The 72,089-nt window shown below is 31.1% G+C and overlaps 8 protein-coding genes across 13 annotated transcripts; 4 read left to right on the top strand and 4 right to left on the bottom strand.

Annotated features, from left to right (window-relative positions):
- LOC109361797 lies at positions 6-449 on the bottom strand. Its single transcript, XM_019607333.1, has one exon. It carries the CDS (start codon positions 447-449, stop codon positions 6-8), a length of 444 nt encoding a protein of 147 aa, XP_019462878.1.
- LOC109362813 lies at positions 12,765-15,446 on the top strand. Its single transcript, XM_019608841.1, has 4 exons — positions 12,765-12,872; positions 13,058-13,231; positions 14,580-14,747; positions 15,077-15,446. Exons 1-4 carry the CDS (start codon positions 12,795-12,797, stop codon positions 15,128-15,130), a joined length of 474 nt encoding a protein of 157 aa, XP_019464386.1. The 5' UTR covers positions 12,765-12,794; the 3' UTR covers positions 15,131-15,446.
- On the top strand, positions 17,785-24,799 carry LOC109362812. The gene is made up of 9 exons (XM_019608840.1): positions 17,785-18,176; positions 19,794-19,949; positions 20,303-20,371; positions 20,457-20,627; positions 22,851-22,994; positions 23,180-23,338; positions 23,440-23,505; positions 23,858-23,917; positions 24,572-24,799. Exons 1-9 carry the CDS (start codon positions 17,850-17,852, stop codon positions 24,617-24,619), a joined length of 1,200 nt encoding a protein of 399 aa, XP_019464385.1. The 5' UTR covers positions 17,785-17,849; the 3' UTR covers positions 24,620-24,799.
- On the bottom strand, positions 35,711-48,037 carry LOC109362429 (auxin-induced in root cultures protein 12-like). The gene is made up of 2 exons (XM_019608217.1): positions 47,953-48,037; positions 35,711-36,477 (listed from the first exon to the last, which is right to left on the bottom strand). Exon 2 carries the CDS (start codon positions 36,449-36,451, stop codon positions 35,780-35,782), a length of 672 nt encoding a protein of 223 aa, XP_019463762.1. The 5' UTR covers positions 36,452-36,477; positions 47,953-48,037; the 3' UTR covers positions 35,711-35,779.
- Positions 36,392-52,351, top strand: LOC109362428 (E3 ubiquitin-protein ligase CHIP-like). 4 transcript variants are annotated; one of them, XM_019608213.1, is made up of 9 exons: positions 36,392-36,479; positions 47,957-48,090; positions 48,546-48,613; positions 48,750-48,813; positions 50,106-50,177; positions 51,131-51,264; positions 51,419-51,575; positions 51,687-51,797; positions 51,890-52,351. In XM_019608213.1, exons 2-9 carry the CDS (start codon positions 47,971-47,973, stop codon positions 52,013-52,015), a joined length of 852 nt encoding a protein of 283 aa, XP_019463758.1. In that variant the 5' UTR covers positions 36,392-36,479; positions 47,957-47,970; the 3' UTR covers positions 52,016-52,351. The 4 variants fall into 4 exon arrangements, with proteins under 4 accessions (XP_019463758.1, XP_019463759.1, XP_019463761.1 ...); XM_019608214.1 differs by having other exon boundaries at positions 36,397-36,479; positions 47,961-48,090; XM_019608216.1 differs by lacking the exon at positions 36,392-36,479 and adding an exon at positions 46,604-46,611.
- On the bottom strand, positions 42,565-46,641 carry LOC109362430 (DNA-directed RNA polymerase II subunit 4). 3 transcript variants are annotated; one of them, XM_019608218.1, is made up of 7 exons: positions 46,535-46,641; positions 44,918-44,988; positions 44,208-44,316; positions 43,782-43,859; positions 43,628-43,661; positions 43,426-43,494; positions 42,565-42,825 (listed from the first exon to the last, which is right to left on the bottom strand). In XM_019608218.1, exons 2-7 carry the CDS (start codon positions 44,964-44,966, stop codon positions 42,748-42,750), a joined length of 417 nt encoding a protein of 138 aa, XP_019463763.1. In that variant the 5' UTR covers positions 44,967-44,988; positions 46,535-46,641; the 3' UTR covers positions 42,565-42,747. The 3 variants fall into 3 exon arrangements, with proteins under 3 accessions (XP_019463763.1, XP_019463765.1, XP_019463764.1); XM_019608220.1 differs by having other exon boundaries at positions 44,918-44,991; positions 46,535-46,631; XM_019608219.1 differs by having other exon boundaries at positions 46,519-46,539.
- On the bottom strand, positions 56,315-57,913 carry LOC109362427. Its single transcript, XM_019608211.1, has one exon. It carries the CDS (start codon positions 57,899-57,901, stop codon positions 56,783-56,785), a length of 1,119 nt encoding a protein of 372 aa, XP_019463756.1. The 5' UTR covers positions 57,902-57,913; the 3' UTR covers positions 56,315-56,782.
- On the top strand, positions 66,854-69,714 carry LOC109362001 (transcription factor bHLH62-like). Its single transcript, XM_019607573.1, has 8 exons — positions 66,854-67,614; positions 67,744-67,944; positions 68,075-68,140; positions 68,234-68,302; positions 68,394-68,465; positions 68,556-68,753; positions 68,878-68,980; positions 69,375-69,714. The coding sequence occupies exons 1-8, from the start codon at positions 66,997-66,999 to the stop codon at positions 69,410-69,412; spliced, it is 1,365 nt and encodes a 454-aa protein (XP_019463118.1). The 5' UTR covers positions 66,854-66,996; the 3' UTR covers positions 69,413-69,714.

Here is a 72,089-nt window from a genome sequence, read left to right as displayed (position 1 = left end):
GGTAACTATAGTTGTAACTTCTCAATATCATCTTCATGATGGTGGTGTTGTTGTTGATCATCACCACCACCAAACTCATCTCCCATCTCAACAACTACTCCGAAATGAACTCGACTCTCTCCTCCACCTATAGGGGAATGAAGAGGAGATTTTGCATCCCAAGAGTTAGAAATAGAAGTTGTTGGTGGAGATTTTGTTGCCCTAGAACCTTCATCAACAAATTGGACATCATAGGTTTCAAAGCAAAAGCATGTATACAAATAGAGGAGAAACCAAAAGAACCATGGGATTGAAACTAAGGTCATGCCTATAATTACATACCATGTTGTATATTGTGAATCATGTGGTTGAACTATGTATAAGGAGAGGAAAACTCCACCACCAATGATGGATGCAAAGAAGAACACATATATGAGATATATTCTTACATCTCCTTTTCTATCTCCCATTGAATAGGAAGAGTAGGATGGAGGAAAATCAATATCAACCCTTCTATTTTTTTTTATCTTTCTTCTTTGATCTTTGTATTATTTTGTATTGTTGGAGGATTTTTGAAGAAAGTGAAGAATGATTTGTTATGAATCAAATGCAAGAGGACATGTTTCCATATTCCAAAGTAAATATGCAAGAGGACAGTTTCAAAGAAGGAACATATTGAAGCGTTGAAATAGGGAGATAGTTTATTTGATGGTAAGGAAAATAATAAGTTTGTTATTGTTGTTTTTATGTTTTATTTTATATAGAGAAAAAAAATGAATAACTCAAATTCAACAAAGATTAAAAAGTCTATTTTTGTTCTTTATACCATTGGTTTTTGATGTATTCATTGAGCATATCCAAGATTCAGTGTTACAATACATATTTTTTGTATATTATATTGTCTTAGTGGGAGACTCGAGAGATGAATTAAATGAGAAGTTAGAAACGTGCAGACAAGTTTTAGAAGAACATGGATTTCATATAAGTCGAAGTAAGACAAAGTACACATGGTATAAGTTTAGCAAGAGACATATAAACCTATTGAAGATGTAAAGACTGAGATTGTATCATACAACAAGTTACGAGAGTAAGTTTTATTGCACAACTATAAGACCTACAATGTTATATGTGACTGAATGTTGGACGATAAAATACCAATGAGAGAATAGATACCATGTAGCAGAGATGAGAATATTATGTTGGATGGAAGGATTCACTAAACAAGATAGAATGAGAAATGAATGCATTAGAAGAACGTTGGAGTAGCTCTTATTATAGAAAATATGGTAGAATTACAGCTTGGTGGTTTGGATATGTATAAAGACAACCAGTAGAAACTCTAATAAGGAGAGTATATCAAATAAGGCTAGTCCAATTCCTAATGGGATAAAAGCTTATGACATCGATAGATATGATTTATCGATAGACATAATTTATAATACATCATTATAACATTGTTCGGTTTTTGTAGTCAACCACATTTAGTGAGAAAAAAGCTTACCTATGGTTGTTATTTATACCATAACTTAAATGTATGTCAAGGGATTAGTGTTTAACAATCTGGTAAAGATAACCTTTATAAAATTATATTCATTGTCTTTTTTTCTACGAATTTTTGGAATATTTTTCTTTTCTAAATGTATATATTCGTGAGGCCTTAACAATATATGATTATTAATTTCTTTTACATATGTTTGCCCTGCATTTAAAATATTGCATGTGATTGTTGACATATGTATTTGTTGGAATATTAGAACAAAAGATAATTGAATTGTTGAAAATCTTTTGAAAGAATTTAGTCCTTTACTGGGTCACTCTTTTGTATCATTCATGCATTTATTACCCATGTGTTTTTTGTTATGGTTATTGTCGTACCATGTTTTCCCCCATTGTTTCCGGCAGATTATGAACGATATATGTTGTCCATTTATTGTCCTTGGCATAAGGTTTTGTAAGTAGTGAGGAAGAACATAAATGTATAACAAGCAATCCAATTTCCTAATACTCAGATATAATTGTTGGAAACAAACGAACAATCAAATAGTAAAAGAGAATAAAGAAAATAGAATAACACAGAGGATTTGGTAACGAGGTTCGACCAATTATGTCTACGTCACCGGGAGCGTTGAGATACTACCACTATGTATTATTAGAGAATAAGAATTTATGTTTGACTATTCTTCTCCTTGTTATATTAGGTTTACATAACATAAATATATAGTCATCTACCCTAACCCCTTTACATCTGCTCAAACTCATAACTTATTTTGATGTTATCTAGATATATGAGCCATTGCACAACAATCTCCACCTTGACAAATATCATCAATCTCCATTTCCCGCCATTGGGTTGGGGGCGCTCCATAGTCTAGCATCACTGAATGTTCAACAAGCTCAGATAATGCCTGAACTTGTGCACGGTAACTAGCTTGGTTAACATATCAGCTACATTTTCTGAAGTGTGAATCTTCTGCAATAGTATCGGCACATAAGCTACCAACTCTCTGATCTTGTGAAGTCTCACATCAATATGTTTGGTCCTAGCATGATACACCTGGTTCTTTGCCAAGAAGATAGCACTCCTATCACAATGCAGCGGAACTCCACCTGGTTCTTTGTCAAGAAGATAACACTCCTATCACAATGCAGCGGAACTCCACCTTGCTCAATGCCACAATCCGAAATTATTAGTTCTATCGAACTTTTCCACCTCAAATTTGGCACTTGGGTTAAGAGCCCTTTGATACCAATTGTTGGAAACAAGCGAGTAATCAAATAGTAAAATAGTATAGAGAAAAGAGAATAATATAAGGGATTTGGTAATGAGGTTTGGCCAATTGTGTCTACATCCCCGGGAGCGTTGAGTGACTACCACTATGTATTATTAGAGAATAAAGATTTGTGTTTGACTATTTTTCTCCTTGTTATATTAGGTTTACATAACATAAATATATAGCCCTCTAGCCTAACCCCTTTACATCAGCTCATAATTTGTATTAATATTATCTAGAAATATGAGGCATTACACAACAAGAATAATACTATTATTTTGAGTATAGTTAGGACGAATTCCATCATACAATGGAACTTCATACCAATAAAGAATTAGGTTCTTATCCCGAGGACGAAACACATGCTAGTATTTTAGAACAATTAATGGTAGTGTCATGAAGATCTTAAAGAGAGCAACTTAGTCCACGACTCATCTATCAATGACATAGTCAATCATCCAAAAAACAACAATATTAAGATTTTTTTTGTCATCATGTCCACTAACACTATGTCTATTGCTACCGGTCTTGACATGAACAAGACATTCAACTTCGAGGAATCTCAGAAGATGAAAAATGAAATTGATGTTCTTCCTCCCCATGAAGTTATGAATTTAGATGAATAGTTTCAATTATTTGTAATAATAGACAATATACCCCTTATTTGTAAGAATTTCAAAAACCTTGTAAACATAAAACAAAAGAGTTCTCTATAAAAAGTTTGATCACTCCCATAAGAATTGAGAAAGAAGTAATAAATCAGGATAAAAAAGAGGAAGTGTTTATTATTTCAAAGAACCACACTAAGTGAAAGTTCGAAAGTGTGGTTCTGAAGCCTAATGAAATTGAAAGGAAAAATTGAACATGTTTTGAATCTATAGTTGTTATCTTGTTAAATTATCGTGTGGTGACGTTTTATTAACTTTATGATATAAACTTAAAAGAGTGTCAAAGTCTAAAACTAGAATATTTTGACATGTGATTTTAAAATATATGCCACTAATTGAGGATGCACGAGTAAACTAGTGTGAAAATCCCATAAATGTGTATTCATGGGACAAGTTGATATCACAATGATTTTATTTCATTAAGGAATCTTAGGACGTTAATATGCCAAATTTCAATAAACAATGTGTTGGTCTAGTGGTGTAAGACCTCATTAAATCGTTAAGGTTGAGAGATCGATTCTTGTGAGCGACACTTGCTGGGAGAGATTCACGTGCCATGTTTTTTGTTTCTCATCATTTATGAACATTATCTACTTCCTATTTATTGTCATTAGTAGAAAGGCTTATAAGAAGTGGTGATGAAGAACATAAAAGAATAGCAATTTCCTAACACTCAAAGAGCATTAATAATATACTAAGCCTGTGGTTAGAATGAATTCATTTTGCAATGAAACTTCTAATGAGTAAATAATTGAATTGTTGTATCTTTCAGACGACGTGATTATTAGTCTGCTTGTACAACTAATGACAACGCTATAAATATAGTAAATAGAGCGATATAGTTTGCGACTCGAGCCAAAAATAACATAATTTATCCTCCAGAGAAAACAATATTACATCAATTATATTATCAGTATATTATCCATCATTCTTTTATATTACTTTTATTTAAGAGTCAATAATAATTGGAAATGAATAATGAATGATACATTGACAGTATAAAAAACTTTTATATTGTCGATTTACATATCTTTTTCTCTTATGGTCTCACTTATCATAGTAACACAATTCATATTCAATTCCATACTTTGATTTTTTTGTGTGCAACCTAGTCAAATTTCATACGTTGTAGTTGGTATCCTACTTCATAGACCTTTAATATAATATTCTATTTTGGAAAATGATAGAGAATTGAAAAATGGTATCTACTCTAAGATAGTTAGGATAGTTCAACTAATTAGATAGATACCACAAAATATAAGTGATTCCTATATGCAAAAATCAAACACTTATCACTATAATTCTCATCTAAATCACACTTCTTACAACATTGTAAAAACATAGTCACACATATGACTATGAAAATAGAAAAGGGACCATCACCATTGTTTCCTTCACTATTGGTTCTGGGCTTGGGTTTCCTAATATGTTGGTCTAGTCTATTGTCCATTTTAGAAATATTATTATCTATTTTTCAACTTATTTCTGATAAATTTTTTATAATTTTTATACTCTTGATTCTTGTTCTTATAGTATTTGTGATTATTTACTTGCATTCTTCATGTCCCTTCTTTGGAAAGTTATCTAAAGGCTTAAACCATCAAGTTATCAGCAACTCAAGTCATGATTATGATGGGTTTGAATTTGGCATTGGAACATTGCTCCTTGTTTTGCTCTTCATTGTTTTGTATAATTTAGTTTGAGATTATGGTCCGTTTGCGAGCTGAATTTTGGAGGGGAAAAATGTAAAATGAATACTTCATAGTCGTCTCATAGTGTATTTCATGATTTTTAAGTCTTCAATTTTACTTCATAATCGTCTCATAGTGTATTTCATGATAAAACGTTTATAAAAATCCAATGGCTCTTGTGGCTTATATTCAGGAACAATATGCCCAACTCTCTGTACCAATACAATCAAATAGTATAAGGACCAAAATAATCTAATCTGATTTTCTACCGGTTCTGTTTGTGAGTTAGGTTTCAGAGCAAAAACAAAGAAAACTGAAGGTTATAACATCGTCTCGCAAGTGTTATTTTATGACTATGAAGTAGTGTTGTAAAAACCAGTACAGTACAACAATTATACCGGTCATGCAAATACCTGTCAAAACCGGCCAAAAACGGTCATATTGACCGATTTTCAATTGAATGATTTTCATTTAAAATTATTTTTTTAATGAAAATAAAGTAATTTTTTCTTATTTATTGTTTTTTCAACCTTAATATTAATATAATATATATTTATTTCTAACTTCACTTTTATGCAGTTTAATTAGTGAACCACCAGTTGAATCGTTATACCACCATACTAGTATCCTGATTGGTTTGATAACCTATTAATAACACTGCTATGAAGTCTTTTATTTCTCATCTATCTCCTCCAAAACTCTACTCAATGATAGATGATATGTTGACAGTGTAAAAAACTTTAATGTCAGTGCATAGATTTTAAACTCAATAGAGAAACCATATCATTTTCTAACAAGATTGGTCTTTTTATAAGTTGTGAAAAACATTTACTATGGGTATTTTGATCACATGCTGCAGTCTTAAGGCCTATGAATTTATCAACAAAATCAAAATTCCAAACAAGATCCAACCATTTAACTTAGTGCACAAGTCTCACAGCTAGTGAGATCTGGGGAGAATAGATGTATGCAGCTCTACTCTCACAAACGAAGAGGCTGTTTCCAGAATTTGAATACATCACCTCCAGGTCATAAAACAAACACCTTACAATTGCGCTGAGGCTCACCCTGGTGTAGGAAAATGTTATAGAGCAAATAAAGAAATAAAATGGTGGATAACTCCCTTCATCTGCTAAAAGTTATGTCTGTGCATAAGTTCCAACTACTTACAATACTTTCCTGTTTCATCAGAATGATCACAATTTTGTTGTGTTATATATAAACTATAGGTTAGTCGATCGACACCACTTAATGAGACTAAGATTTGATTGTTATTGTATATACATTATAGGTATCGGGATTCGGGAGTTGTGATGAAACCTCACCTCTATGGTGTGAATTGCTTTCTTGACTGCTGCATTGTTCAACCATGAGTTTAAACATATAAGGTTTAGTACAAGATATAAGACATTTTCAACATTGTATTTCATTTGCATTCAGATTTACTCTTACTAACTTGAGCAGAATCTCTATTTGTATTTCATCGTAATGGGAAGAAATCATCATTCCCTTTATCAAGAAAATAATATCTCTTTATAAAATCAACAACAACCAACAATCAACCATTTATCTCATTAGGTGGGCTCGGATGAGATGGGTTCGGATAAATCGATGGAATGATGTCATAATATTCTATCATAAATCATGTCCATTTATCTTGGTCTCTCTTCCTTTAGGAGTTGGATTAGTCTCTATTTGATATACTCTTTTTACAGGGTTTCTATCGATCTCCTCCATACATGTCCAAACCATCTGTGATTCCACCATCTTTTCTTTCTACAATAGAAGGTACTCTAACTTTCTTGGCTAAATTTTTTATTTCTAATCATATTTTTTTCAACAGTCTAATCACTATTATATGGAGCACATTGACAATAAAACTGAAGCTCAATTTATAGGATAATAATATTAACAATATATGAAGCACATTGAATTTTTTTTCCTCTCACCACTTTTTGGCAAGTTGCAAATTATGACTTGGATTACCTTAAAAGACAAGGGATGTTAGAAAAAAAACGCAATCAATGTTAGTATCTGTGTTAAATATTAATGCTTTAACTGAACTCCAAAGATACAGGAAATGTGCCGTTTTTGGAGTGATCTAGGATCCAAGTCCTAAAGTATGGTATAGTAGTACCTTCTCTTTAAGGTTGTAGTAGATATATTAAAAAAAAAAATTATGTATTGTTAATGTAAAAATTTATACATATTCAATATAACATTCATTTGTATTCATTTCTTGAGATACCTCATGAAAGAGTCATGAGGTACTTTAAGAAAACAATGAGTCTTGCATTACACTATTAGAAACTAACTATCCTAGAAGGATTCAGTGTGATGTTGATTGGAATACCCTGTCAGATGATAGCAACCATTGGCTATATATTAAGCATAGTTGGTGGATTGTTTCTTAGAAGTCAAAGAAACAGATTATTTTGGCTCAATTAACTATGGAAACTGAGATGATATCACTAGTAACAACTAATGATATTATATATGATAGAATATTTTACACCAATTTTGTGATATTTTAACAACTTAAATGTACTTATATATGATAAAAACTTGTTTGATTGGCTAAATATCACTTATGAACTGTTTTTTAGGTTTAATCCGGAGGAAGGATAAAAAAGTTTCCAAGTTTCTGGACAAAGCTTGATCAAGCTTAGCGCCAAGATTATGTTGAGCGGAAAAGACAACATCTGATAGTTGTGCTCAGCGAAAGCCACGCCCAGCGGAGGAAGAGCCACGCTTAGCGCAAATCATGTGTTGAGTGTATAAATTAAAAGAACTTGAAGCTAACTCTCTGCCTCGATTACGCTCAGCATGCTCAATCATGCTAAGCACAATGAGTGGTGCACTTAGTGCCGAAAGCCACGCCCAACGCACATTGGTGCGTCCAAGTGTCGCGCCTAGCTAGCTAGAAGCCACCTCAGTGCATAGGCGGTGTGCTGAGCGCAGAAACCAACACCAGAAAAGTATTTAAAGACTTCATATGATAGTTGTGCTCAACGTCAAAGACAACATCTGATAGTTGTGCTAAGCACCAAAGTCACGCCCAGCGGAGCAAGAGCCATGCTTAGCACAAATCATGTGTTGAGTGTATAAATTAAAAGAATTTGAAGCTAACCCTCTACCTGGATTATGCTCAATGCTCTCAATCATGCTAGCACGACGGGTGGTGCGCCCCATACCGATAGCCACGCCCAGCGCACGTTGGTACGTCCAAGTGTCGCACATAGCTAGCTAGAAGCCACACTCAATGCACAAGCGGTAGGACAAATTTCTAAACAAGTTAGTGAATAAAATAAGGATGGATTTTCTGCATATACTGAGCCTAATCTCAAGGAATATTGTCAAGCTATAAACACTTGAGGGGGGAGTTGTAGGCTTTGATGTAGGTGGTGAGGAAAATATTAGGAGAGTTGAAATAGATAATACCAATGAGCCTAGTACTTCCATAGGAAACCCCAAACCAAGTGGTGCAAATAATAAGGGGAAAAAAGGGTAGATGAAGGAACAAGTGAGTTGGAAGATCAAACTATTAAGCATGTCCCTTATTCTGATGTCCCAACTAAGCAATGTCGAGAGAGACAATTCAAGCGATTTGTGGATTTTTTCGCAGATTGTAAATCATTATACATTTTCTAAGGCATTAGAGAAAATGCCTACTTATGCAAAATTTATAAAGGAACTTCTCACCAAGAAGCATCGGCTTCCTAAAGACCACTATAGTTTTACCATGCTTGTCACAATTGAAAACCTACCTATAGGAAAGACCCTCCTAAATTTAGGAGCGAGTATTAATCTTATGCCTTTATCCATGCTCCATAGGATAGGTAATCATGAGATAAGGCCCACTTGCATGTCTCTACAACTCGCAGATCGTTATGTGAAGTATCCTCATGGAGTTGTAGATGACATTTTGGTGAGAGTCGAAAAATTTGTCTTCCCGACTGATTTTGTTATCCTTGATATTGATGAGGATGTTGATATGCCTCTCATTTTGGATAGGCCATACATGAAGACTGTTAAGGTCATCAAAGATGTAGATAATGGATAGTTTTTGTCACTCAAACAAGCAACCAATACAATGTAGTAAAATAGTAATTAAAATGTTGAAAGGTTATAATCTCACAAGTCCTTGTGGATATGGTAAACCCCTTATTTATATACTTATTTGCAACACTGTAGGAATTTTTTATACTCCTAGTTATCGGTTAGCAATGATAAAAACTGATATCAGCCGTGTTGATCTGTTGGGATAGTATTGTGACTATTGCAAAGATAGAGAACCATTTTAAAATGGTAAGAAATGACAAATATGTCGTAAGCACAACATTGTTAGAGAGTTAATCTCAATAGGAGCTGTTAGAGTGGATCATGTATGATTTGAGAATAACTTAGCAGATCATTTGACGATAGGATTAGTTAGAGAGAAAGTCCACAATGCTTCTAAGAGTATGTGATTATTGCTCTTATTACGAGGATCACTTAAGATGGTAACTCAACCTAACTAACTGCAGATCCCAATAAGTAGCTTCATTGAGTAATAACAAGTTGTTAAGTAATATGAGAATGAACATGCTATAAAATTATGTGAAACATGATTCCTATAGTATATGTAAGAATGAGTTAAACTCTTAATGAAATTTATAATACAATTGGAGTGAAGTGCCTAGATTATATGAGTACTCTTAGTAGACTCACCTATATGAATGTGAAAGTAGATGCCACTTTCTATAAAATTAGGGGCATAAATTTCTATTTCACTATACTAAAATAGACGTGCATGACCTTTAATGCATGATTTTACGGACTACACATTTGAAAAGGTTGTGTGAGATTTGATGTCGGAGATAGAGTTCAAGACTATGAGTCACTGTAGTAAAATCTATATCTTACTCACTATGCAAAAGTAAAAGTCGCAGGACACATTTGTTTTCAACACAATCTTATTGAGACCATAGAAATTCTTGAAATCGGTTTTTAATTTCAAGTGGAGAATTATTGAAACTTGTATTTTTTTAGGCATATTACTAAGGCAGTTAATGGAGACTTTTGGGTGTAAAATTAAAAAAACTTACAAGTCCCACAAAGGACGAATTTAAAAAAAAAGTCAAAGTCTCACATAGGATTGAGGAAGAACTTTGAAAAAAATTTGGCTTTAAATAGAGGTATCGCCTTCATTTTTTCTAGTCCCAAGTTGAGTGCATTCCTCAAGTTTTTCTTTCTCCCTCCTTTTTATCTGTCGAAGCATTATCGGCCAACTTCTCCCTTTTTCTTTCCGTGGTACTAGAATTGGCATATACAATCAAATTGTCAGAATTTTGAGAACTGAAACTAGTAGTCAGATTCTGGGAAAGTAGAATTGGTACTGGCATTGTATTTCGAGAATTATCACTAGTAGTTATAATGTGAGTGTATTCAAGATTGGTTCTTACCGCATAGTAAGAATTAGAAAATAGAGCGTTGAGTTGTTTTATCATAGGGATGACGTAGTTGATAGTTTGCTTGCACATTTTGGGCAATGCCGCAAAAATGTATTAAATGAAGCAATATGGTCGTGATTTAGCCAATAATTATTCTTTCGTATCATTTAGTATTGTTGTAAGCTATAAAAAACAACATATATTTTATTGACCCTAAAACTCTGTTTGCAAATTAAATTTTAGAAGAGAATAAATAAAAATAAATACCTAAAAACAATAAAATATATTTATAAGATGAATCTGAAGTTTTCTTTTCCACTTAATTCTCAATTCAAAACTCAACTAATAACCTAAAAGAAGAAGAAAAGAGTGATAAAGTTGTTGAATTGTATAGCCATGTAACGTGTGTTGTTGACCTCATTGAGTACTCTACTGTTTGAAATTGAATGCTAGACAAGAGTTGTTTATGTCACACCATGGCATTGCACAAAGCACTATGTTCCCTATGTGTCTATGCGTGTGGATGAAGAAAAAGCTAAACCCATCACGAGCAATTGCATTGAGATTGGAGTATTCACAACCAAATATTTATTAATAACTACCTTTCGTCATTTTCACTTGCATTGGAATACTCATTTTTTCAGACACAAACTAGGCCAAACCAGCTATAACTATAGACCCACTCTTGCTAAAACTTTAACAAAATATAACGTTGGGTTTATTCAAGTGTGAAGTCTCACATTTGATATGCGTGGAGGAGTTAAATAGTTTATAAGAAGGAAATGTTCATGGAACTAATGCCTTAAGGTTTTGGTTCAAGACGTGGTATCTCACTTGTGACTCTTCACCCTTCCATACCATGTTTATTTTGGCAAATAAGTAACTTCCTCTCATATTTTAATTGTTATGGAATTAATTATTGATTATTCATATGTTAATTGTTATGGAATTTTAAAATTAAATATTCTACCTATATTATGAATAATGTATTGATTGTGTAAAAAAATTATCAAACTCATATTATTTTATAGTTTTTTTTTCACAAAAATTAAAATATAATTCTTTTTACTATATTCATGAATTATCAATTATTTTAATTGGGTTGCACCATCCTTCATCTTTATATATAAATGTGGAACAGAATGTTAGTGATTGGGCCAACTCAGTAAACAAGAATGTCATGAAAATGTTATTTAAGCAATATTCTAATATTTAAGAATGCTTGATGAAGAAAAAATATATATTACTATACAAATTATGGTTTTTACTTATAAGATTTATGTGAATGTATATTTATATAAAGATCATAAATACACTTATATCTAAATTATTAAATATTTCTTAGCATAAGTTTTTCTAAATTAATCTTAAATCTTTAACCTTCTTTTCTTTCCTTTTTCACCTTATTTGGTCACTGTCTGTCATACCTGATCTCTTTGTCCCCCTTTCTACAACTGTGAAACTTTGTTATCTCTGTTCTTTTCTTTTTACCAATTCCATCTTATTTTGCTTTACATCTTCATACTTTGGGAAATTATATTCTTTTCATTGAAGGACATAATCAATGAACACATTAATGATGTAATATAAGTATATTTTATAATAAAATGCTAATTTTTAAGTTACTTTTCAAAAAATCCTGATAAATATTGGTCCTCGAAATCAAAACTAATCCATCCCTAAAATTTATATTACAATTTATCAATTTAATATAAAAATGATTGTCTATTTTTTCAATGAAATGATTTTATATAAGTTGAAATAAAATATGACATATATGAGCATTAAGTTTAACTAGAAATGAATAAATTATATTATAAAAGTAAAGATTGAAGATCATATTACCGTAAGTCATTAAAAGTAAATATTTTGATCAATCATATAATATGATAATAACCATATGACTCAATACTTTATCGACAAACATAATTAGAATAAAACATTATGATTTCATTTGATACATATAGTCGATTTCCGAAGATTAAAACTTAAGACTGTTTTTTATATAATAGAGACTTTTTGGCTTTTCTAGGGCCAAATAAAAGTTTTACTATATATTTTTCATGGATCAATTATGATATTTATTTTATTTTTAACATTCACATTTTTTGATGGATTAGTTATATGTACCTTTATTAATATCTGAAAAGAAAGTAATAGGTGGTCCCAAATGAAAGTAAATTTTGTAGCTCCCACATGATTAAGTAGAAGTTCAATGTCACATTATTTTCTCTTTAAATACATCACAACCCAATGCTCAAAGTCATAACAAAGAAACAAAGAAAGAGAAACCATTTTCTATCACTTAACACTTCTTTAGCTTCAATGGAAGTAAGTCTCTTTTTGCATGCAACTTCTTCTCTTACTCTTATATCTTATTTAACTTTCATATTCTTTGTGTCTTATTATGAGGGGAAAAATATATGTATCGACAATGTAAAAGTTTTATATATTGTCAATCGTATCATCAACCATTTATATTTAATCATTTATTTTTGGTGTGATGAATTTAATAGGAGTATTACTATAAGAGGAAGCAAGTTCCAGCATTTGGGAGCTGGGATTGGAATGATAATCTACCATTCACACAATGCTTTGAATCTGAAGAACAAGGTGATCTTTATGTTACTGGTGACTTGTATGAGAATCATGTTGTTACACCAACCATGATCCTTGTTCCTAGTACAAAGGTATGTTTATATGTCACAAAAACTCTTCTTGTTTCTTTGTTTTGGAAGACTTTTATGTCATACAATCTTCTCTTTTTTTCACCCTTCTTCCCTAAGAACCAGGATCCTCTGTCCCCAAAACTTTCTGTTCTCGTGTTTCAAGCTAATTTTATCCTATTAAATAGTATAAAAATATTATTTTATGTTTTTTTGTTTTTCTTTTCGCAACTTTTCATTAGACTGAAACACAATGAGACACAAAATGTGGAATATGTTATCTCTATAATATTAATTGAGAGTGATCTTGTAGCCACAATCTTTGGTAATAAAAAATAGTATTTTTATTATATAAATGAAGTTTTATTATATAAAGAGAAAATATGAATGGGAGGTTTTTTGTCTTTAAATTTGTTCACTATTGATTTTTTTAGTATAATGTTGTTTTGTTTGTGCTTGGAGTTCAATCATGATAAAGGGTCTTTTGTTTTCTAATTCAATTTCAATTTTGTAAAGTCAAGTATAGTGCCTAAAAAAAGTAACATGCTTCATCATAGTCATTCTCATAGGGTAGACCGTAGGGTTGAAAAAGATGGCAACTTTGCCTTTTGTTGCTGCTTTTTCTATGGTTGGTCACACTTTATAGGACACGCCTCAATTATTTTACCTTAATTTGTTTGGGTATCCCTATAAAAGTTAGCCTAATTTCAATATAACGAGAAAAAAGTATTAAATCATAACAATGTTAAATGCATGAAAATTATTGATCATTAGTAAGTAATGGGGAGGATTTATGAGTGGATTAGATTTATGAAAATATAATCATTATTTGTTAAAATGTGGTCTCTCCTATATATGGATAATCCTTCATAATATCATAGTCCGATAACAATAAGACTTTTCGATAGTAGATCCTAACAAGTGGTATTAGTATTAGTACCAATAATTCGGTTGAGACATGATAAATGTAAAGAGGAGTAAGTATGAGATACATACACTAGAAAAAGAGATTATTATAAATATTTAAGTGTGAATTTGGTTTAAAATGTGATTTCTTACTTAGAAGGTTCATTATATTTTCCAACATTTTTTTTTCATAATGAAGTGAGATAATAATCATGGACTTTAATTGTGCAAAGGGTGTAACTTTCGGCCTTAAGGGTATATGATCCATGTGAATTGGTCACTAAAAATAGAGACAATGGTATCTAAAGGTATCATTAAAAGAAAGTAATGGAAATAAAACATGCCATAATAATGACTAGATAAGCATGCATGCATGCCTAGTCATTATGCACATGTAACATCAAAAGATAACTTTTTTTTAAAAGCACTTATAGAATTCTTAATTTGTTGTTTGACATTGATGAAGGAAAAGGTTCATGACCAATATGAAAAAGAAGCTAAAAAGCAAAATTGGGTCAATAATGTGAAGAAACAACTTAGCCCAACTCATCACATTCCAAGACCAACACCAAAACCTGTGGATGAAGACTTATACAAGATCTCACCAGAACTTCTTTATGCAAAAACTAGAAAGGTAAAGTCCCTGACTCCTTTAATTTTTTGCGTATTTAAAATGGGATCGGATCCACGTACATTTTAGCTATTCCTTCTATGAAAATATAATGGTTCAGATTAACTGATTAATTCAAATTACGTGAACCATTAGATTTTTTCATAGAATTGATTACTAGGACGTGGAGTATGTTCTTTTAACTTACTCCTATTTTCGCATATTAAATTGAGCTTTTCTTTATTTTCATTATTTTCTACTTTGTGTATATTCCTTCATACATTTTCTTTGCTAAAGTTTTGATTTGGTTCCTTTTCTAATTATTTTTTACCCATATTTTTTAATGAATGCAGAAGAGAGGGTTGTGTTTCTTTTCAAGTTGCTTGCTACCAACTTGTGTTGCATGAGACATGGGAAATTAATTGAGAAGCCAATGTATATATAAGAGTGAAATAGAGGAATAGATACTTAATTAGATAATATTTTATGTAAAACAATGTATTTCAGGACCAAAAATATCACCATTATAGTCATATGATTATTATGGAATGGTGTTGGTGGTTTATTCTTTCACTTTTCCGGTTAGTTAAATTTGGGGTGCTTCAAAATTTAGTCTTTTCATGTACTTTTGGGTTGAATCATAGTTAGCAATGGAACTTTGGTTAGAAAAGCACTTTAAATAGAAACTAGAAAAGCACAATGCTATGCAAAGGTTGAGCATTACACCAATGGAACTTTAATCAAGAATCCGGGTTCGAGTCTTGTGGATGGAAAAAATGTCTGATGAGAGAGTTAACCCCACATATCTGTGAATGTTCCCGGCTTGGACAAGATTGCCTTCAGTGCGATGATATTTATGGGAAACCAAAAAAAAGTTGAGCATTATAGCTTTTGTTGAATATTTTATCAATTAAATCAATCTTTGTTTTAATCAATAAAGTTTTTCAAATATGATGATGAGATATCAAATACATTGGGATGTCATGTTTAGTTTTTCCATTGAGTTTACTCATTTAAATATCTTTAACACATGTCTTATAGCATACATAATTAATTAAGCTAACATGTTGTTAAACACTACAATTTAATGTTTCTTCATTTTTGAAAAATTCTTGATATTTATTTGTTTATGTTGTTTCAATTTGCAAGCATTCAAAATGCAATTTGTCTTAATATTATATAAGTGAATATAATTAGGATAAGATAAAGCAAATAGTGGCATGGTTTCTTTTAATCATGCATTATTTTCTCCATTTGTAAAGTATATCAATTAGGTTTTTAACTTATAACATTATATATCTTATTTCCATGGTTCAATTCAATGAGATGGAGCATGCATCTTCAATCTTTTAGCCCACCTTTCTTAAGGATGGGGATATCGGTTGTAATTACATGAGTAAAACTCCAATGAAGTTGAACTGAACCAAACTAGAAAATGTGGTTCGGTTCTATATTTAGATCGGATGATTTTTTAAGAAATCGTTTATAATCGGTTTTCGTTAACGGTTTCATAGGATAAGAACCGAACCACAAAATCGATGAACAATTAACAATTAGGTGAAACTTGATACAAAGTAGTATAATTCCATCTCTCTTTTAGACTTCTACGAGTAAAAAGTAATTAAAGAACTTTTATAATTGTTGAGTAAAGATAAGTATAGATGAAAGATAACACACTGAAAAACGTATAGATACATGACAAAATTTAATCTGTTCCGTTAAAAAAGTGAATCGATGAGCGGAATCAAACCATTTTGGTTCCAACAACGAAAATCAACATAAACCGATCTGAAACAAACCAACCATATCAAACATAATGAAGTTTTAAACTTTGTTATGTGATGGATTGTGAAAACTAGATTGAAGTATGAAAAGTTACCTAGTTTGCTAGCATCCTAAATAAATGAAGAATGGGTATACCCGCTTCATGAAGCAAAAGTCCGTGAATGACCCATTAGCCTGTTTTAAAACAAATAAAACATATGAATTTCTCTAATTGAGGTAAATGAATATGTTTGTACTCGTTTTTGATTTGCGGACGTGAGCTAAACAACATGGCGACCCATTTTGCTATTACAATTAATAATCTATTGTATTTTATTTCAACATGAAGTTATAAACAAATGGGACTTGATATTATATTGTTTTACCTTTTTATCATTATCCTCGAACATGGGAAATAAATGACACCAAGACCATTATATTTTTTCGTACATTTTTTATAAGACTATATCTCATTTTATGGTTAAGGAAGTAATTCTATTCAGAATGAGTGATTCATCTTAACAAATATTGCTTTTAAAAATTAAACAATTTTTTGTCGCATTGTAGGTTCTAAGACCATTATATCTGACAAAGTTCTCCATACCACAACCAAGTTGAAACGCTCTCCTTCTCTTAAACCTTTTTTCCCCTAATAGATTCTACTATAAAAATTGTAATGTCTAAATATCATTTTTATTAGAGTAAATTACACTGACACCCCTGAGTTTTAGTGAAATTATATAAATCACTCATCACTTTTTTACATCTACACAAACCTCCCATAATTTTTATACTTTCATTACATTGACTACCCTGCATAAGAAATAATTGTAATTTTTTAAACAAAAAACGTGATAAATGCAATTAAGTTAAACAAAACATACATATTGTATAGACAAGTCCAAATAATATACAAATTAATGTATCTTTATTATTTTTTGTTACAAAATGTATCAAAAATTCTAGAGAAAAATATTGTTTAAATCGCTCTTATAATATAATGTAACGAACCAAAAATAATAAAGAGATATTGACTCATATATTAGTTGGACTTGTCTTTACAATATATCATGTTTTGTTTAACTTAATTACATTTATCACACTTTTTGTTTAATAGATTACATTTATTTCTTATGTATGCAGGGGTGATCAATGTAAAAAAATGGAGAATAGTTTGATGTCATTTCATTAAAACTCAGGGGTGTCAATATAATTTATTCTTTTTATTACATTTTTTAATAAGACCATTACATCCTAAAAACATAGCAAAAAATATAAAAAGGTTATGTTTGAGAAACAAATGTTAACAGTGTTTTCCCTCTCCTTATCCATTGCCATAGCTTCCTTCTTCTTCTATAGGAAATGCTTCGTTCCTCACTCTTCTTCTCTGTTCCTCCATATACTTATCCCAATCTCACTATTATTCCCACACCCTTTTCTTCATCTTTTCATTTGAACTTGAATCAGTGTAATAGAAAGAGTTTTGTGTTGGTTTCATGTAGTAATAATAATAGTACCAGTTATGAAGTTGGTGGTGGATACTCAGAACAAGAATTGAAAGAAAGAAGGAACAAACAAAACCCAAATAATTCTCATTCTGATAATCATAATGATACTTCTACTGAACGTGAAGCACTCCTTAAAGGAGGGGATCAAGTTATTTCTGTTCTTCAGGAAATGATTACCCTTGTAAGTGTTTTTGTAATTATTTGTTTCGTTTTCATTATATTAGATGCATAATGAAGATACCCTTTTAGTTCAATTTCAATATTTTTTTGGTAGTATGTCCTCGGCTTATGGTTAGAGAACTAATCCATTTCGGGATGTGTGACTGACCCTCCAAGAAGCGTAGCTTTCGGGAATGAAGTATAGTATACTATCGTTCAAAAGGTTTTAAATCTGGTTCCGCAATAGGTTAGGGAAAGGGTTGCATAGTGCACAAGGGTTTTATATAGCATAGTTTGGGGAGAGTAGATGTATGCAGTTTTACCCTCACAAGTGAGAGTAACTTTTCTAGAATTTGAACCCATGACCTTCACATCATAGGACAAGCAACCTTGCCGTTGCGCAGATATGTTAAGGTTTTGGGAGTCATTGAAACTGTATGGCTACTGAAACGTTAGGGTTTTTGGATTTCCGATGCCGTGATCGCAATCTTGCTATCTATCTAGTGGGTTAGTAAGTTCCTTATAAAATAGTAATCAAGATATGTTAAATAGAGTATTGATGATAATGTTTTGACCTGCAACTAGCTGAAAAAAACTGGTTGATCTTGAAAATCTAGGAGCTAAAAGGTTATGGTTAACAGGCTAAGTTATAACTTATAAGGCATAAAATGTCTTAAATAGTGGTCGCGTTCATGGTTTCGAAGACTTCCAAAATCTTAACATTGCGGTGTCTATAACAGTCGTGTACCCAAATTTAAAACCTAAGACATACACTACTACTAACCAAACAGGATTAGTACTTTAGTTTTGGTTAAATAAGTTCATCAATTACCTTATGAGTTTCTCGAGGGTGTTGCCAAACACACACTTTGTGTTAGACTCAGCCCGGAAATGTTGTGGTGAGAATGGTATTCTTATAGTTATCCAGTTTTTGTTTCTCCTTTAAAAGATTCTTCTCTAGGCTTGAGTTATGATATATTTAATTTTCCTACTTTTTCCTTAACCCTATTGTCGATTTAGTTGTTCTTCAGCAATACTCTCAAATTGCAATATTGTGGTTGCGTGATCTTTTAAACTGTGTTAAGCATAGAGGAGTAATTATCTTCCTACTAAGTTTCAATGTCGGTATAATGCATGTCTAAGTGTGCATCTGTTGTTTGTTTCTCATTAACCAAGTACTGATACACTTAAGGGTATTATTAACAGTTTTTTTACCATGAGATAAGAATATGATGTTCATTTTATTCATTTGTGCTTTTTGTCATGTCTTTTGAGCGGCTTATAAGTGATTTCACAGTTAATAGGCTTCTAGTGTTAATTATTTTGTAACTTTTTGTTATAGTTTATAGCATTTGTTTATTTTATGTTTACCCGGTGGAGTGAGAACATAAAAACTCGAACACTATGGATGCTAGCCAGATGCACTTTATTGGTGTATATAACTGATGATGTCTGTTTCAGTTCTTAACACAGTAATGTATAGCATGCAATTTTTCTTCGTTAAGTAAATATCTCTTGTTCATGGTAATGTCTGTAATTCTTTCAGCCTTCGCATGATATTTCGTGAATCCTAATGTGTAATTTTATCAATGAATCCGTAATTAGTCTAACAGTAATACTTGTATAAATTTGGCGCCAGTTGGAAGACATGGATATGGACGAAGACTCTGAAAAAGTGGCAGTGGAGTTGGCTGCACAAGGAGTTATCGGAAAGAGGGTTGATGAGATGGAATCTGATTTCATGTTGGCCCTTGATTACATGATCCAGCTCGCTGAGAAGGATCAGGATGATAAGGTATGATTTCCATACAAAAGTTTAAATCTTTTCCAATTATATTTAGAATCATACATATTTGATTCCGTTTGAAAAGTTCTTCACATTATTTTTTATGACAAATCTACATTTGGATCTCTGCTGGAAACGGATTCATGTTTTTTATTTTACTTTTATATATTTTATACGTGAGTTGTTGGCTAAAATCACAACGAGTTTCATAGAAGAAATAAAGAGACAAGCTTTTGTACCTTCATTTGTCCATCAACCCCTTCTCTTCACCCTTAAACTTTAACTCGGTTGTTGATTAGTAAGTTGTCTCCTTTACTTGATGTCACTATCCCATGATTAACTTTTATGCATTTTCTATTCAGCGCAAGACTCTGTTAGAAGTTATCAAGGAGACGGTATTATCACATCTAACGAAAAAATGTCCGCCACATGTAAGGAAGTTTCTTTGTTCTGATTGAAGGATAGTTGCAACTTTAATGTTGTATATCAATGTGTACTTTTCCCATCATTTTCTAGGTTCAAGTGGTTGGTCTTCTATGTAGAACTCCCCAAAAAGAAAGTAGACATGAATTATTACGCCGAGTTGCAGCTGGTGGTGGTCAATTTAAAGGAGAGAATGACTTGAAGATTCATATTCCTGGGGCAAATCTAAATGACATAGCTAACCAAGCTGATGATATATTAGAGGTATTTATAGAAATTTCAAGCATTCTATGAATTACCAGGTCCTTGTTTTAGTTTCTTATGCTTTTAAAACTTTTACTACTCATAATGGGTGACTATCGCCTATCAAAATAAATAAATAATGGGTGACTATTTTATTGTCATCAGTAAACTGTCTTTTTCCTGGAAATAGTCTCTTTATTTGTGAGGGTAAGACTGTGTTCATCTGCCCTCTCCAGACCCCACTAGGCAGGAGCCTCGTGCACCGGGCCGCCACTACTAAACTGTCTTTTTATTAGTAACAGAAAAGTGTAATTAAATCCTTCGGAAGTTTGCCTAAATCACATCTGCATTTTCTTGTGACCTTACGATACTTGGTTTTCTCTAATAGTAATTATGGATTTCCTGTAAATAGTTTAAGTCAAAGTTATCCATGAATGTTCCATTGGTAAATGACTATCATTCTTAGGTGTGATTTTCTTTTCATTACAAGCAGAAGGGATTACGTGCTGTCAGAGATATAAAAAATATTACTGTGCCTTCAGAAATCCTTGGCATTATCTTGGAGCCGCTATGATTGCAAAGTCAGAAGTTTGACCGACAATAATGCTACACTTTGTAATGAAATTAAATTTGCTTGTTCAGGCAAAGTGGGTTTATGCAATGTCCATATCATGCGTATAGGAGCTGCATGATGATTTATGATAAAGATATAAAACCATTGTGTCCCTTCATCTAAATATTTAAGATATTTGAGCATTAGTGGTTGACAAGTATTAGTATTGATGTACTTGTGATACACATAAGTGCTTAACAAGGCTGGTAACGAAGCATTGCGCCTTTGGCATTGTTGAAATATGAACATTCTTTTCATGTTAGAACTTAGGACTTAACCTAGATTAATAATATGAATCGGTCTTCGTAGTTTTTGATACAATACACTTCTATCATACATTCAGAAAATTCTTGTTAGTCTTCTGGGGTTGAAATGAGTGGTTCCAATGCATAGGCTTGCCTCGATATGTTTTGAAATCAATGGTTGAAAAATTCTTGTTTCAGAGTGACAGACTGACAGCACATACAATTGTCAAACAACTTATCTTTGTCCTGGATCACTATGATTGATTGTGGAGCCACTGCTGTGAAATTCATGGATTTTCCCTTGGGACCTGTTTGATAGCTGAATGCCGGAACCCTCATCAGTGTGTACTGTTTCCCACAGATAAGCCTAGTTGTACAACTTGCCCGGCCTCTAAAGTTACACGATGGTGTCTTGCGAACTCACAAACATAACAATGAAATTACTACCAGACTCTTCTGAGAACAAACACGTAATCATAGATTGGAGAATTCCAGAAGGAGGATGGGTTATATGTTTGTGTTCTAGCAAAATTGTAGAAGCTAGAGACTTAGTACTTGACTTATGACATGCAATTATTAGGACTCTTAGGTAGTGTTTAGCACAATAACATGACAAAACAGATCATACTTGTCCAGTTACTACATAATATAGTACTGAACAAAACCATCGTGTTCTGTTCCAGTTCGTTACACCCTTTTGGGTGGTAACATTGTCCCATTCATCAACCCATGTGTTTTGTTCCATTTCATCGATAAAATGCACCAAACATTGGACAGAACCCATATTTCTGTCCTGTCCTGTTCCTAGAGGTATACCAAACACTACATTAGTGCATGAAGATGTAGGTAACTTAGTGAAGCTGTAAAGGGTTGATTGACTTTTGAATTTGGGTGATATAGTCTCATATCCTCAGTAACACATTTTGATGTAAAGGCTGAAAATAACTTCTCTATCTGTCTATATATATGCGAATTTGCATATGTATCTGCATATACAACAACCAAGCCTTTATCCCACTTGGTAGGGTCGGCATGTATCTGTGTAATTGATGCTATACATACCCGGTCCTAAGTCCGAATACAATGTGAATATTGTGTTAGGCAGTCGACAACCAACGTAAACCATTATTGAATCTCTATAATATGCATCTGTGCTTATATGAATATATATTTTATTTTTTCTTCTTTTGCATATCTCTGAAGCAGAATTTTTCATTTTTTAAGTTCATTTTACCAGAAGCCCTCATATTAATATTTAAATGGATCTCTTTTGTTATTCTTTCAATTGAGAGTCATTTTTTATTTATTTTTAGTCTTGACCAAAGAACCACAAGGATCTAGGATAGTGTTTGGTTAATTGTTTTGTCCTTATCAACACCCTTGCAGACAATGGAAACCCGTCCTGTTGTGCCTGATCGAAAACTTCTTGCAAGGCTTGTTTTGATTAGAGAAGAAGCTCGTAATATGATGGGAGGGGGAATTTTGGATGAAAGAAATAACCGAGGATTATATACTCTTCCTCCCGCTGAGGTATGTAGAAAATTTCCATATTTTGATCTTAATCTGGTTCTCAATTCTGGTGAAATGCTACCGAACTTAAAAATGATTAGAAACCTCTACTACATATGTAGAGATCTAAATGCATACTCAATTCTTATTCATCATTCATTGTCAAAAATATCATCTTGGCATCTTTATAACTGTTGGCAGTGCAGGTGAACTTCTTAGCCAAATTGGTGGCTTTAAAACCTGGGAAAGTTGTGCTCGATATGATAAAAAATGTAATGCTAGGAAAAGATGAAGGTGCAGACAACCCTGAAAATGAGGATGATGATGATGCTACCCAAAGGGTTTCAAGCAGGATTGGTGGAAGGGTGGGTTGAATTGGATGTTTTAGTATTATTTAACTGATGAATGTGTATGCGTGAATGCAAGATATAGTGTCTTAACGGTGTATTTAACTTGCGTTATCCAGGCAAGTGTGACAGGACGGAAGCCACTTCCAGTACGCCCTGGCATGTTTCTCGAGACTGTCTCGAAGGTAATGCCATCATGTTTATTTTGAATGGTGGGTTTGAAGCCAAGTAGACCAAGAATCCCTTGAAGCTGTAAAATATTCGGGCTGGTTGAAATTTTCATTCTTGGCACCCTAACTTATTAAGATATTTTGCCACACATAGTTAGTTCTTCTTGTTATAAGGCTGCAGGGGTAAGACTGCGTACATTTATCTACCCTCCCATACTCCACTAGATGGCAGCCTCATGCACTGAGCCGTTCATAGTCAGTTCTTGTTCAAATTCTGATTCGCACTTTATCCCACATTATATTTTACTATTTATCTTTGTCGGCATACGTGTTTCAATTTGATATGTTTCCATTCTTCTCCTGCCAGGTCTTATCTGGTATATATGCTGGAAGTGACTCTGGCATCACTGCCCAACATCTAGAATGGGTAAATTCTTCTGTTTATGAATATCTATTCCAAATTTTATGTTTGAGCTTCTTTATAATTTTCATACTATCTTTGTATTTTTCTTTAAGAATCTCATTAGCTAGCGGGGTAAGGTTAAGTACATCTACCATCCAAAGACAACAGTAAGTGGGAGCCTCATGCAGTAGGCCACATTTTTATCTCATTAGTCGGCCATTAATTATACTAATTTAACATGTGCAAGATTACTAGGTGCTAGATCAACTATGTGGTGCAACTAAGTAGTTTTCCACTTAATTGTTGGATGCAATTGCAGTGAAGTGTTTGGCACCTTGTGAAAAATGTTATTTATGAAGATATGTGACTTCAGTATAGGATGCATACTGGTAGAGCGGTATGGTTTAAATGAAAACTGGATGGTATGACTGGTATGATTGCATGACTGGTATGATTGCATGACCGGTATAATTGTTATACCATACTGGTATGGGACTGGTTCTCCGGTTCAACGGCCGATACAGTCTGGTTTTCACATCTATGGATCATAGGGTGATGCTTGTGTTTGCTTGTTTTGTTGGTTTTCAATCATATCCTAAAATAAGAGACTTGGCCAAATAGTAACCTCCATGATTTGGTGAATAACTTGTTTCTTTTGTTCCTTTCCCTTTCTGCCAGGTTCACAGGAAGACACTTCAAGTGCTTCAGGAGATAGCTTTTAGCTAATACTTTTTTGTATGGCAGATTTTGTATCCACTCTTTTTTTGCTTTATGTGCTGCCAAAAATATTGTGTAGGTTTGTTTGTAGGGATAGCATTATAGATAGTATATAACATTAAAATTTAGAGAACCTTGCTATAACACAATTTATCCAACTATACTAAAGGAGATTTAAACCATAAATATATATGTTATCTTCTAACATCACATTTTCAACATTACATAAGAAAAAAAGTGGTTGGAAACTCTCCATCCGCTTTAAACCAGATGGTTGGAAATTCTCGATCCGCTTTAAACCAGATGGTTGGACATACTATTTTACTCAAATTAAAAAAAAAAAGTCACGAAAAGAAATAGATGTGTTAAGATCAATTGTGAAATTCTATCGTATCTCAACCTTCATTCATTATTAACTTGTAACTCATGCATTTTTTTAATTATATAATATATGATGTTGTTTGGTCCGATCTAACGGTTTAACTAATTAAACCAATTCAAACCTATATATGATCTCCTCTGATTTAATGTCCAACTTGGATATCATTATTACATCCCTTCAAACAACTAAATAGACTTACATTGACTCTTTGAAATCTTACTTAGTGGTACCTATACCATAATGATTTTGTTTTGTTAAGGTTAAAATGAAAGGAGGACTTAAATAGACTTAAATAAAATGACTAGTGCATATCTTAACCTATATTATCGAAATACATATAAGAGATGACTCATATGAGAATGAGAACAATTAATATTGACTATTGGATCTTATTTGAATGATCAATAATAAAGATAAATATGTATGACTATCATGTGACTATTAACTAATTTTTAATCTTAATCATTCATGTATGGTTATGAGATTCAGATTTAGTGTTATTATAATTTTTATATCATAACTATTAATCATTCTCTATATATAAATAATTTTAAAAATGAGAATAATTAATCTATATATATAGTCCCAATCTCTATATTGGGAAAAAAAATTAAATTACCTATAGGATTAAAGTTGTCAACTATTAATGGTGCAAGATTAGTCTTGCTTGGCCCTACATGCAAATAGAAAGCCTAACTCTACACGGAACACTTTTAACTTTTAAGGTACACTATTTATACCAAATGAAGTGGCTATTTATGATGAAGTAGAGTTGGTAAAGAACTAAAAAAGAAAACAATACATATGAAAGGCACTATTTCTTGTCATAAGACTTTTGTGTAAGCATATTGAATTGGTGGGGTTGCTGTCAGATACCAAAACTGCTTCCTAAGGTGGAAAAATTCTCATATCATACTATATTTACATCGATTTTTTAAATTATAGTTATGGTCAGCGATCGAGGAAAATAGTGAAAAGCTCAATAACTTGGTCATAATATTAATGTCATTTCGAAGACTTCTAAAACTGCTATATTGTAACCTTAGTTATGATTGTGGAACACAATTTAAAACATTGATCGAGAATTTAAATAATGGAATGTTGAGTCCCCATGCCCTACCACCATGGAAAAAGTTGAGGATCCAAAGGTTAAAGGAATGGAGTACTAGTGTAGTGGGTGCAACACCCCACCACCGACCCTCATTTTCTATTACTCACTCTTTTTTTTTGGCAATCTTATCCGAGCTGAAAACATCCATAAGTACGTGGGGTTAACTCTTCCAACATGTATTTTTTCCATCCACAAGACTCGAACTCGGGTTCTCGCTTAAGGGGAATCAAGCATGTACCACTTGAACTAACCTCCATTGGTTTTCTATTACTCACTCTAGTTAACGTTATAATTTACTCATAAAAGGTAAAATTTATGTACCCAAAAAAAGGTAAATTTAAATTGATAATTGGCAAAGTAAAGTTAAGTTATTTATAACCCCTTAAATTTTATACATTTTGTAAATTGAACCACCAAAGTAAAATTATTTCTGACTTGCATGAGTATACCAAATTCGTGAAGGAGATAAAGTTTGACTCTGAAAGACTCTTATTGGTTTAATTCATTTCTATGATTAGCATAAAGATATTCTTGACTTCATTTATGGATGATAAAAAATCTGATCTGTGGATACCTGTGGAAATACTTGTAACGAATACTCATAATAATAGTTTATGAGTGTGAACGAGTTTTATGATACTCATCCTATGGGTACCCCTAAATTTATAAATTTAGTTTTTAATTAAATTTCTATATATATTATAGTTTTTTATAATTTTAAGATTATATATCTTATACTTTATTATTATTTCATAATAAATTACACCTATTTGATTATGATCATAAATTTATCATATAAATATCATATTATTCATGTAATAATTTTTTTATATATTGATCATTACAAAGTATATAAATATATAATTAAAATTAAAAATTCGTTCTACAAATATTGTGGATTTGGAAATGGGAAAACACTATCTATCTCCGCTCATACATATTGCCATCCCTACTTCATACAAATGATTGAGTTTGAGAGTTGCATTGATTACCTGGCAATGTTCATTTTTATAGCCATGGTGTTTTTTCTCACTGTGGAAGAAAGAAAACAAAATCTCTTCTATTAGTTTCTTTATTATATTTTTAAATAAGCAAATCAAGGGTACAAATTAAAAAATAAATGATTAGATTTCATTGTTAAATAATATAATGAAAATTTAATAGAAGAATTTATTTTATTAATGATATAAATTTAAGACTTTCTTTGGACGAAATTAAAGATTTTTTATCGGCAATCGTTAGAATGTTAGTTGTTAGTATGTTAATATTTTGTTAGTATTTCAGACATCATCTCAAGCCCACGTATATGATTTTAACATAACACATTTATTAAATATATCATTCATATTGGACTCTCACTTTTTAGCGCAATATAATTTGTGATTTCACTTTAATATATAAATCTTTGGTCACTATCAAAAAAATATTATTCGGTTTATAGTAATGGTAGTATATACTAAAGTTCACAAGAAACTCTATATGTCAAAGTATAATCAACATCATAATATATGATCATTAAATTTTATTTTCTTGAAGATCATTTGTATACTTATGAGTTAAATTTGGTTATGTGGAGTTATCAATGAGAATCAATTATGTTGTCTTTTAGCTTTGTTGTAAAAAGTTATTGTTCTTTATTATATTTTTGTTATGGAAGTTAAATCTAATTAAATACACAATTAAGAAAGGAAAAGTGGAATCTATATGATTTAATGTTTGTCCTCATTTGATTTTTTTGGTACTTCCAAGGGTCCCCTTCACCTAATGCGTAAGGAACTAATCTCTTTCGGGGTGTGTGATTGTCTCTTCCAACAAATGTTGCTCCCAGGAATCGAACTCATGACCTTTTGATCAACCTGAGATCTAGCAACATCTTACATCACCAGACAAACGTCTTATTGATTTCTTCTCATTTGATTTGATAAACTATTTTGTTATTATGCTTAAAAATACATTCAATAAAATAGGATGAATAATATAATGGTTCGCTTTATAACTATTGTACAATGACTCATATTCAATTGATCAGACATTTTCTCTTGATAACAACCATACAAGTTATGGGTTTGGGCTGATGTAAAAGGATTGAGATAGAGGACTATACATTTATATATTATGTAAATCTAATGTAACAAGGAGAACAATAGCCACAAACACAAATCCTTATTCTAAAAAACATAATGGTAACCTCTTAACGCTCTCGGTGACGTAGACACAACTGGTCGAACCTCATTACCAAATTTCATGTGTTATTCTCTTATCCCTATTCTTTTTACTATTTGATTGCTCATTTGTTCTCAACAATTGTGTGTTGAGAGAATGTTGTCAGCACCTGTCTCTGGGTCAAGCTCAACACATGAGTATCTATCTCCATCTTGATCCTAACCCAATATATGAACTTCTGGGGTTCTGGATCAACATATATCGCCCCCACAACAGTTTTGCCATGTTTTATTTTCCTTCAGTTCATCTACTTTATCTTTGCCACTACCTTTGACACACTTTGTCTAGCCATCACACCTTCACCCCCTTTAGCCATTATCTTCTATCTGGTTAAGAGCCATCTACAAATTGGCTCTGATACCAATTGTTGGTGCAGCGAAAGCGATCGTTGTGCATTGTTGGCCACAAGTAATCAAATAAAGGCGTAGAATAAATAGAAGAGAAGAAACAAGAGAATCTGTTAACGGGGTTCAGTCAATTGTGCCTACATCCTCGGGAGCGCTGAGCGGCTACCAATATATTATTAGAGAATAAGAGTTACAAACCCTAGCACACTCATGGGCCCACCTGCCCATGGAGCGTTTCTATTTGGTGCTTATATCTGGTGCACATTATAACAAAGGGACTTGAGTCCAATACTAGACAATGTGAGACCAACGCAATAACATATTTCAAGCATCCCCAACAAATTGGTATCAGATTGATTTTAATGCAGGTGCCAAATTCAAGGTGGGGAAGTTTGATGGAACTAGTTGTTTCTAATTGTGGAAAATGAGGGTTAAGAATGTGTTGACTCAACAAGGTCTATCAAATGCGCTACATGAGAATAAACTAGATGGTATGGACCGATTGGATTGGGAAGAGTTGAAGGAGAAGGTTACGGAAACTATACGACTCTATCTATCAGATGAGATGATGTATCATGTTATGGATTTGACGGCACCAATAGAGGTATGAGAGACATTAGAGAAGCGGTTCATGTTCAAGTCTCTAACAAACAAGCTTTATTTGAAATAGAGACTCTATGATATGAGGATGCAGGATGGTACTTATTTGCAACAACATCTCAACAATTGTAATCAAGTGATCAATGACTTGTAGAAACTTGATATAAAGGTGGATGATGAGGACAAGGTAATAATATTAATGTGTTCTTTGCCAAATTCTATGAAACTGGGTGACAACATTAACGTACTGGAAAGACTCAACCAAACTGGATGAGATCACATATGCACTTTTGTCCCACACTCAAAGAAGACAGAATGTATGGGAAAGGTCTTAGGGCGACGGTCTGTATGTTAAATGCAGTCAAGAGCGAGGGAGGAGACAAGATAAAGGAGGTCATGCCAAAGAGAAAAGACCAAATTCTAAGGGCATAACACCAATAAAGTGCATTAACTACAAACAAACTAGTATTATAAAAAGGATTGTCCTAATGAATGGAATCATAGCAAGTCGATGAGGAAAGATGAAGTATCTACATATGCAAATGCTACACAAAAAGATGATTATGGTTATAACAGTGAAAGTGATCTACTATCTTTATCATCAATTCATAGTGCAGATGAGTGGATACTTGACACTAGTTGTTCTTACCACATGACGCCAAATCGAGAATGGTTCACCACGTACAGGGCAAGCAATTGTGATTTTGTGTATCTAAAAAATAATGAAGCATGTGCAATTATAATTCTAATGAATGATGGTATAATGAAGACGTTATGTGAGATTAGGCACATTGAATATTTGAAAAGGAATTTGATTTCTTTGGGGATATTGCAGGCCAAAGGATTTAGCTATGGAGGTGATGGGACAGTGATACTCATTGAGTATGCAAATATGCTCTAACTATGATGAAGGGCGGGATGACTGTTGGGAATACTTAAAAGTTGTTAGGGAGTATAGTTGCAGGTGGAGTTGATGGAGTGACTGAAGAGATTTCAGTAGATTCAAACTGTGATGCTACAAAATTATGACACATGCGTTTGGGTCATATTAGTGTGCATGACATGATAAAACTATACAAAAGAGAATTGTTGAGGGTAGTCAGCAAATGCAAGCTAGATTTGTGCAAGTATTGTGCGCTTGGGAAATAAACACGAATTAGTTTGAAGACTTGCCAACACAAAACTTAGGGCAGTCTAGAATATATCCACACTGATGTACGAGGACCCACTCAAGAACCATCCATAGGAGGTTCTAGGTATTTTGTTAGCTTCGTTTATGACTTTTCTCGTAAGGTTTGGGTATATTTTATGAAGCATAATTTAGAAGTCTTTACCAAGGTTAAAAATTGAAAGGTTAAGGTAGAGAACTAGACTAGTAAAAAAATCAAATACTCGAGGTCAGACAATGCTATGGTGTATAAAGACTTATAATTTCATAAATAATGTGAGGAACATGACATTCACAGGCACTTTCAGTGAAGAAGACTCCTCGGAAGAATGACGTTGCATAAAGAATGAATATAACTCTTATAGATAGCCATATGTGTGAGATTGAATGCTAGACTTTTCAAAGGATTTTTGACATATGCACTGAGTATGGCATGTTATGTCATTAATAGATCACCACATGCTTCATTAGATGGTAAAGTTTCACATGAAGTATGGATAGGTAACCCACTCAATTATAATATGCTATGCATATTTGGTTGTCCTACTTATGTAAATATATTTATTGATGAACGATCTAAACTCGGTCCCAACTCAGAGAGGTGTACCTTCAGATATACCAAAGGTGTGAAGGGGTTCAAGTTCTAGGATCCAGTTTCCAGAAAATTGGTGTTAAGCAGAGATACAGTGTTTGATGAAGATTTCATGTTGAAATAGTCAATTTTGATATAGGTGATCATGCCAAATGGAGAGACTTTGGGATCAAAAGTGATTCTAGTGAGCAATGAAACGGTTCATGTGAATAAAGGCAATGAACCATGCTCTAATTTAAGTCAAGAATATGATGATTATCAAGCGGAGAGTTCAGGTGTGCAAGAGTATCTACTTGCCAGAGACAAGGATAAATGTCTTATTAAACCTCCAGAGAGATATGACTTTGAGGATATGGCTTCAGTTGCTCTCCATATCAGTTCAGGAGATCAATATAACTTTTAAGAGGCAATAAACAGTCAGGAGAAAGAACAATGAGTGGGTGCCATGATGGAGGAGATGAAGTCTTTACATAAGAACCAAACTTGGGAGCTTATCTCATTTCCCAAACAAGTGTGTAGTTGGGTACATGTAGGTGTACAAGAGGAAGCCAATTGTATCAGAAAAAGAATGGAAAAATTTCAACCCTCCTCTTGTAGCAAAAATTTATTCACAGTAGAAGGGGATCAACTACAATAAAATTTTCTCCTCAGTGGTGAGACACACTTCTATTAGGGTAGTGCTTGCCTTGGTAGTCATCTAGAATATGCACTTAAAACGGATGGATGTGAAGACTGCCTTTCTCCATGATGAATTAGAGGAAACAATTTATATGACACAACTAGAAGGGTTTAGTGTAATTGAATAGAGTTACTTGCTTTACAAGTTGAAGAAGTCTATATGTGGGTTGATGTAGTCTCTCAAATAGTGATTACAAGCGTTGTGAGTATGATTATTGTGTTTGTGGGAGAAGTCTTGATTATGACTCTTTTTTTCCTGCTACTTTATGTTGATGATATGTTGATTGTTGCTAACCGTTTAAGTAATATTAATGAACTGAAAGTCATGCTAAGTAAAGAGTTTGACATTAAATATTTAGGGGCTATTAGGAAGATTCATGTGATAGAGATTCCCAAAGATAAAGGAGCTAGAAAAATATGGTTCTCCCACCAAAGCTGTGATCTTGCCTAAAATTGAAGCTATGATCTTGGACAATAAAAAACAACCACAACTGTGACAACAAATTAGCAACCACACTCTTATTAGCCAAAACATCACACTTAAGAGCATTTTCTCTGATAATTTTCTAAATACATCAAAGAAAATAATTCAAATCTAAGAGTGATAAAATATAATAAAGAAGTCCAACAAAGCCTTCATACTAACCAAATGATTTTTTGTTTAATAAAATTATCAAAACAATATTACATAATTAAAATAGAATTGAGATAATATGAATTGAAATAAAATATTTATCTTCAGAAAAATCGTTTAAAATGTGACAATGAAGAAACAACCATATGCAAGAATATAAGGTTTTCACTAAGTAAAGAAATATTATAACCTCTCTAAATATAAGGAGAGAACAATCACACTTTCTCTTAAAATAAGAGAATACATCTTTATATATAAAATATGAAATACACTTATAAAATAATATAAATATTGGTGATACCCTCTAGACTTAGATGCTATGAATGAAAAATGAACTTCATTGCAAACCCTTCCTTTTAAATTCACACCTTTTAATTGCCTCCTTTTTTATTTTGATTGCCACATTTTTCTTACTTCTGAAGCCAAAATGATTTTATTTTTCTCACAATTTTAAAATATAGATAATGATGATGAAATGAACTTGTCCAGTTAGGGCTTGGTCTTCACCAAGAATTAGCATGCATGTCAAAAAAGCAAGTCAATCATAAGGACACAAGTTTCATTACTATAATCTAGAGAAGAACATGGAATAAGGGATTTATATATATGTTATGTGATTGAGACCTAATCCACTAATTAGGGATAAGTGTTCCATAAACATGGAGTGTTTGAGACACCCCTCTATATATATATATATATAGGAGAAATGTGTTTACACCAAAGTTAAGTTACACTAATTATATTCAATCTCAGTCATTTATTTTCTTATATCTAATGGACCAAATGAGCGAGTGCAATAAGCGATGAGAGATAAAAATAGAAATATTAAATAATTTATTGCACTCACCTATTTGGTCCGTTGGATCTAAAAAATGAATGACTGATATTGAATGTAATTAGTGTAACTTAACTTTGATGTAAATGGATTCCTCCTCGTATATATATATATAAATAAGATATATATCTTTAGGTATCTAACTAGTTGTTCCAGCTCACATTGACTATAATGAGTGTGAATCAATTTGACATTGATTTCTTGATGGGAAAGAAGTTCATAATCGATTATGGCTTAATGCTAACAGATTATCGTGTTGGTGATATCACTAGAATTTGAATTTTCAATTAATTACTACTTACCTTAATTAAATATCACAACTAATACAATTCAATGATTAAAATACTGAAAATAATTATCATTGAAGTAAGATTTACAAAATTATCCCAAGGATAAATAACTAGTATTACAATTATTAAAATGACAACATTTTAAAAAAATTATTAGAGAAGAAGATATTTCCAACTCATCATCTACCACAACTATCTCTATAATTGTCTTTTTGACTTTTCACTTCCAAAAATTTATTGTCATATCCTATTACTATATTCTATCATGTTGCAAAAGGTTTGTAATTATTTTTATTATATTCATCCATTTTTTCAAAGTATGGTGTATCATTGATTATACTTAACGCACAATAAACCCATTCCTTTTTTTGGTATGAGATCCCAACCATGTTCCTAACCACATCTCTGGTTAATTACAATGAAATAAAACTGATAAAATTATGAATATTTAATTTTTTTTAACTGACGTGGCATAATATGATTGGTCTGGAACAGAGTTTGGGACAATAGATCCTTGTCCATACAATAAACCCATTCCTTTGATTACATGTAAAGTTTGTTTGACTTGCTGAAAAATATCATCCTATGGTATGGTATTTTTTTAACTAGAAAATTTATTTATTGTAGTTTTTATTTGTTAAGGACTATATAATTTATTTTTAACATTCAATTATATTTAATGTAAAATAATTTAAAAACAAATAATAATTTCAAAATAATTGATATTTTTAATTAAGAGAAATATATAAAAATAATTATAGAATGGTGTGTTGATATGAACTAAAAATATAAAAAAGCATTCACCAAATTACATGTTCAAACTATTTAAACAAGTTGAATAAGGATTCAAACATATTGAATGGTTCAAGATCAAATCGTATTGGATTTTTGTGATCCAATCACATGGAGACAGTGAAGAGCCCATTATTTTCTCTTGTACTTGAGAGGAATCGGGATTATTTGTCCTACTTTTTGAGTACAATTGTGTTTCATCCAATGAAAATTTGACACATACTTGATAAGAAAATTTAAAATAAAATATTATTTTTATGTGATTTAATGAGATATAATTGATTTAAAACATGAAGATGAAAAGTTTTTGGGACAGAGGATCATAGTTCACTCTAGAGTCAAACATTAGAATTATAATAGAAAATAAACTTTTCTTAATTTTTTAATTTATTTTATTTGAAAACAATATAAAATATGGACCCTTAGATAATGCTTTTTGTGGCATATCATTATCTTCATAGTGTGTGCTCTCTAACAGACAAGAACATGTTGGAGACGAAATGATATTTCAAACTATGTCCCAAATCATTGATATTAAATAAAAAATAATAAACATTTAATATTTAAATTATCATTACATATTTTCATTAGTTGATGATATAGTTTAGGAAATGATTTAGGACAATGTATCGTCGTCCTTGTCTTATAGCATAGATCTGAATCCGTGAAGAACGTGGTGGGCTCATGCGTATAAGTGGGAATGTGACGCAGCAATGACGGAAGACAATAAAATTACTCAACCACTCTATCATGCGTTGTCACCATTGCTATGAGTAGAAAATTAACTAATTTTAAATTTAATGAACTAAATAAGTGAATATAATAAGTTATTTAAGATTTTTAGTTTTCTCATTTATAATTTATTACACTCACTTATTTGGTGTGATGAATTTAAGAAAATGAATAACTAAGATTGAGCGTAATCAGTTAACTTAATTTGAGTGTAAATAAATCATCATCTTTATTAATATTCACATCTTAGTTAAAAAAAATTGTCTACTAGGAAGATGAGAGGGAGCAAAATTTATATATAAAATGAAACATCATTAACTTATTTATAAATACAATATTTCTTGGACCTTATTATTAGATAACTTTTTTGTGGTCTACATTTTATAATTAGTATAATTTTTTTTACTTATTTCTTCTTATAAACTGTTTAAAGTTTTTTCACCATTTTTTGGGTATGTGAATGTATAAATCATTCATGTGGAGGTTTATATATTAATTACATTCATCTTTAAATAAAAATATGAACGGTAAATAATATATTAATAATCTAAAAAATTTAACATAAATTAAAATCACACAAAATAAATAAAAAAATAAGTGTATGAGACTTGCAACACAATTTTTTCCTCGCAAACGGATGATGATTTGAATAGATGATATATAGATTATAAAACAAACTAGTTAATGTTGTGTCGAGATTCACTCTTCAAAAAAAATAATTTAAAATAAAAAATCTAATCAAGATGATAGATCTAGAAACTTATTGAAAGGACAATGAACATGAATCACATATTAATGAAACTCATCAAAACCAAAACAAACCCTAACCATAATCCCTTACCAATCTTCACCCCACCATTCTTGCTCCCACTCTCACTTCCGCTAGGTGCTACGGCGGCCGCCGCCACCTCCAGCGGCGCGGTAGAACCAAGATTCACTTTCTCAAGAGCATGTGCACCAATTGTCCCATTAGTTATTGGCCCAACCTGCCATAACTGGTTTAAGCTATCACCTTTCTCTGGAACCTTAACCGATGCAAAAATGGTGATTACACCATTAACATCCTCAACAGAAAGGTCCCAAACATCAAACGAGAGTTTCTCTTGTTTATATGGAACTGAAGCACTGATAAGGTTGTAGGTGTTTACGTTTGTTTTGCCACTAATCTTAGTTGCTATAAGTGCACCAGCTCCAAACATTTTTGGTGCTGTTGGGTTGATACCCCAAGAGACCCAGCCATCGGATTTTGGTGAGTCGGCGGCGAAGGCGACGGAGAGGGAGTGGTTGGTGGCGTTGTAGGTGGAGTGGAGGGTGGCGTTAAGGGTAGGGAGGTTGGTGCAGTTGGTGTAAGAGTGGGTTGATGGAAGCTTTTGGGTGGAACAAGTTATGGATGAAACTGGTGAGAAGAAGAAAAGGGTAATGGAGAATACAATGAGAAAAGGTGAAAGAGAAGCCATTGATGAGAGAGAGAGAGAAGAGAGAGTGGTTTTTTGTGAAGGTAAGGTAATGGGAGATGAGATATATAGTGTGAGGTTGAGATAGGATAAAATATAAGATATTATTGTGATAATTTTAATTCTATTTATTTATTATTCATGTTCATTTTTTTTTATATTGGGTTGGTAATAAAGTTGGAAGCTTCATAAACGGTAACAAGTTTTTGAGTTTGGATAAAAGCTCTCCCTCCTTCTTGATGTACCACAACTTGGGGCAGGGGACGTAGATTCTGTGTCTTAAATCATATCTCTAAATTTTGATTTACTTTAATTAATTTTGAGTAATTAATATAAAAATGTAGTATTTTATTTTAAATTTTTTTATTTATTTATATGTTAATTTTTAATTAGTGGTATAAGGAATTTGAGATATGTTTTGAGATAGATGATTCATATTCATATTCTAATTAAGTGAGGAGGGACTTTGTAAGAAATCTCAAAAGGTGGAGAAGATGGGTAGTTTTTAGAATTTGGGGTATGATATTGAGATGTGTGCATTATAAGTGATTGTAGGGTGGAGAGGCACTTTGTAAGAAATCTCAAAGGTGAAAAAGATGAGGAATTTTTAGAATTTGGGGTATGATATTGAGATGTGTGCATTCTAATTGATTGTACTATTTTATTATCAAAATTTAAGTTATGAAGGTGAATTATCTAGATTTAGATAGTGTTCCATCTTGGGATACATAATTGGTTTTCAAATAAGTCTAGCTTCTATTTTTGTGATAAATACAATACATTGAATGCATTACTTATTTTTTTATGGTTATCTAATACACTTCTACCACTGAGGCGCTGATTTAGTAGTGTAAGTTTTCTCAAATAAGAAAGCTCGAAGATCTTGCAACAAACAACAAGCCGAAGACTCAAGGGCTATAGACTTAGGGCTTCCTAATTTTACTTTACTAGAAATCTTAAGATGATTGCCTTAGATTGAGTCTAGGTTAGGTAAACCTAGGTGAGAGTCTCACAAGAACTTAAATTGAACAAGACTAAAATTGAGTCATAACATCTAGAAATTATATGATAAGTAAGCTCATGCATATACATACATTATTTTGTGCATTAAAGGTATAACATATTTGAAAGACATGTATTGCATGATCACGTATCGTATACAAGTTTACCATTCACCACGAAACAAATGTTCATACAACATTATCGATTATGTATGATGTTACTCGATTATTAGAATTACAGTGGCTAATCAATCTGAAACATATGGTGTGTTAATCAGTTAAGTCATTGGTTAATCGATTTAGACATAATAAAAAATTAGTTTTTAACAATTCAGTAATAAATTAAGAAACAATTTAATCGATTAATGACAATATCAATGTAGTTTCTATAAAGGCTGTAATTCTAGCCCATGTGGCATAACTTGCTTAACTCGAAAATAATTTTGAACATACATTTTCATACATTGCATTAGAGTGAGAAAAGTATTAGGAGAGCTTAGAGAGTGAGAGCATTCTGAATATGGTTAGATATTCATATCATTGCATATATCTCTAGGTTTTTTAAAGCATTGCATACTTGCATAGGTTTCTTGATTTCTTTTAATTTAGAGTGAAGTGAGAAAAATATTTTTCTGAAAAGAATGCAAATCATTTTTACGAAAACCATTTGCATTAAATATCATTTAGATTAGGTTTTTGTGGGTTTTTCTGCTTAGAGTTTAGATTGAGTTTAATTGTTGTATCCGAGTATTAAGAACTCAAGACAACTCATCAAAAACAGTAACGGACACAGAAATTGATCTCTTGGTGAGTAGTATCACCTCAAGAATGATCTTGACAATCTTCACAGAGACTAGGAGGTCTTGGTTCAAGCGATACCTAGGTTGGAGCTGAATCGCGAAAGGATATGAGATCCAAGTAGGCGAGTTAGATAGGTCAAACCAATGTTATTAAGCTCCTAAGTGCCAAGAAAGAAGTGGTTTAGTTTTTATTGTAATTGGAAGTGTGCGTGTAAACAAACACAATTTCAATAGTGAAGAAAAATCTCACAAGATCATAAGGGGAGGCCTGAATGTAGTTTGTAGTGGACCACAAACGAACCATGATAAGAATTCATTGTGCACAATTTTCTATCATTTATCTCATTTACGTTCGATCTTTACATTGTTGTTAATTGATTAATTATGTCTTGTCTGTTATAATCTGTATAGTTATCATTTTGTAACTTCATTAATCAATTGATTGTATAAAGATTGGTAATCGATAACTTGTTATGCAAGAAACGATAAAATCAAGAAGTGCAAGATTCGGAATAATCGGTTATCCACAAGCATAATCGTTTAAATCTAAGCATTGTTTAATCGATTAAAACCAAGCATAATTGATTGAGTGCATCAGTTTTCAGTTCCGCGCAATATATCAGAAAAGCGGAATAAGTAGTCGCCACACCTATTGAACCCTTTCTAGGTGTGTTCTGACGTGGTGGTAGCCAACATTTTTTAGGATAGCAATAGGGAACATTCATTTTATAGTATTGTGTGCACTGACTTGTTGCTCCTTTTGCTTTCTACTAAAAATAGATGGAAGTCTAGTGTAATAAACTCAAGCTTAATGTCCAACGAATATAGGCTTTGTTTGACTTAGTGTTTCATTAATCTAATGTGTCTTGGAATTATAAAAATGTGTTTACATTTTCTTAGTAAAGACTTAGATTGCTTATTTATGAATTAATGAATCACATTTAACACTATGGGTAGATAATGATTTCCATCACATAAATATGTAGGGCTTCAAATTTAAAGAGTGTAAAATGCATACACTGACAGTGTAAAGATTTATATACATGTACTTTGTCATCTACCGTTCATTTGGATTACTTTTTCTGAAAAGTCAACAATAATAAAAAATCAATGATGATGATACAATGACAATGTATAAAAACTCATACACTATCAGTACATACATATTTTTCTCTTATATAAATGGGTGAGATTTTCAGACAATTCTTAAATTGCATATTCTTAAAGTTTAGACTTGTCATTAGCTTATACAATTCACTATTTCTATAGGGAGTTTTAAAACTAATATGGAATGGATTAATTGATCTTCTTTTCTTTATAAATGTTAACTAATTCATGTTTAATTTTATGCATATTTAGAATTGACAAATTATTATACTATATCATCACTCCTTTAAACTCTTAACTTGATTAATTTAAAATCATTAAAACTTATTAAAAATTTAAACGTGATCTAATTGTGTGACACTACCCTTAGAAAGGAGAAAATTTACGTTATATACCTATATAAGCCATTTATAAAGGATTTGTTAGGCAAGAAGCAACTTCTATACTGAGATTTGAAGACATGGGTTTAAATTTTAGAATAATTAATGTATGGAGTTCCAAAACTTTGTCTCCCATATTATAATCAAAGCTTTACCAAAATAACACTTTAATACCAACAAAGTATTAATTTAGTGGTATAAGGTCCCACTAGATTTTCGAGATGACCAAAAAATCAATAGTTTGATTTCTAGAATCGTCACTTGTTGAAAAGATCAACCACGAACCCTAAAAATAAATTAATTCATTAACCATTAAATACTCTTTGTTTAATGGAGTGGTGCTAGTCATGATAGATAAAAATAATATTAAAAGATATTGAAGCAAAGAGAATCAATCAATAATTTTTAAAATATATTTAAATTATTCACTTGTGTGAAAGCTATCCCTGGTCCAAAAAATGAGGCAACTACTACATAGCTTAGTTTTTTATTACCACTACAAGTCCATGTGAAAGAAAAGTTTGTTTAGTAGAATTGGCATAGAATGATTGCTTAAAGTAGACTTTGATTTATTCATGTGAACAAGTGGATGACCGTTGAAGATGATGAGAATAATAGGTGAAGCTCACATGCCACACTATATGGGAATTGAATAAGAAAGTTGTACTAATTTCTAACTACCGATCTAGTGGAGTAAAAACATACTAGATTCATAGTATTTTATTAGATCAAATGTTAAAGATTTGATTCTTGGAAGTAACAGTTATCAATGTACATACTACTTGCCTTCAAATGATTTAGTTTCTTACCAATTAGTTAACAATATCATTTTCTATAAAAAAATTGTATTATTAAGTATGATAAAAGTATTATTCAAGAAATATAATATCAGGAATTCAAACCCACTCTAATTTTTCACAAATTTTTATGCAAAATTACTTAAATGATATATTGATATTCTCATAATGTAAATAAGTTAGATGGATGTGAATATCATCCAATATTGGAGTGAGAAGTTTTTTTTCTTATTTTTTGATAACAAAAATGTTATTTCATTATATATAAAATAATATAAAAATATTCACCGTACTGTTTATTTTTAGGTTTTCATTACTTATCTCTTTAATAATAGAGAGGATCCCGACTTGATAAATTTATGGGTGACTAGGAGTACTGTATTGGACCGTTTGAAGCGGATTTATATAATGTTGAATGACTTTGACTAACGTGGCAAAAGGGGCATTGATTTTTTGTTTGATACAAATTGCTTCTGGCTTTTTTGTATAGCTTTTTTCTACTTTTTTTGGTAAGCTGCAGGAATTTGATTCCTTCCCTTTTTTCAAATCCGACCGACACACGCGCATCTTCAATTATTTTCGTCCTTTTCCTTTAAGCTAAAGTGGTGTCTATCAATCTCATTAAAATAATTTGGAACAATCAATTAATATGAGGATTTAATATGTATATACTCACATTATATATGTTTTTTATACTTTCAGTCAATCGTTCACCATTGATTTGTTAACTATCATTGAATCTCAAACAAAAGTAATACAAATTAATGATGAACGATATGCTGACAGGGTAAAAACTTTATACTGTCAGTGCACAGATTTTAAATTCTTAATATGATGTATTCTTTTATGAAATTGGTGGAGAAATTGTATTATATCTAAACTGTGATTTATGTACTTAACACTCACTTATTAATAAATTGCATTCTTATATATTTATATATGTATATGCCAATTCATAAAATAACAACAACCAAACTTTTATACACTATATTGAGGTCAACTATATTTATCGAACGACATCCATATTGTGCTATTATATATTATGTTTATTGATAAAACATTGATCGCTAAATCTTTCATTATAATTTTCTATATAGTTTTCTGGGTCTCTCCTTCTAGGATTTGTATTAGCTTTTATTTGATTCATTTTCCTTACCAATGCTACTAACAATCTCCTTTACCCATATTTAAATTACCGACACGATTCTATCATAAAAATATGTATTATTTTTAGCAACAATAAAATCTACCTTATCATGCCATTATCTTACTCTAAAAATAATCTTCAATACTCAATCATATTAGTTTTCAATTTTTCTAATGATACATAGAATAAGTTAGTGTAAGTAGAAGTCAACTATTTATTATCCTTCAAATTTTGAATTCAAAATGTTTTGCTCCCTAATTAAAATGTGGAAAAGTTTTACCCTAAGAAATATATGTCGCTGCCCATGTTATTCCTTCTGTTAGGAGGGCATCATTAAAGTTTAGACATTAATGTGTGACATCATTAAGTAACTAAAGTACCATCTCATAATTTCTAGAGTAAATTATACTAACATCGTCTGAGTTTTAACAAAATTACATAAATTATCCTTTATTTTTCTACACCTATACAAACCTCTAATTTTTGTACTTTCGTTACACTGACCACTCATGCACGATAAATAAGTAAATATTTTAAACAAACAATGTGATAAATACAATTAAGTTAAATAATACATAATATATTGTACAGACAAATCGAAATAATATATGAATCAATACATTTTTTTATTTTTGGTTCGTTATGATATAGTATAAAAGTGATTTAAATAATATCTTTTTAAAAGTGTTGATGTATTTTATAACAAAAAATAATAAAGATACATTGACTTATATATTATTTGGAATTGTCTTCACAATTATCATATTTTGTTTTACTTAATTACATTTATCATTTTTTTTTAAATTATATTTTTTAGAATAATCAAAGTGTAAAAAGTGTAAAAACTAGGGGTTTTTGGTAACCATTTAACAGCTTTGGTTTCTAAGCATCCTTTATTCCTAGCACAACAATTATAGTTTATCTTTGTCATACATAGAATAGGAGCAAACATAGCAACACAGTAATCATATTTTACATCATTGACCAACATGCATCTGAATCAAATTCCATAATGGAAACTACAGAACAAGTTTGTTTGCAGCCAGGTTTTACAATTGCAGAAACTTCTATTCAAATTTCTTAATCAGCGATAGATCAGTTAACATTTTCTCGATCGCTTCATCGTCCTGAGCCCGTCCTCTTGTCTGTAAAACAAATGAGGCATGTAAGGTTACATAATATGATAGTTTCTAATATGTTTGTCATTCAAATATAGTGCAAAATGTAACTTGCTCCTAAAGTGGCTTCATGAAAATGAAAACCAATAGAACATGGTTATTATTTCCAAAGAACTGGCAGGCCTAGTTTTTTTTCACATCACAAGGAAAAGAGTGAAACCTCATTTTAGATTTTACAACTAAGAGTTGCATTCCCATTTTCATTCTTTTGGTACTACCAAGGGTATCCATTTACTCTATGGTAAGGAACTAATCTCTTTCAAGATGCATGACTGCCCCTATCAACAAGTATAGCTCCCAGGAATCGAACCCTTGATCATTTAGTCATTCCGAGGATTTAACGGGGCTTTATACCACTATACCAATGCCTTGTTGGTATTCCCTTTTTCATTTTAAACAAGAAAAAGGGGGAACAAGAACCATTTAAAACTCTACCACCAAATAAAGAACCATATAAAATTCCTCCTACCCTAAATAAAAAAGATTGCTTTTCCATCTGCATCATACCTAACAGGTTTAAGGAAAAATAAGATTTTACAATAAATGGAGAAGCAAATGATTAAATACCTTGATAGAAGGAACCATTGCAATAGCTTCCTCCACAGTTTCAGGGCAAAGATTCCCAAGGACACACAGCTGCAAGAATACATTTAAACAAAGAGATTCATATATTGGATTGTAAGAAATGGGAGTTCACTCTTTTTTTCTGAATATATAAGTGAAAAGCCACTTTCTAAATGGAGTTCACAAAGGGAATAGGAAATATTACCTCAAACTCAGCCAATTGGTATCTAGCAAGAATTCTGTAAGTTAGTTAAGATCACAACCCCGATTCAAGGCTTTATGTTTTCAAGTTTCTTATTATTTATGCATGGTAAGGGATAAACTGCAAATGATTAAAATCAACACAATTTGGAGGATACTCTCGTACTTGTCTAACAGCATCCGGATTCTTATAACGGCTGAACCGCTTCACATACTGCAATGACTTCTCAAAGACCCTGAAAAAAGAGAAAATATTAATAATAAAATGTGCTAATTATTACTTCATTGGTTCCTCTTCCATCTCAATTTTAATGTCAAATTTAAAATTGGCAGGATGTCAGATTGACAGTGGAAGTCGTGAGACATGTATTATAACATTACTGTTCAAGTTAGAGGACACCAAGGTGAAAAACTATTTCCAGCAATTGTATCTAAACACAAGATCTTGGAGGAATTAAAAGTGAAAACCAGATTATATATGTCCTACTCCCGAGATAAAAACAAATTGCTTTTGGAGCATAAAAAACATTCTTCCTGACCTCTACATCAAACTAAAAAATAACTGGACCAAGGGTTTGACTCACTGAGAAACTTGATTCATGGGATCATCAGACGTCTGCTGAAGCTGCTCATACTTGTGCTCAAGAATCAATGAAACTTCACAGTTCATCAAACACTTTGCTTTCAAAAACTCTGGAAAAAAAATCTACTTCATTAGTGTGAAATCATAGTCATAAACCATAACAATTTACCGAACTACAAAAATGCGTATCCGATCAAACATGGCATATCAAATTAGCATCATAAGTAGTAGGTAAAATTAACAAGGGATTTCCACATTAGCATACGACGCAACACCTTGTTGAACAACTAACTCTATCCCTATGCGAAAAGGTCATTGTCTATTCACCAATTGATATATGGAAACCATGTAAAAGTTCTCCTTTAGGTTGCAAAAGAAGTCAAGAGTCAAGACATTGAGGAAAATGAATGTAGAGATAGGAAGTCAAAGGCATCAGTGCGGTTTAGAAAGGATTTGACCCAGGAATCATGTAGCCTCCTAAGAGTCGTGTTGTTACTTGAGCTATGGCTATTGGTAAAAACTTCAATTTCTACAAGAACTAAGTTAATCTTTAGGGTTATGAGATATAAATGGAAAAGAAAAATCTATGAATCAATTTAGTCGCAAAATTGTTTTGAAACCTCATCCAAAAAATTCAAACCCATTTTTACATTATCAAACATGCCCTTAGGATTTTTTACAGTAAAAGACAGTAAGTGAGGATGTGATTACCATCTCCAATCTTCAGCTCTGCGGCATTTTCTTCCTCTTCCCCAGACATATTTCAGAAGCCAATTGATCCCCTGCTGAATTAAGATCAGCGAGAGCACATACAAAATAAGAAACCACAAACAAATACATAAGAGTGTGGAAGTGAAGAAACGCTGAACAAGTACACCAGAACAGGGTGGGGACAGGGAGTACTTCCCCACTCCCTGTCCCTGATCCACACCATTGGGGGATTTTTCCCTTGTTTCCAATCCCCGCAAGGGCCCCAAAATTGTAAAAAACTATACGGAAAATAGAACAAACTTAAGTCTGCAACACGACATAATAGCATGCCAATAAATATGTTAATTTACAATATCAGTGAGAATCAAGTAACTTGCAAGGCTAATGACCTGATGTGGAATAGAAAATTGAAGGGAAGCTATATGCAAAACATAACCTTGTAGCAAGCCTAATGGTCTTCACAAGAGATCTTAGATATAAAATCAAACATCAATTACTCTAATGCACAATCAGAATATTGAAGTTTTAGAAACCTTAACAATCCACCAAAAGCTTTTATTCATTTGTTTGTTCAAATCGGAGAGTTCATATAAACAAATACGAGCTTATGCTGTAGAAAATAAAAGGAAAAATGCAGAAAGGGTGTTCTCACATACAAAGGATAAAGATCAGGAGCAATCAATAATCAGTCACAATAGAAGAATGGATAAGGCCATAACACCCCAATAGTCAGTCAAAATACCAAATTGGATGGATCTTAGTTATCGTTTGAGACATTGGACAGGGAAGCCAACAATGCCCGACGATAACAATGCATAAAACAAACAGTCATATAACAACATAAAGAGCACCAGATCATTTACACTGATTGGAAAGAGCAAGATTATATGGAGTCATTTCAGCATCTGATTATGAAAGACAAAACATCAAAGTACTATCACACAAATACAAACCTAAAGTGATTAGTTTCAATTGTCTAGTACGATTACTAAAATGCATATTGACCTCTAAAGTATGAATATTAAGGCTCAGTTTGACACAACAAGTTGAAAATCCGACGGAAGTATGAAAAACTAGCTGAAGCCTCAAAATTCCGGGACCTAATCTATTGAACTAGAATTGTTCGGTAAAACTAATCCTGATGAACCAAAAATGATGTAAAATGTCTTGTAAGCGAGACGCGCTTATAAGACATAACTGTCTTCCCAAATCACAACTTATAAACAATTTTTTTCTAAAGATAGGGTTACAGACTTAATTATAAACAAATAAACCCTTTCAGTGAGTTATAATCATCTCTCATGTCTTATCATCTATAACAGTTATAAAGGGGCATCAAAATTATGAACCTGCATATCAAGGGTACACATCCGTTATCACTCAGTTTGTGTCACTCCATATGTCATAGGTTTGTGATTGGTCAGAAAAATATATTTAAGTTACAATTTAATTATTAAGTATTTTTCTAACCAATCACAGGTAAACTTTCACAACAAAAGAATCAATATAAACAATTTACTCTACCATATTCCAAGATGTTAATTTTTGAGAATTTCTGATATGTGAAAAACAGGTAAAGGTTGAAAATTGATAAGTCAAACCTATAAAGTTTCGTACTTTTAAGTAACAGAGAAAAGAAGATGAAGAAGATTGCGATGTTCTGAATCTGGTACACGGTGGAGAATGGAAGAGAGGTTTGGGAATTAGGGTTATTTATATCATGATATTTAACAATCTAAAATTCAAATCTAGCATTTTATTTTTATCACTTTTCCATTATTTATTAAATAAGAAATTCTAAAAAACATTTTATATTTATATATAACTAGCGTGTCAAAAGCCACTTCGTGTCTGTCGATCCGCATTTTTATTTTATGATATTAAGTATTAAATTTGTATTTTTTATTTTAGGGAATTAAAATAATTTTTATTGGATGTACTTCATGTTATAATTTTTGCATTTATTATAATATCTAACTTAAAATGAGATGTATTAATTATAATTATCTATGATTATATGGTTTTACTTTAGAAATAAAAAATACTAAAGGGCAAAATAGAAAAATTGAATCATGGTGGTAGTTTTTCAAAGTTTTGGATTTATATATAGTATAGAAATAAAATCATGGTGATAGTTATTTCAAGTTTTGACTTTATATATAACTAGTGTGTACAAGCACTTCGTGTCTGTCGGTCAATATTATATGGTACTACGTATTTAAGTATATTTATGATAATATTTAGTTAAAAGTGAGAGATGTTGTTAATTAATATGTTGATGTTGGTTAATTAGGATTATATGATTTTTTTGTAAAAATTAAATAACGTGAAGGACAAAATATGAAGTTAAAATTACACTATGGCAGAAGTTACATCATATTTTGGCTTTATATATAGTATAGATATTGGTTTTTATATAATCAATCTTCACCAATTGTATCCAAAAAAACAATCCCTTCCTATATTATTAACTAGTCATTTTCAGGATATATAGTTATCCTTACAATAATGTGACTCCTAAAAATTTGAACATTTCATGTTTGACCTAATAATATCTGACAAAATATATCTATACTATATATAAAGTCAAAACTTAAAATAATTTTTTTATAGTATAATTTTTATTTCCTATGTTGTCCTTAACATTATTTAATTTTTACAAAAAGAACTATATAATCCTAAGTAACTACCACCAATACATTAATTAATTACATATCTCACCTTAAATTAAATATTATCATAAACACAAAAAAGTATAATATATAAAAAATAGATATGTCACAAAATATTCTTATTATTAATACACACCAGTACTAATAATAAGAATTTCTTACGCTATGGAGGTATAAATATTATATTTTAGAGTTGTTAAAATGAAATACTAATTTTCCTTTAGGTTTTTTTTCTTCCGCATTTCTAAAACTCAACCCATTCCTTCTTCTTCATCTTCTTCTTTCTACCCATACACATTTTTATCAATATATCTATAATATTTGTATCAAACATTAAATTAAATTAAACTAAATTCAAATTCCAAAGAGAGAGAGAGAGAGATGGGTCCAAACGGTGGTTTTCTATCAGCGGCGGCGAAACAGGCGGAGCGGTTGAGAATAGACGGCAACACTTACTTCACCAAACAACGTTTTGCTGCTGCCATTGATGCTTACACCGAGGTATTATTATTATTCTTCTTCTTCTTCATTTTTATTTTATTTTGATTCATCCCGTTGAAAAAATCATCTTTTAATAAAGTTTTTAAATACCCAAATTTGTATCTTTATTATTTGACAAATAAAAATCCAATTTTGGTCATGAGAGTATCAAATGAGAGTCAAAATCCCTAATTTTAATCGCCATTTGAGATTATTGTGGAGTCAGAATCCGAGATGAATTTGGGTATTAACAAGGTTTTAGATTGATGATGTGGTTGGGGTTATGCTGCATTTGATGTGATCGCGAACTATTGCGCGGTATTGCAATTGTGGAGACTACTAAAACCATAACGTTGTGGTCTCAATTGTGGTTGCGGACTCGGATTTAAATTGTTGATGTTGGTTAATCTCAGTTTTCTTCTTAAAGATGGAAACTTTGAACTGTTTCTTACATGGGTTTTGTTTTGGATTTCAAGGCAATTACGCTATGCCCAAAGGTTCCGGTGTATTGGACGAATCGCGCTTTGTGCCATCTTAAACGCAAGTATGTATTTGGTACCTACCTACCCATTTTGATTTTGGAATTTGTTTTGTTGGTGTTGGTTTTTTCTTTTGAATTTTTATTTACTGGTGTATATGTATATTTTGTTATGTGTTTTGTTGGTTTGTGTTGTATGTAGTGATTGGGAGAGAGTAGAAGAAGATTGTCGGAAAGCAATTCAGTTGGACAGCAATTTGGTTAAGGTGTTTTTGCTTTTCTATTGTTCCTTTTGTCTTACATGTTTGATTAGTTATTTAGCTTCTATAGCTTCAATGTTTTAAGTATCTTGAGTTTCCTTTTGATTTGAGTGATGCACATTTAGTCGTATCTTGGGACAGATGTTGTACTAAACTCTATAATGGCAATAGCTTCTAGAAACGTAAAGTAGTTCTCTAGGAAAACATTCATTAACGACAAGCCGACAATTTTTAGGACCCTGACTATACTCCTTCCCGTACAAATCCTTTTATCTCATATCCCTACCCAATATATATCCATATAAATCTTTTGTCCTACCCGAAATTTAAGCAAACTCCTTGGTTGCATCAATTGGCTGATTATCCGGGTAGTTAAAATTGCAATTTTAAACATTAGGTCGTATGCTTTCATAGTTCTGTAGAGGGAGGTGGGCCATGATTAAGGCATTTAAAATCGAGATCATCTTACATAAGTTCGAGAGGGTGAGGTCAACACGCAAAATGTGCGATCGTAAGATATTACCGAACATATAAAATTATATTTCAACCAAGGTAGCCAAAAGCGAAGGTCAAATCATTGAAGCAGACGATTCAACGATTTACATGGTGGAAAACGAGAGTGCAGCCAGAAAAGCTCTTTTGAGGTGGAGTGAACCGAAGCGATGTTCTGGAGCCTGGAAACGCTGAAGTCGTATGTTTTGTTTGCTTTGGGGATGATGACTTTAAAATCTCCATTGGTTGTTTTTCAACTCTACCAGCCAAAACTTATAAAAGGATATAGAAGTTGGCTTAGTTTGCAAACAAGGAGGTTAATGAATGTTTCCTTTTATTTTTACTACAAACTGGCCAGTTTGTTTTTCTTAGCTTTTTGGCATTGCAGTCAATGAGAACTATAGTCATTGGAATACCCGTGTTTGTAATTTCATGATTATGGCTTGTGATATTCTAAATGCTTGCTCTTCTTGGGTTAAAACTGCTGTTTTTTTAAGCTATTTGTGAGATACGTAAAGTGCAGAGCTCCATAGTTATTAATACTATGCATATTTATCCTCCGTAAAAAATATATATGCGAATCACACTCTGTATAAATTTTCGTTCACAGTAGACTTTGCACATTGGTTTGTGCAATAACTGTCTCCAGTTTAATAAAACCACTGGTTGCAGATAGTCTTTGTGTGGAGCATTTTATATCTGATGTGTTGCTTGTTCCATGTGTACGTATTCAACTTCGGCAATTATGTACTTTGTTTTGATTATCTTGTTCCCATCTGAACTTCCTTTTAAATTTGATATCTCAGGCCCACTATATGTTGGGACTTGCATTGCTAAATCGAGAGGAATATGCCAAGGGAATCAGAGAGTTGCAGAAGGTCTGTATTGTACACCTGTTTTATGTGCTTCTTGATATTTGTTAATTAGTTTTATCTGTTTCAAGAATTATTTATGCTTCATATGAAGATTAGGCATTTCTTGTTGTAGAAGTATCAATGCGATAATTGCTATGTTAATGAGTATATTGGTCTGACAACATTTTGGAGTTGCAGAATTTTTTGATAAATAGAATCGAGTTATGTGTAGGTTTTTATAATAGAGGAGGGGTAAGTTATGTGTAGTGAATGCAAAAGTTTACTCTAAACACTAAATTGTAATATCCAATTCATAGAACAGCTAGGTTGGTTAACTTATCGGAATCATAAACCAAAGCATGGATTTTATTTTAGCATTAGTATGATACTGAAAAGAATGAAATGCTGATTCCTGTATGGTTTCATTATACTTCTTGGTATCTTTCTACTTCTACACGATTGGGCTACCTGCCATTTGATCCTCTCTTCTTATTGAGGATTTCTTTGATCACCTCCTCATATGGCAAAACCACCCTAAGGCAATATTCTACCATTTTCTCCATAATAGGTGCTACCACTATTTTCTCTCCAAAGTTTTCTTTACTAATCCCATCTTGTCTTGTATGTATATTCATGTTATGCAACGTTCCAGTGTTTGCTACACTGAGCTTATGTTTTTGTTGGCTTTTTACTGCCGTAACATTCAGTTCCAAGGTTTTACAATTGTGCGGAAAAAAACCTTTTTAATCTCGAGAGACACTTTTTTTAATCATGGATAATGTTGGGGTAGCACTTCATTTCATTCACCTAACTTGAATCTGATAGTTTCCGGTTTGAGAAGCATTTTTTAATCTAATGTCAGATTGCTTAGATAATTTCCCTGCTGATTTACTATGTGATTGTTGAGATACTAACAATGATTTTCCCCGATTTTTTAAATAAGAGATGATTCTCATATTTGTTGTGGTCAAATGAAGGCTTTGGATCTTGGAAGAGGTGCCGATCCCAAGGGATATATGGTAGAAAAAATATGGCAAGAGCTTGCAAAAGCAAAATACCTAGAGTGGGAACGTTCATCGAGCAAGCAATCCTGGGAATTGCAGAACCTTAAGTATGTTTTCCTGGTGATTGTCAGACCTATTATCTGAGAGTCGTATCATATTTTTTATTGGCTGCTTCGTCTTTCTGGCTAGCTAAGTGTTCATTATTTATTCTTAAGCGACAAATATTAGTTAAAAGGTCCAATATTTTCATTCATGTTTCAGAGAAGCTTGTGAGTCTGCTCTAAAGGAAAAACATTTTCTTGATGTGCCCCAAATTGAAGGATTTGTAGATGCTACTTCGACCCCTACCCATATGGAAGAATTGGAGGCTTTAGGAAAGGTCTTCAATAAAGCTGCAGAGGATGACATACCAACTGAGGTGCACACAAGGCTCATTTATTTATTTATTATTTTGTCTTATCAAATCTTTTTCCGGTTCCCCGAAAATTGCCACATTATAACCAATCGGATTTCTTGTTTGGGCCTATAGATACCAGATTATCTGTGCTGTAAAATTACACTTGACATTTTTCATGATCCGGTAATCACTCCGAGCGGACATACATATGAGAGGGCAGTGATTATTGAGCATCTGAAGAAGGTAACGTGATCTTTATGTTTCATCTTCCGTATCATATGATATCCATTTTAATAAAGTCAGTGTGCAATCTTTTAACTTCTCCTACACAATAGGTTGGTAAGTTTGACCCCTTCACGCGACAACCACTTCAACTATCGCAGCTAGTACCGAACTTGGCTATTAAAGAAGCGGTGCAGGCATTTTTGGACAAACATGGGTGGGCCTACAAGGTAGATTAAGTTACAAGGTAACAATTGATGGTAGGCTTTGTCAGTTCAACAAATGCAGTAGGATGCTGTATTTTGTAAGTGTGGCCATGTTCGGTAACTCGTTAATTATTTTTCCCCCTGCATTTTTCTGATTTTGGACATGAATCCTTATTATGAATTGTACATATTGTTTTCATTGTCCTACATTGTGTAAAAGTAAATAGTTGTCTACTCCATTATATGCTGCCGTGTATAGAAAATGCAATGCTGCTAAAAGGAGTTTGGAAATGATTAGTTAGAAATGTATTCACACACATTAGACAAATCATTATGCTAACTTGACTTCTCAATCAGATTAAGATATAAGGTTATTTGTTGATGTTAAGAACTTTGGTTGCGAAGTATGAATTGGAATATTCATGTTATGCAGTAAAAATAAATTACTTTTGTAATGTACACATTGATTGAACTTCTTTTGAAGCTTTCAGGTTATGAATTTAAAATTGGATCTATTGTTGTAGGAGTTTATGGGTTTACTTGTCCAATATGGAGTAAAAAATTTATTTTGAATTTGATAATGCAATGTCTTTGGCCTAAACTATCTTTCCTATAGTGTAAAACCATAAAACAAAGAAAATTTAAGCTGCAACCGATTCACCTAAACTTATCTTGAGTTTTGCTCAAAGGGCATAATTCATATCATCTACATATATGTTTTCTCAACCTGGCTACTTGTTATGAGTAGCATCACTGAGAGTACCAAACATTCATGTCTGCTCATTAACGGCTTTCATCGGTGGCGGCAGCATGGTGTAAATGTCAACTATGCCCTTCATTTCGCCGATATCATCATCTGCTTCCGCCCACCTTTACCATTAGACCAAATCGTTGTCTTAGTTGCTGCCCATTCACAGCTTGGGGCATTGGTGGCAGCAATTTCCTTGAACATATCCTTGCTATCATGTAGTCCCTTATAGCAGCAGCATTTTCCTTTGAGTTCTTTCTCAGTGTGTTCTAGTAATAGCCTTCAGTTTGCACAAGCCCTATGATTCATTTAGCCGCTTTTATCTTCCCATAAAGTTCAGCCAATGTTTTAAATTGTGGTTGCAATTGTGGTTTTTGCAGCCCGTATGCTATGGTTGTGGCGACGTGAAAATTTGTGATTAAAAAAATGTTTTGGAATTTAATGCGGTATAATGTGGTTGCGTTGTGTCCTAATGCGGCCATGTTATTATGATTTGGTGTCACATCGCAATTTCGAGGTGATATGATTATAGAAATAACCACAATATTGTGCCACATCAGGTCACATCAGGTGATATGTTCGAGACTGATATTTGCTTGTTGGGACATAAAGTTGCATCTGAGATAGTCTTATGTGCTTCTGCAGCTTTATGATTCTCATAGTAAACTGCATCAGCTTCTCTTTGTTTATTTGTCAAGTGCACAATCAGGTTCTTGTACAATACAAGGATATGTTGTTTCAAATTATATCTCATATCAATAAACATTGAAACAAAAACAGAAAAAATAATGAATGTTTAATTTTTTTAATAGACATTTCATGTTTTCATTGATACGAGATATAATTTGAGACACGGTTTGAGATAATAGATCATTATTCTCTCATACCTATTATAAGGTATGTCCATTGGAATTAGCCTATGAGAAAAACTGACAAGAACAAGTTGTTGCAATTCTGCTAAATTATAAGGTATAGTCAATTCATGAATGGGAATTAGTGACTCTTAACTCAATGATTATAAAGAAAAATAATGGTGAAAATTTATCCTAAGTTATTAACATCTGGTGATCCATTCAGATTTCATTAATTGAGTTCACAAAATAAAATGTGTACAATGCACGGTATAAATAATCCAGCATAGGTAAATCTAAGTTTTTATAGTTTAATTTATGAATCATGTGATAAGTGAATATGCTAATACAATTTATAAGCAAAGTGGTTTATAAGATAGGGTGATTATTTGGAAATATTAGCTTCAGTATAGTATGAATTATATATTTACTTATATTTTTTAAATCTATGAGATAAATTTATAAATACTAGAATTATCTTTTACATTTTAAAAAAGATACTACAAAAGTAAATAATAATAATTTGATTCCTTATCTTATATGTTAGTATTTTTGTTGTTGATGAGATTCGAACTCACAATCTTCTGCAGTCCGTTCTTTAAGTGTTTTATTATCTTCACACCACCTTTTGACTCACATTTGATTACCTATCTAGTAAGTATTTAGTATAGAAAATGTCTTTAGTTACTTGTACTAACCTCAAGTGGGGAAGAAATTAAGGGATTAGAAGAATAAATTAACACCTCTATAAATTGAAGAATACAATTGACAAAAATATAACATTATTAACATAAATAGAAATCAAGTATTATCCATTTAATTTAACATAGGTTGTTATTACATATATAATGTATAAATATATAAATCCGAATAAAAAGAAAATCTAGGAATTGAACATTGATAGAATTGAAAAGTTAAAAATTTTAGATGTGAAAATGAAATATTCTCAAATTATTTGAATAAAAAAGCATTGAAACATGATAATTTATTTTTCATAGGAAAGTTTTATAATCAAGAATATTCTTTTGCAACTTGAAACAAATGTATCTATATATTACTCCTAATTATTATCCCAAGAATATTTTTTTTATAAATGAAACAAAGGCCTCTAAAGGTTTAAACCTTATCGACTAACAAAATTCTAACATTTACTTATAATATATTTTTTCAAAAAATTGAATTTAAATTCAATAGTTTCAATTGTGTTGTGTTTTTGTTTTGGTACATGATTTTTTTTATGTTCCAAATTAAATGACTTGTTTGATATTTGATAGACTGTGTTTTTCTGAATCCCTAATTATGTAAATGTAGTGTTTTTGTGACAAAAATTTGTATGGGTAAGTATTTTCATAAAGACAAACAATAAAATATTAGTAACAATTGAAAATTTTAATCCTACATAATTATTTTAGAGAACAAAAAATATAAATAATTCAATTTTTTGGTTTCTCACAAGTATCCTCGCACTATAGGCAATCCATCTGAACCGGAAACATCCACAGGTATATGTGACTAACTCTTTCATCGAATATTTTTTCATGCACAAGACTCGAATCTAAAACCTTGCTTAAAGAAAATCAAATATGTACCATTTAAACTAACATATGCCAATAAACAATTCAATTATCTTCAAATATAATGTATTAAATATGTCTATACAGTATACTGGCCGGACACTCTAAAAATATTATAGTTTTGTCTAAATTTATATATATCGTTATACATTTAATGAAAACAAAATATTTCTGCATACATGTCATGTTAATATATTTTTTAGTTATATCATCTGGACATGTTAATATATTTTTTTAGTTTTCAAATTTTATTATAGAAAATAATTAAATATAATACATGTCATGATTTTAATGATTTTAATGGCCGGAATAACTTATCTCAAAATAAAACAAACTAAAAAGTACCATATGAGGGGAAAAGTTCACTCAATCAAACAACTTCATAGCAGCAAAAGTTTCTCATTCAAATTAACAACTGTCATGCAAAATTTCCTACATAATAATTTAACAGTAATAAGGCAAAAGATCAAGGACTCGATTTCTGACAGTAACACTTGTTAAGAGAGTCAATCATGCACTCCGAAAGAAATTTAGTTCCGTACCCAAACAGGGTGAGGAGATACCCTTTGTAGGACAAAAACAAAAACACCTACTTTTAGGCTTTTAGCTGTCTTGTGAACTATTTCTGTGCAACAGTCAAATTCAGAGATAAATTCTCTATGTAATCACATAGCTATTTTATCAGAATTAAAGTAAAAAGATGATTGAATCAACTATGGTTATTACAAAGATTAGTGTGGTCCATATACCAGTAAATAAACAAAAAACGAATCAAGTTCATAGCCATTATCAGAGTTAATAACATCTCCTTGAAGATAAAAGTTCTCATAGATTATAGGTAACCACAAGATGTAGAGAAAAGACAATTCTTTCTCCTGTCACAGCATTGTCATTGACATCTAATTAATGGTAAGGACCAATTCTCCTAAAAGCTTGATTATATGTTTTTTCTCCTTCCAAGTTATCCATGTGTCCTTTTCGGTGTGAGATTAATCTTTTACCGATCATAGCGGCAGCATTTCAAATTTGTCTTTTTCGTGGTAAAAAGATTTATAATAAAATACTGCAGAGATAGCTTTGAGCTGAAAAAACTATTCTTAGTAATGAAATTAATTCTATGAAATTAATTCTAAAGAAATGTGTGCCAAGTTGTTAGGTGGAGGCTGAAGCCGAAGAATGGATTATATATGTGTAGATTCCTAACCCTAGTATTCTGATAGTATCTAGCATGATTCTCCATGTAACAGCCATTTGAGATTGAACCGTAGATAATACAAAAGCCTACTTTGCTATTTGCCGAAATTTAATTTAATTATGAAGCATGGAAGTGGCGAGATCGACTCTTCAAAACTAAGTTCCTAATCACTGTCATAGTGTATTTGATAATGGCTTTTATGTCTCTAAGATAACTATTCAGGCTACATTATTTCTTGACTTCAAAACTTTGCAGCTCACATTTATCACAAAGCTGTAGTACATATAAAAAATCTTCATTATGATCCAGACACAGGGAAAGACGGATATCCAAACCATGTTTTAGGAAAATAATTTACGTCAATCAGATTAGTCGGAAAATGGATAAGAATTTCAGCTTTTCCAAAAGCATTTCAAGGCATATAAAAATAGTTCAGAAAGGGAAACCTTTATGAATAAACTTCTTTGATGACTGTGCTAATCTCTTCGCCTCTTTTGTCCTTTTATAGAATTCCATTAATTCATCGGCAACTTCCTTCAGATGACATTTGACAAACAAATTTAAAAACCTCTCTTCTGTCATTCTCAATGTGCGAAGTATTGTGGATTCCGTGATTTTCATCTCAGCACCCATATCTCGTATCCTCATTGCTAGAAGCACCCGTGGCTTCAAAACAGTATCCAGATTAACATACAAGAGATGTGGGTACTTTAGGATTATCTTAGCTTCAAACTTCATTGTGCCCAAAATGAAAATCATATTCCTCTGAACCTTATTAGTTGACAGGGTCAAAACATGAGGACTCCTCCCAAAAAGATCAAATATCTCATCCTCGGATAAACCAAACCTTTCGAAATTCTCTACCTTCTCACGAATCGTTTCCACTCGAGAGATACCGATTAGCGTCACGACATATTTATACATCTTTGAATCCCTGGAAAGCCCTGTCTTTCCTAGAAACTCCAGCTTCTTATTATCAAACGACGTCCTAGCAATAAGCGTAGGCCGCAAAAGTAGCATTTGAATCAGGTCACTCTTCTTAACACCCAACCCCTCATAGATTAAAACAGTAGCTTTAATGTCGTAGCTATTGTCGCATAGCAACAACGAAGGGTTTCTCACAATGGCCTTATGAAGCACCTCCTTCGACTCGAACAATGACGTAAGATAGGAAAGCCTCTCATCGAAATGACTGTTGATCCGCGATGCAAAAAACCGCGGCCTACAATTGATAATCTTGACAAGATCAGATGCCCCAATGCCTAAGCCACTAAGCAGAGAGAGCTTGGACTGAACATTGGCAGCATCAGCATTGCGCAACGACGGGCAACGGGAATATATCTTGGTCAAATCATCATCATTACAACCCCATTTACTCAAAACTTCAGTAGCATCCTTTGATTGCTCTAAATTTTGATTATTTTGAAGATTAACTTGAGCTAGACAAATCGTCGAACAGGTGGCATGCGTGAAAAGTTGCAAAGATTTTATAACATGAAGATTGGAAAATGACCGAAAAAGATCCGACCCAGTTGAGAGTAATCGAAGCATGAGTTAATTGTAAAAGATCTGAAAATCAAGGTTGTAGAGTGCTACAGAGAAGAGATGTTATAAGATTTGGGTGATTTATTTATTAGGGTTCTACTTGTTCTGCCACCATACTTCTCACTTCTAATGTACTATAAGCTATATGTTATAACTCTTGAATAAAGTCGTAATCTCTCTCTATTCGATTAAAAAGTGTCACATAACTAAAAATAAAAATATGAAAATAGAAAATATTTTTTGTAATGTGATTAGCTTAAAATATAAGAACAAAATTTTTATAAGACATGTGTATTTTGTTATGGCCGAAAAGTTATAAATATATTTTTTCTTTACATTCTAATCTCGGAGGATCCACTATCGGAGAATAAAGATGCAATCGGACTAGGTAACCTAGTATCTAATTTATGATTGATTAGACCAAACCTTTACGATAAATATGTGATAATTAAGTTTATCGAATAACATATTTAATTTAAATAGGTCGGACACATGTATTTTCAAAACGTAATATATTGACCTATATAATTTTATTATACATTTATATTAAGAGTGTAATATATATGTATTGTATGTATGAAAATTTATACATGATCATGACATTATCAAATATTCACTTAATTTATATTACTTATATTTAAAAGTTAATAATGATTAAATATGAATGATAGATGATGTAATGAGACGGTAAGAAATTTTTTGTTACAATATTATTGTATACATCATTTGCTCTTATATTAATTATTTTATATTAATCATTTATATTAGTTTATTCATTTTCAATGGGTCACAAATTGTATCAATGGAAAACCAAAGGAAACATTATACAACAAGAAACACACTTAGTCAAACAACTAATTAAGTATAAATCCAAAGGGATAAAAAAAGGTATGCAAAATTAAGAATTCCCCCTCCTTATGCACCTCATGAGAAAATCTATGTACAATGATCACAAAGACAAAAAAATTGAACAAGGCTAGTGGATTAAGCTCTCTAGTTTTTTATTCGAGTCCGAAATATCTACATATATGCAAAACTTAAACACAGGTCTCTATATATGAAGTAGACATCTAGCACCACCTGAATCAACTATCGATCTTCACATGTTAGTATTTGGTGGGGATGACTTGGATGACAAGACCGGGAAAAACATCATCAGGGTCATGGATATGTGGGTTCCTCTCGACGATAAACGGGTCCCCGCACTTGTCACTAATGGTGTTAAGGGTCTCTCCTTCTCCAACCACATATATTTCATCACAAGGCCTCTCATGGAGGTTGTTCCCTCTTACAACCACCATTATAGACCCCAAAAGTATCATAACCATTAACATTATGGCACTATACCATGATGTTGAATAAATTTTGCTTATTTTCGTTACACAAGAGGAACCCATGTTGTGTATGTTAGAAAAAGAAAATACTCAATGTGTCTTAAGAAACAACCTCTCATTTATATATTAAACCATGTATAAGTTAAGGGTATACATGTAATTAAGTGGCATATTACTTCTTGCTTTAGCTTTGGAGTAAATTGGGATCGTACGAGTTTTTGGGATTAGTTTTATGTCGATCTAATAAAATTGTAACTCCTATTAAAAAAAACATTTATATTAATTTTTATTAGGTATCAAAATTTTATTGAAATGGGAAAGAGTTATGGATATATTTTTGGAAGAGATGATCTTCATTTCTCTACCAATTAAGCTCACATGTGTGACTAATTTGAGTTAATTACTCATCTGTTTAATATATTTAGATGTTTTAATTTTTTATATTTTTTATAAAATTAATGTTTTAGAAAATTGTCTTATATTTATAATTTAATTTACAAAATATATTATTATTTATTACTCATCTTATGTATCTATTATTCCTCCATTTTTTATTTGATATGATTTTCAATGCAAATTTAAATCAGATTATTATAATGAAATTATATCAAGTAAGATTATTATAATTATATTATATCAATTTTTATATGTAAAAGAGGAAAGAATAAAATATTGAGTGTAATATATATACACCGATCGTATAAAAACTTATATAAAATCAGTGTATCATTTATCCTTCATTTGGATTACTTTGTTTGAATAGTTAATGATGATTGAAAATGAACTATGGGGATACATCGACAAATTTATCATTTTCCCTTCCCCTATCAATGTTTTTCTTTAACACTTTGGAGAGGATATTTGAACACGGTTCTTTATTGAAGTATATTTTGTAATATAATGTTGGTGTTAACTAGTTTAGTAAAAGAATTGCACAAGTCACTTATCAAGAAAGTGATGCAACAATTTTAGTTAAGACCTTTTCATCAATGTTAGTATCATAATTAAGACAAATTTGAAGTCAATTTGAATAATTCATAAGGACAATATAATGTGGAGATATTATAAAGTAACCATAGGAATAATTCAATAATGGAACCAAACAAAGGGAAAAATCCACTATTTTATTCTATTGGAACCGAAATTGTAATGATTTTTATATTATTAAGAGTATTATTTCACTTTATGAGTAAGGAACCAATATTTTTGTACGTATGACTACTTCTCTCAAAAAATATCGCTCACATGAATCAAATTATTGACATTTTAGTGTTTCTAATAATTTAATAGAGGTTTTATCAATAGACCAATACCTTATTAATACTAGAACGAATGTCTATAATTCTATATGTAATACTCTACCTTTTATTTATCCATAGTATAAAGAAACATCTCATGTTAATTTACGTAATATTATAATTTTATGAGAAAATTGTGTGCATCCATAATATAAGATATTTTTACACTCACATTACATTATTTATTATTCATCTATATCTATATTATATAAATATATAAATATTATATAAAGTCAAAACTTAAAATAACTACCACCGTGATTCTATTTTCTTATTTTACCTTTAATATTTTTTATTTCTAAAGTAAAACCATATAATCTTAGATAACTATAACTAATACATCTCACTTTAAGTTGGATATTATAATAAATACAAAAATTATAACATGATGTACATCTAATAAAAAATATTATAATTCTCTAAAACAAAAATATAAATTTAATACTTAATATTATAAAATAAGAATGTGGGTCGGCAAACACAAAGTGTCTGTCAACACGCTAGTATTTGATAATTGTTAAGTTACTTTTAAATATAAATAAATTGTTGATGACAATATTATATTAACTGAGAATGTATAAATATTATACTATTATGTTATTATGTTTTTCCTAATATATCATTTATCACAATATTATGGTTATTACTTTTATGAATGAATAAATTATTTTCTCTTATCCTTATTATAGGATAAATTTTAGAAGGTTTTGAGGATCAATTTTATAAAATAATTTATATTTTCTACCGAACATCTTTTTCTCTATTTGCCTTTATTAAAAGTTTTAATCATCTTATGGTCATTTAGAATATTAATTAAGGGTAATACTAAATGAGTGTAAAAATTACAGTCTTACAATGTTTACAAAAAAAAACCAAAAAAAAAAACTGATTGCTTTCATTATATGTGTAATTTAGTTGGAAACAACTTATTATAAGAAAAATATAAAATATTAAATAAGGATAAACATAAAAAAATGAAAATTAATAGGAATACATCATTAAACATCTAAACCACACAAATAACAAAATTCATTCAAGCATATAAACGGTAACCAATTATTAATAATATATATATATATATATATTTTGTTATCACCGTAAATATTTATACATAATTATTATAAATATTTATTCATTGATGGATTTGATTTTAATAAGTCCATATATTTTTTTTATAATGATATTCATTACTTTTCAAAGACTAGTGATTATGAATGAGTGATGGCTTTAACTGTTATATGAATGATTTTCTTTAAATAAGATAGTATTTTCTTGTATATGTGGAAGAAGAATACATATGGCATAGGTAAAAAAATAATTTTAACATGAAATAATGAGTATAGAAATTTTTTATTGGATGCCAAATTAATGAAACTACCCTTATTTTTAAAGGAAAACAGTATGATGTTGTCCTTGGCTTCAACTACATTAGAGATGGTTAGATTCATGCTTCTGTTTTAGGAATGGCATTAATACAGACCAAAGAAATGCCACACATAATCTAAATTTATTGACGTTGCAACAAACTTTACTATATCCACCATCACCCGATAGTTCAAGTGATACATGTTTGATTCCCCTTAAGTAAAATCTCGGATTCGAGTCTTGTGAATAGAAAAAATACACGCTGAAAGAGTTAGCCCCACACACCTATAAATATTCCTAGCTCAGACAAAATTGCCTCCAATACGAGCATACATGTGAGAAACAAAAAAAACTTTACTATATACAAATAAATTTTTCCATTGATTATAAGTTCAATGGTTTAAAATATTGCTATCCACTTTGTGGAATCGAAATTTAATGATAATTAAGTCTAATTCCCATCAAATAGGTTGAGTACAACAATCAAATAATAAGATAATATTCTATCATAAATTATATTTATTATTGAATTATTGATCTCTAAATCAATTTTAAGAGTTTAACCTATAGTTTTTTATTTATGATCTCCATTTGAACTCTAGCAATTGGATTATTAAACTATCCTTAATCTAATATATTGACTTTTACATGTTTAATCTCACATATTAATACCATATAAGGCAAGATTCTATGATCATTTCAACTATTACTATTATTCCAACTTTCTCTAATGAATTAGTTGTTAATTTTATCTTCGTATTTTTTTTTGTTTCTCACATGTATCCTCGCACTGGAGGCAATCCTGTCCGAGCTGGGAACATCCACAGGTACGTGGGGCTAACTCTCCCAATGAACATTTTTTCCATCCACAAGACTCGAATCCGGTTTCTTTATATAGTATAATTCACTCTTATTTCTTTGAAAGAGAAGTTGCATTAGAAAATATGTAATTTAATTGCTCCTTGAGCTTTCTACTCCCCAATAAGGATAAGAGAATAATTTTGGAGCATGTTTACTTATAGGAATTCATGTGTATTGAGATTATGTCACATTGACTTAGTAAACAAGTTTGATGAATTGTCAACAAATTTAGAATGTAGCTAACTTTCAAAACTTAACTATGGAAAAATATTATTTTCAACTTCTCATCGAGTTCTATATACTGTCATTGCATCCTCTATTATTCATATTTAATTATCATTAACTCTTCAAAAAGTAATATAAATGAATAGTGAATAATATACTAGTTTGGTTTGTGTTTAAATATTTATAACAATATATAGATATTAAACTCATAATTAATTTACATTAATATAATTAATATAATCAACATACTTCAGTTACTTGCACAGTTAATTCATTAAACAGCTTTAATTTAATCAGTTAACTTATTATCTATAAGTTTCAACCATAATTTCACAATTTTCAACCCTTAGATTTCTGAGTTAATATCAAGGTTAGCTCTTTGTTATGTGTGATGAGAATATAGGTGTTAAAACGAGCTACCGAACGGGTTTGGGTTAGCCCACATCGGGTTCAGGCTAAATTGGGTCGGACTAAAAAGTTCAGATACAATTTATAAATATCAAATTGTAGCCCAAACTTGTCTTAAACGTGTTGTAGGTTGTGGCGGGCCGTCCCTCATTAACTAAAAAATATTTTATTTAAATTTTAATATATTTAAAATATATTTATCATTTGATATTAATGTATAACTTTTTTAACACATTTATTATGTCCAATGCAATCAAACTTACAGTTCTAACACATTGTATTTGAGTTAAGACGTGATGTCAATTCCACGTATATGATAAATCTAGGTTGCACATGTAGATTGATTGTGTTACACAAGCAGTGGATAACAATTTGGTGAAATCTCATATACTACTTAAGTAAGCATTACAATTTACAACTCTTTAAAATTTGTAGAACTCATATGATACCACATGTGAGTTTTGCAACAAATTAAAAAAGCACTTATGTTTGCTAACTAGCTTATCAGAAGTAACTTTTGGTGTTATGCCTTTTTGTCAGAAGTTCTTACTATTGCACACACCATTTGGACAAGGCAGAAGCAACTAATAGGTGCATTATTATTTGTTTAGTAAATTTTCACTAATGTTTATTACCAAGCCAAAAGTCCCAAAAAATATTAAAAAAAAAAGAAAAGAAAACGGGTAGCTCGAACCCGTCCGGGTAAGCCCGGTCCAAGCCCGATTTTAATATAGTCCGATCGGGCCGGACTAAAATGTCCAGATTCAACAAAAAATTCCTAATATGATACTCAAGCCCTATAAATTTTTGGGTTTTTGCGGACCAGCCCGCACGGCCCCCACCCGCTTTGACACCTCTAGATGAGAACTAATAATAGCATTTTCCTTTCTGCATGTTTGTGATATAGTATGTATATAAAAATGTATCCACTAACAATGTATAAGTTTTTAGAATAAAATATTTTTTAGTATAAGGAGATAAATTATCTTTTTCAGTCACTAAAATCAGACTTGTGTCATATTTAATTGTTTTATACAAAAATATTGTTAAAACTAAACAAACTAATACACGTGTCATACTTTTACTGACTTAAGGAAATAAGTTATATCCTGATATGATGATATGACTTAAGGAAACACGCTGGTTGAAGTTACACAAATTGACAGCACCTGCTTTATTATGCGATATTGATGTTCTCCCGCCTCATTTTTAATAGTGTCGTTCAAAATTGCGCTATTGAATAACCGCTGTTTATTATAATATCTGGCGTAGTGTCCCCTTATAAGAAATATATATATCTCATTAATCCATTCATTAACTCTCTCATTCACACATTCATATCTCACTTACTCACTCATTTGTTGTTTGCATTTATTCTCACTTATTCTTCCACACTTCCTCTAAGTCTCATACTGACTTGATCGTCGGATAACATATCCAGGTACCTCCTCTATCGGGTTCAGACGCTGCACCGACCAAATTCAGAAGAATGCCACTTCAACTGGACACTCAGCTCCGATCATCTGACCTACCAGCAAAGAACACAATTATTCAAGATATATCAATAATGTATTATTCAATTAAATTCATATACATATTTATAAAATCAATGATATAAATGTGTCTAAAACTATTGGAGCCATACCAAATAATAATTGGCCATTACATGGGGCCTATTTCGTTTACAAAAAATTGATGTTTTCATTTATAATTATATCACCATCTTTTCATTTTATTTCCTATTTTCGAGGATTATAGGGAAAAAAGGTAAAATAATTTTTCTTTTTATTGTTTCAAATGTAACATTTTAAAACTATAACAACAACAATAAAACCTTAGTTCCAGCTGGTAAAACGACATCATAATGATCTTAATTAAAACATAAGTTGGATAGAATTTGTTAAGGTCTTATGATGTTTTATCATGCCAACCCTGCACAGTTAATGGGAATAGATTAGAAGAAAACCATGTATCATGATTCATGATCATGGGCCAGATCAAACTTCTTCCCTTTATACCTTATGCTAATCTTATATTGGGTTTCCTCAAAGTCCAAAAACTTTACACCATTATTAAGATATGATTATATTTAGAATTATAAAATAGCAATTAACAAGAAAGCCCAAAAACACAAGGAATTTAGACTTACTGGGACAGATATCACATATTCCTAATAGTGTCTGATTCTTTATATCGGACCAACCGCATATTGTCACATGAATAAAACTATTTTTAAGGAAAAATGTAGCATTCTGATTGCCTCGTAACATAAAATGAGACATCATTCAATATAAGTGATTTCTTCCGACTTATAGACTATGCTAATCACACACCATTGTATCATAACTCATAAATGTAATTTAATATAAATAAAAAACAAAAAATAAATAACACCTCTTCCAATCAGCCAATTTTTTTTTCAGATTATGATGTTATTGTAGAAACTCTCAAAATTGTAAGATTGTAGTTGCCATAGACAACTTAAAAGGGAATAATAGGAACTACTAGAATTCTTGCAAATCTTAGTAGCAACTATCAAACTAAGAAAATTTTAACAAAAAAGAAAATTAGGTTAACACAACTATTCGACTTCATAGTATTGGGCTTGAATTCTTTAAAGAAAATATCAATAGACACATAATAATAACATAGGGGAAATACATAAAGAAAATTATAATCCTTCCATTCGAGAGCATGAAGAATACACCTTCCACTTAAATATTTGTGATCAACAATGCTGTTTCAAATGCTTGTGTTATTGGTACGTGAGCACATCTGTTATCTCATAATATGTGTTATTTCATGTGTTATGAGTAGTGATTGATTGAAAAAATGTATTTATGTTAAAAATGTATTTATCATATATTTTTTTGATCAATCACAACTCATGACACATGAAATAAATTATAACATAGATCAGAAGATGTGCTTGTAGTGTAATAAATGTGAATAAATTATTTTATTAGTGGGGGAAGAATTTGTTGCCATAAAATATGTTATAACTTATATCTTAAATTAATAAAAATATATCATGTTAGTTAAAAAAATTAAATATTTCTTATTTTTTTCTTATTTTTTCTTCATTATCATTGGCCTGAGACAATTTTTTTGGTATTATCAATGATATCGTCTCATTCTTCTTAGATATCCTACCAAGTGTTGCTCTCAGGAATCAAACCCTTATCATTTTAGTCATCTTAAGATTTAGCATGACCTTACACTACTAAACTAATACATTTTGTTAGTATTTGATACATAAAACAATATTTTCTTTTCTACATCAACCACCCACTGAGATAACCCCACATAGAAGTCTTATTTGAAACAATGTTTTGTTATTACCAACCAACCATTCACCTTTATTTTATATTCCACTTTTTAAAATTAGTCAACACACATTTTCTCTCTCCATCTAGTGTTAAATTTAACCCCAATGTACTCACATCTAATCTCTCTTCTTAACTCTCTAATCCAACTTAATTAATTCTTAATTACTCCATTTTCCACCACAATTAAAATAAAATAAAAACCTTAGTTTTCTAATATGATTTATAAACCACAACCATTTTTCTTTAACTAACTAGTTACATAATTTTCCTTCTCTTTCATCATGGAAAACCATTTCTTTCCAAATTCCATGCACTTTGAACCTTCACCACATTCTTCAATACCAATGGAAACTCAACAAATTCTTCTGAATTCTTCTTCTCATCAAAACCAAGATTGCTTTTACACTGAACCCAACATTTCCAATGACAATATAGCAATAAGAGAATTCATTGGAAAGTTAGGAACTTCTTACATGAATGGCAATAATAATAGCATTAAAAGCACCCCTTTGAACTTGAATTCCAGTGTAGAAGGATTCACAACAGATCGAGGCTTCGCCGCGAGGACCGCGAAGTTTTCTTGCATTGGAAGCAAGAGTTTCAATGGCAGAAGCAGAAGCAACAAGTTGGTGATGAACAATGATGAATTAGCACAAAGATCTGATCAAGTAATGGAAAATGTGAAGCTTTTGAGTAGGGTTTCAAGTAGCCCATCATTGAAAACAATAATAGTTGGGTCTCAAATGGAAGTGATGAATTCTCAAGATGAATCTATGATCTTGGAGCATAATCTGAATGGAGATATTGGTGCCAAATCTTCACCTGATATGAATTCAAGGAAAAGAAAAGCTTCTGCTAAAGGAAAAGCCAAAGAAAATTTGAGTTTGATCACTAATAAGGTAACAACTTTTTAACTAGTTATTATCGAGTAATCTTATAATAATAATGTAAAAATGACGAATCGGGTATCCGAGTAAACTGCATACCATATTCTTAGTAACTATGTTTCTAAATCTTTTTCACTTTAGGGCGTTGAAGGTAGCGAAGACTCAAATGCGAAGCGCAATAGGTCGAATGAAGGTGAAGGGAATGAAAATGGTGTTGTAAAGGTTGAGGAAGAAACCAAAGGAGATACTAGTAACTCTAAACCTATTGACCCTATGAAAGATTACATTCATGTTAGAGCAAGAAGGGGTCAAGCTACCGATAGTCATAGTCTTGCAGAACGTGTAAGAGCTCGTTACTTTCATTTTCTATGAATAGCGTCGATAAAAACATTTGTGTCATGGTTTTAAATTGCAGTTATAGAGACTACCAAAACCGTAATATTGCTGCTCCAATTATGGTTTTAAATTGCAGGCACGTAGGGAGAAAATCGGCGAAAGGATGAAGCTTCTACAAGATCTAGTACCAGGTTGCAATAAGGTGTGTAGATAAGCTAAATTAGAAATCAAAATAAAATGAGAAAAAAACAAATTATGTTCTCTAATTTTGGTATGCATAAATTATTCATTGTAGGTGATTGGTAAAGCACTCATGCTTGATGAAATTATAAACTATGTACAATCATTGCAGCATCAAGTTGAGGTAATGAATCTTGGTCAATAAGCATCTAAAATAATGGTCATAAATGATAGTTTTCTTGCTCACTAAGTTATTGATTTTCACCATGATGCAGTTTTTGTCAATGAAATTGTCTTCTGTTAATACCAAGATGGATTATAATATTGAGAGTCTTATCTCAAAAGATGTAAGTTCCACAACTCTACTTAATGGTTTAATTTAGCAACAAATTTTGCACCTTTTTTTCTTTTCCTAAGTTGGGTTTTGTTGATTTCAGATATTTCAATCAAATAATTCTTTGGCAAATCAAACATTCCAATTAGATTCATCAGCACAAGCCTTTTATGGGCACCAGAATCAGCAAGACTCAGCAATTCAATATAACATTCCTAATGGAAATGTGACTCATAGCTTAGTTGACACATTAGATACTACTTTATGCCACATTAATGGATTTAATGAAGGTGGTTCTCAGGTAATGAATGATTCTTATAATTGGCAGTGATAATGTATAAAATTCATATATTGTAAGTGAATATCTTTTTTCTCTACTAATGTCCTTAAAAAAAATTCTGACTCTTCTCTCTAATGATTTTCAGTATCCATTAACATTCTGTGAGGATGATCTGAACACCATTGTTGAGATGGGATTTGGTCAAATTGCAAACATCAAAACACCAATGCAATCTCCAAGTTTCAATGGTAATAAATCACAAAAATGTCACAAAATTATAGAAAGAGTGTAGTACTGATTTATATACTACTAGTGTATCATTCATCTTTTATTTGAATTACATTTTATTGCTTTTTTTTGTAAAATCGATAATGATTAAAAATGAACGATGAATGTGAATAATGTAGTGGCAATGTAAAAAATTATTACATTATTGATATTTTTTTTCTTTTATCTAAATGTCATTTACATTAGACCAACAAATTGACAACAAAAATAGTTTTTTTAGTCAACTATTCTTAACAACTTTCTAATAACTTTGATTTTTATATCCTAAACTAGTTGTAATTAGACTAAGATTAAAATTTATTGGAATTTTTTTCTAAATTGACATTGATATAAAGTTTTTTTGGTCCAATGCAGGTTCAAATCAAGTATCACACATGAAACTTGAGCTATGATCATTATTCATTACACATAAGTTGAAGTTCACAGGAATATAAAGCCTATTGTATACAAACAACAACAGATTTAATTTCAACTACCCCATGAATTATTCAAAAGAACCTTTTTTTTTATTTTCTTTTTTCTTTCCCTTTATATCATTTTAATTTATAATCTTCTAGTTCAATTTTTTTGTACAATTATTCACTGTAAAATCATTGGACAAATTCTGTATTCTGATGCAAATTCTTATTATGATTATTGCACCAACTGTAAGATATAATTCTTTTTTAAGAAAATTTGTAACCAGCTTTTGTTACCCTTTTTCACTTTTTTACTAATTTATTATGCTTCATAATTCATCCATCACATCAATGCATTAAGAATTTTCATGGGTCTTTATTGAAATCTTAGTAAAAGTGATCTCAATTATCAATTAACAATTATTAATTAACCTTTCCTAAATCATGCAATATTATTCGCTATGAATTGTAACCAGCTGTATTAGTGGGCCACTTTTTGTTCCAAAAGTCTTATTTAAATGATTATAACATATTGTTAAATTGAGATGGGTCAACTTTGTTATTTCTTGGTTTATTTAAACAAACAAAAAAAAATGTTTATTATTTAAGATTTTAATGACAAAAAATTATGCATTTTTTGGTTTGGTACCTGTAAATATTGTTATTAATCCTTGAAATCTTAGAATATTTAATTTTAGTTATTATTGTTAATCAAGTGATAATATTTCTAAGTAACCATTAATCACATATATGACCAATTGTAGTGTTGACATATCATCATTTGATTAATAACAAAAGCTAAAATCAAAATTTAAAAGTTTAGACACTCAACCAAAAAATATAATTTTATAAAGACTAAAAAATCAAAATTGCATACTTAATTAAAAATAACAAACTATTTTTTTATGTACATAAAACAAAACTTTTATTTAATATATTTGAGCATCAAAAGAATCCTAGGTTGGCTTAGGTGAAATTCTGACTAGACCCAATGAATCATAGAGCTTTATAATCTCACCAACTTAAATTATTAGTGGAGTTCAGGTTTGGAAAAGGGTTGTGGGAAAAATCCAGTTTTTAGGGGTTTAACCATTTTTATATAAGAAAATAGTTCATACATAAAGAATTTTTTTTGTACTAATTTTCATAATCAAGTTAGAAATTAATCTCTTTCGAAATGTATGATTATCTGTACTAACAAATATCATTTTCAGTTATCAAACCATTAATTTTTTGGTTTTTTTAGAATCTAAATTAATCTTATACTATTATATTAACGAGTTGTATTAATCTCTTTCGGAATGTATAATTATCGGTCCTAACAAATATCATTTTCAGTTTTCAAACCCTTGATTTTTTGATCTTTTTAGAATCTAAATTAATCTTATACTACTATATTAACGATTTGTTATCCTCGCAACACATTATTCATTATTTATATGTTAATCATTAATTTTAAATAAAAATAGTAAATATGATTAATGAATTATGTATTAATGTGTAAAAAACTTTAGGATGAAATAATATTAACTTCATTTTTTTATTGGGCTGTGATTTAATTATTAGAAAGATGCTTTGAATGTAGTGCAAAACAGTTGCACATCATAATGTACTATGAGATTTGTATTTTATAATAGTAACAAGTTTTTTTATTCCAAAAGATATGTGAAGAAGTGGAAATATAAAATGTTAATTTCAGAGTCTTGTCCCCTAAAACTACAAACACATAGGGATTGATTCTTTTATTATTTTATTATCTTCCTTAATTGTACAACCTGTTTTATTCTCCTTTAAATTAAAGTACTTATAATATTTTTATATTTATTCCAATCATAATGGGTAACCAATGAATGAAACATAGTACATAACCTTCATTAGGAACCAATAATTTAATTTTGATCTCTTTTAAGATTTCAATTTTACTTTATGTAGCATTTTTAATTAATATTTTCATTTTTTGCCACCAAGTACTACTTTTAATTTGTACCATTTTTAATTAAGCAATGCCTCATGAATGAAGGTATCTTAGTACTTGATTTTCAAATTTTGCACATTAGGTATTATTTATATGTAACTTTGCTTTACAATAACTTTTCACTAAAGCAAGAACTTTCTAGCATTGCAATTTGAGAAATAAAAGGCTTATATTCACTAATGGCTATAGTGTGATTAGCCAAGTATACTATCAACCGACAAAAGGACTAGCTTATAATGACAAGAGATAGTTTTATTTGTATCACATCATGTGTGATTTAATGTACCATTTTGTATGATTGACTAATTAAAAATCGAGTAAATACTTATTTTAGTTTTTCATATTTTTTATTTTACCAGTTTAGTTTTTCTTTTTTAAATGGTCCTTCAAAATTTTAGATATGTATCAAATTAGTTATTTTTAGCATGTTTTATAACACTTGGTAGGGACTAATTTGACTCCAAAAATGACTAATTAGATCCATATTTAAAAAATTTGAGATCATTTTAAGTTTTTTTTTCTTCTGAAAGAATGTAATTTAAAAATTTATTATTTAATAGTTTTTTATCAATCCTAAAAATGGCATGAATGTTGAACTTAATATTAATCTGTAAAGTATTTAGTTACTGAACCATTTCAATAATGTTTACATTCAGAAATTATTATATTTATTATAATATATAACTAAAGTGATGT

The sequence above is a fragment of the Lupinus angustifolius genome, chromosome LG12 (genome assembly GCF_001865875.1).
Source record: "Lupinus angustifolius cultivar Tanjil chromosome LG12, LupAngTanjil_v1.0, whole genome shotgun sequence".
Classification (NCBI taxonomy): domain Eukaryota; kingdom Viridiplantae; phylum Streptophyta; class Magnoliopsida; order Fabales; family Fabaceae; genus Lupinus; species Lupinus angustifolius.
This window is presented reverse-complemented; position numbering and strand designations above follow the sequence as displayed.

Bases quoted from the DNA above. Each gene is read 5' to 3' on its own strand.
- LOC109362813 (XM_019608841.1), top strand. From the start codon at position 12,795: ATGCTCAAAGTCATAACAAAGAAACAAAGAAAGAGAAACCATTTTCTA. The intron at 13,232-14,579 runs GTATGTTTATAT...ACATTGATGAAG, and splicing joins TCCTTGTTCCTAGTACAAAG to GAAAAGGTTCATGACCAATA. The intron at 14,748-15,076 runs GTAAAGTCCCTG...TAATGAATGCAG, and splicing joins TTTATGCAAAAACTAGAAAG to AAGAGAGGGTTGTGTTTCTT.
- LOC109362001 (XM_019607573.1), top strand. From the start codon at position 66,997: ATGGAAAACCATTTCTTTCCAAATTCCATGCACTTTGAACCTTCACCA. The intron at 67,615-67,743 runs GTAACAACTTTT...TTTTCACTTTAG, and splicing joins TGAGTTTGATCACTAATAAG to GGCGTTGAAGGTAGCGAAGA. The intron at 68,141-68,233 runs GTGTGTAGATAA...TATTCATTGTAG, and splicing joins TAGTACCAGGTTGCAATAAG to GTGATTGGTAAAGCACTCAT.
- LOC109362812 (XM_019608840.1), top strand. From the start codon at position 17,850: ATGCTTCGTTCCTCACTCTTCTTCTCTGTTCCTCCATATACTTATCCC. The intron at 20,372-20,456 runs GTAAGGAAGTTT...ATCATTTTCTAG, and splicing joins CGAAAAAATGTCCGCCACAT to GTTCAAGTGGTTGGTCTTCT. The intron at 23,918-24,571 runs GTAAATTCTTCT...CCTTTCTGCCAG, and splicing joins CTGCCCAACATCTAGAATGG to GTTCACAGGAAGACACTTCA.
- LOC109361797 (XM_019607333.1), bottom strand. From the start codon at position 449: ATGGGAGATAGAAAAGGAGATGTAAGAATATATCTCATATATGTGTTC.
- LOC109362427 (XM_019608211.1), bottom strand. From the start codon at position 57,901: ATGCTTCGATTACTCTCAACTGGGTCGGATCTTTTTCGGTCATTTTCC.
- LOC109362428 (XM_019608213.1), top strand. From the start codon at position 47,971: ATGGGTCCAAACGGTGGTTTTCTATCAGCGGCGGCGAAACAGGCGGAG. The intron at 48,814-50,105 runs GTGTTTTTGCTT...TTGATATCTCAG, and splicing joins TGGACAGCAATTTGGTTAAG to GCCCACTATATGTTGGGACT. The intron at 51,265-51,418 runs GTATGTTTTCCT...TTCATGTTTCAG, and splicing joins TGGGAATTGCAGAACCTTAA to AGAAGCTTGTGAGTCTGCTC.
- LOC109362429 (XM_019608217.1), bottom strand. From the start codon at position 36,451: ATGGCTTCTCTTTCACCTTTTCTCATTGTATTCTCCATTACCCTTTTC.
- LOC109362430 (XM_019608218.1), bottom strand. From the start codon at position 44,966: ATGTCTGGGGAAGAGGAAGAAAATGCCGCAGAGCTGAAGATTGGAGAT. The intron at 44,317-44,917 runs GTAATCACATCC...TTTTTTTTCCAG, and splicing joins AGAGCTGAAGATTGGAGATG to AGTTTTTGAAAGCAAAGTGT. The intron at 42,826-43,425 runs GTATTTAATCAT...TTTGTTTTACAG, and splicing joins CAATGGTTCCTTCTATCAAG to ACAAGAGGACGGGCTCAGGA.